The sequence below is a fragment of the Gossypium hirsutum genome, chromosome A02, assembly GCF_007990345.1.
Source record: "Gossypium hirsutum isolate 1008001.06 chromosome A02, Gossypium_hirsutum_v2.1, whole genome shotgun sequence".
NCBI classification, from domain to species: domain Eukaryota; kingdom Viridiplantae; phylum Streptophyta; class Magnoliopsida; order Malvales; family Malvaceae; genus Gossypium; species Gossypium hirsutum.
Genome location: NC_053425.1, coordinates 41,543,499 through 41,615,587, shown reverse-complemented (window position 1 = coordinate 41,615,587; position 72,089 = coordinate 41,543,499). Strand labels below are relative to the sequence as shown.

General features: G+C 33.8%; 2 protein-coding genes, 1 long non-coding RNA gene and 1 other non-coding gene across 12 annotated transcripts; 3 read left to right on the top strand and 1 right to left on the bottom strand.

Annotated features, from left to right (window-relative positions):
* The first annotated feature begins 13,377 nt into the window (after positions 1 to 13,377).
* LOC121216775 (small nucleolar RNA R71) lies at positions 13,378 to 13,484 on the top strand. Its single transcript, XR_005912980.1, has one exon. It is a non-coding gene; the product is annotated as a small nucleolar RNA R71 (small nucleolar RNA).
* An 18,183-nt stretch (positions 13,485 to 31,667) lies between these two features.
* LOC107951385 (probable methyltransferase PMT18) lies at positions 31,668 to 36,057 on the top strand. Of its 7 annotated transcripts, none has more exons than XM_016886427.2 (7): positions 31,668 to 31,975; positions 32,399 to 32,464; positions 33,297 to 34,022; positions 34,230 to 34,440; positions 34,581 to 34,878; positions 34,987 to 35,454; positions 35,541 to 36,057. In XM_016886427.2, the coding sequence occupies exons 3-7, from the start codon at positions 33,327 to 33,329 to the stop codon at positions 35,767 to 35,769; spliced, it is 1,902 nt and encodes a 633-aa protein (XP_016741916.1). In that variant the 5' UTR covers positions 31,668 to 31,975; positions 32,399 to 32,464; positions 33,297 to 33,326; the 3' UTR covers positions 35,770 to 36,057. The 7 variants fall into 7 exon arrangements, with proteins under 7 accessions (XP_016741916.1, XP_016741917.1, XP_016741921.1 ...); XM_016886428.2 differs by having other exon boundaries at positions 31,723 to 31,975; positions 32,374 to 32,464; XM_016886432.2 differs by having other exon boundaries at positions 31,728 to 32,089.
* A 494-nt stretch (positions 36,058 to 36,551) lies between these two features.
* Positions 36,552 to 44,307, top strand: LOC107951386 (transmembrane protein 120 homolog). Of its 3 annotated transcripts, none has more exons than XM_016886433.2 (11): positions 36,552 to 36,730; positions 36,822 to 37,073; positions 37,171 to 37,249; positions 37,360 to 37,454; positions 37,747 to 37,851; positions 37,937 to 38,016; positions 42,868 to 42,958; positions 43,033 to 43,140; positions 43,349 to 43,435; positions 43,786 to 43,854; positions 43,965 to 44,307. In XM_016886433.2, the coding sequence occupies exons 2-11, from the start codon at positions 36,843 to 36,845 to the stop codon at positions 44,094 to 44,096; spliced, it is 1,077 nt and encodes a 358-aa protein (XP_016741922.1). In that variant the 5' UTR covers positions 36,552 to 36,730; positions 36,822 to 36,842; the 3' UTR covers positions 44,097 to 44,307. The 3 variants fall into 3 exon arrangements, 2 of the variants coding, with proteins under 2 accessions (XP_016741922.1, XP_040942795.1); XR_005909206.1 differs by lacking the exon at positions 36,552 to 36,730 and adding an exon at positions 43,599 to 43,627 and having other exon boundaries at positions 36,746 to 37,073; positions 43,965 to 44,049; XM_041086861.1 differs by lacking the exon at positions 36,552 to 36,730 and having other exon boundaries at positions 36,750 to 37,073.
* Positions 44,308 to 57,853: 13,546 nt separating this feature from the next.
* Positions 57,854 to 58,949, bottom strand: LOC107952558 (uncharacterized). The gene is made up of 2 exons (XR_001698838.2): positions 58,350 to 58,949; positions 57,854 to 58,083 (listed from the first exon to the last, which is right to left on the bottom strand). It is a non-coding gene; the product is annotated as an uncharacterized lncRNA (long non-coding RNA).
* Positions 58,950 to 72,089: the final 13,140 nt, after the last annotated feature.

Here is a 72,089-nt window from a genome sequence, read left to right as displayed (position 1 = left end):
CAATTCTAAAGATATAAACCTTCATGCATGTCTAACCTCAAGAGAAACTAAGTTTTCATGGCAAACATTACTAAGCTAAGATCATACAAGCATTCCATTTTTCATGATATCATACTTTCACTCAGATAAAATCATCATTCATACTTGCATACAAACTATCTCATTAACAAAAAATTCTCTAGACATTCATTATTAAAACATACTTATGAAAGAAATAATTGAATCATACTTGAAATTTTTAAAATTTTGAGCAATTTATTTGCCTTACCCCTCTTTAAAAAGAAGCAATGTCCTGAACACTAGGTAGGGTTGTAAAGAAAGAGAGGTGAGTCATTAAGACTACTTAAAGAAAGAAGCAATGTCGCTCGTGTGGTAATCCGAATGCGTAAAACGTGAGTGTTCAATCGTAGAGGCCACCATGAGCGATTTCATGGGCTTAGGCCATTTTGGGCCACATTGGGCCAAAATGGGCCATGTGGGCCCCACGGGCTCATGGGCCCCACACGGGTAAACCACACGAACGTGTGGAGATTATTGGGTCAGCCTATGTAATTCACACGGCTAAGGCCATTTCTGGGCTATGTAAGCCATACGAGCTGTGGCCCACATAGGCCCGCAATATGGGTGGTGGGCCCATTATCACCGATTGACTATTAAAGTTGCACGAGTAGCCCAAGACGACTATGGACCTACTATTAGGCTGGTATGTGTACTCGGACCCTTAATTTTGTAAATGACTGATATACCCCTATGTGATGTATGACTGTTTGAGCTTGCTATTTTCACTGTATATACATTTATATTATGTTGCATTGCTTGGGTGGGATATATGATATTGGAGGAAGTGTACTAAAAGTCTATAAGCTTAGTACTGGAAGCTCTACTGCAAATACTATTTTAGTGTCGCAACCGGTGCTACTTGTTGTGTAGGGATGGGCGGGTCAATTTTATCCCTACATGGTGTGTAGGGTTGGTACATAGATGGTGTGTAGAGGTTGGATTGGGTAGGATTTTCTGATTGCATACTGTACTAACTCTGTAATGGGCTTAGGCCCCACTGATACTGTTATTGGAATGGGCTCAGGCTCACACTGCTTCTAATTCTGAAATGGGCTAAGGCCCTAACTAAAACTGAAAGGACTTATGCTCAAATTGTGTTTTCTCTGTTTGTTTGCTTATATGGGATTACATACTGAGTTTTCATAAACTCACTCTTCTGTGTATCTACGCAGGTAATCCTTAGGCGGATCAATGCTGCGAGGGACTCGAAGATGGCCACACAACAGCTTACACTTTCATATTTATCTTTTAAATTATAAGTAGTTTAATTTGGTTATTTTTTATGTAGTAAGGCCTCTCTGGATTTTATTTTAATTTGGGGATTTATATTTTATTTGCTTTAATACTGCTAACAATAGGAAAAACACGCGGGTTTTCAAAAAGATAAATGATTTTCAAAAATACCACTATTACGTAAACTATTTTAAGAGCTACAGTAAGAAAACAACGTTTTGCAAGTCAACGCTAGAATGCGACTGTTTTAAAAAGCTTCCGCTACAAACGAGATTTTGAAATTAATAATATTTTAAAGCAAATACTTTTGATAGCGACGCAAGTTTTAAATAATCTTTTAAGAGCACACAAAGAGGCTTAATAAAGATTGGGCTTTGCAAACGACATCATGCTTTACGAAAAACACTTCAATATGATATTGCCAGATTCGGCCATAACGTCCAGGCCATGTTTTGGGTGTTACAATAATGGTGATGTACTCTATGAAATATTCGATAATTCAAATATCGATAACGTGTTATGTGATGATTGAATATATTGGAAATGAAATGGAAGTTTATATGTGATGTTATGTCAGGTCCTATTACTTAATATCATGTGAATTTTACATGCCTTATTACTATTATGAGAATGTTTTGATCATTCCATAAGTGATGGGTATAATGGACATTGAGAATGATATTATGAGCAAGATCGATAGAGAAATGATAGCAAGGAAAATCTCGGTTGAACCTTAGGAATAATTTAGTATACAAGTGACATGTCACTAGGAACTATGTGATCTGAAATCATGAGTTGTGGTCTGAGTTCATAATATATGTGACATCTAAACTCATTGAGTTATGGTCTGAGTTCATGATATATGTTACACATGTTTTGGCATTTCAGGTACTGGTCTCGTATATACTACTGATGGCGCGATAGTCCGGCATGTGTTGCAGATACCTGATAGCTTATGTGAGTAGACCCGTGAGTAGCTCGAAAGTGAGCTACATGTGATATAAGATATGAGGTAGCATTGGCTACATATGGGGCACTTAGGTGCAAGATCTAGATGTATCCGATAGTATTCCAAGTGTTCAAAGGGTAGTCCAAAGAGAAGTTCAACGAGTAATCCAAAGATTATGTCAAAGAAATGACAAGGTATGATTATCTTGAAAGGGTATAGGTACGTACTCAAAACTCCTGAGCAATGAGCTTAATATGTGATGAATATGTGATAATGTTGCACATGAGAAGATTATGATTATGTGACCTTAATGAGATGGGAATGAATGAATTATGATTATAGGACTTTATTGTACACTATACTAATGATATGATTGCGTTATTTTTAAGATACATGATGACCTTGTGGTGAATTATGTTTGATTGAATGATGAACATGAGGTATGATGCAAACTATGTGTTCATAAGCTACGACATGGAAAGGTAAATGTGTGATAGGAGTTTTGAATGTAAAGTATGTAGATATACCTATAAGATACTTGTGATATATACTATGTTGTGATTACAATATTGATTTAAGTAAAGAAATGACATGGAATGCTTATTATCTTCATACGGGCTTACTAAGCTTTAAAGCTTACTCCCTCCTTTCTATTTCTATTAGTGATGACAGGTTGGCTCGGGGTTGGAGATCGTAAAAGGCAGCATAACACTATCAAATTATCAATTTGTTTTTTGAAAGTCTTAAATGTTTTCGAGTGAGTGGCATGTATAGAGGCTTAGTTATTATGATATATGTTCTTATGGTTTGGCCAAAGATGTTGGCTTAAATTGATTCATTGTAAATAGTTATGAGATGTGGCTTATATTGGCTATGGGTTTGTAAGCCTATTCGTCTATACTAATGTCTTGAGATGTGGTTATGTGTATACATGTGCTAAGATTTCATGTGATATGATCATGCTTGTTTGTTATGAATGGATAGTGTCATGGCATATATACATATGGGTTTGATGAATGCATTATGACCAATCAAAGTGGTCATAGCCATGGAATTAATGTGTGATATGGTAATAAGATAATAATGCCTTGAATAAGAATGCTTGATGATTAAGTTGAGATTAATTGGTAATTTGATAATCATAGTATTAAGGTAAAAGTAGTCATCAAAATGACAAGGCTAAATGAATGTGAATTGGTGTGTTTAGATGTGGTATAATATGAGTATGTGAAACACATGGATGATGGCATGTAAATGCTATTATTGTGCATTAATTGAGAATGTTTAATCATTAAATTGATGCTATGTTATGTGTCTTTGATTTGTATAAGTATGGTTAGGATTAAGGGTAACAAAGGACTTGAAAATAGCCTAAGTACTGGTCACATGGGTAGAGACACGGCCTGGAGACATGGGCATGTGTCTAGGGCGTGTGCAACCTGTAGCATTTTGCAAGAATTTAATTCGACACACGGCCTAGCACAAGGGCGTGTGGCTTGGCTGTGTGGTTTAATTTGTTTTGTTGACATCATAAACAAAGAGTTACACGGCCTGAGGACATGAGCGTGTCGAAGGCACACGGGCGTGTCCTTATGTCCACATCAGCGTGTGACCTTGTTTCATGGAAAATTTTTCTAAGTTTTTCCAAAACTATCCAAAGTTCTCAGTTTAGTCCCAAACCACTTTTAATGTATGTTTTGGGCTTCGTAGACCCAAATAAGGAATGAAATGCATGTGTTTGAATAGTTTTGAATATGAATAAAATTGTGTGGTCCAGTTTTGCATATTTGTGTACGTTTAAGTCTGGTAATGCCTTGTACCCTATTCTGGCGTCACACACAGGTAAGGGGTGTTACATAAGCACTTCCTGTCTTCTTTTTAGAACAATCATGAACCTCCTTGAGAATAATTTTTCCAACATTAATGGACTTTTCTATCGAATTTGCATATAACAAGAGCATCCATTCATCGAGATGGTGGAACTATATAAGATAGGCATAAAACTGTAGCAAACGAAATAAAACCATACATTTGAACTGGTTTTAGGTATTCCCTTCAGCAAGAATGACTCCCATACTTTCTTATAATCCATTGGGATCCTGGATTTGTCATAACATCAAGAAGTTGTTGAAGAAAATCCCAATTGATATTGTTCATCATAGGGTAGTACTCATCTTCTTCAACATCAGGTAAGTTAAACAAATCATTGATGGACTTAGAAGTAAGAAGTACCTTTTTCTTTCAAACGATGACTTCAGTAGCATCTTGCGTATTCAAACTAGCAAAGAATTCTCGAACTAGTTTATCGTCAGGAAGTGAACGAGCATCACAAAATCATTCCCACTTGAAAGCATTGATTTTTTTAATCGGTATAGGAACGACCATCAAATCATTACTCTTCAAGTAAAAACCTTTTTCCGACATCATTGGTTGATGCTTGAAGATTGAATCAAATCTCTCTTTCACTTCTTCATCAATCAAAATCGGGTTTTCAGGAGTAGTCTTTGAAGATCTGGTTCCTTTGCGAGACATGGTATTTTTTATTGAAAATTGGCAAAATTTCTGCACAAAGGGAAAAAGAAAGAAATCTGCAAAGTGTTAAAGACTTGCTATGGCAAAAATCGTGCGACGGCAAGGATGGTGCGGTGGCAATGTTGGTGCTTCGGCAATCTTCTTGTAAGGGCAATAGGTAAATTCGAAAAAAAGGAAAGAGAAAATGGGGTTTCTTTCGGGATTAGAGGCTAGCAGCACAATAGGGAGATTTAAGGATTTTTCCCTCTTTTTTGATGTCTTAGGCCTCAAACTCAGACTGTATTTATAAACTTACTCAAGAAAAAAAAACTGATTAGTAGTTGGGCCAAATTTGACCCTCTTTATTAACATAAAAATTTAAAATTTAAACAAAACAAATGAAACTTAAAAATTTTAAATCTTAATTAGAAACTTTCTTCTTAACAAATTACATTAAATTAATTCCCAAGAAAGGTTGGAGGGGTCACAATGGTCCCGATTAAATTCTAATCTCCTTAGACAGAATTAATTAAATGTACTAAGTTAAGAAAATAAGTTCTAATTATTTATTTATTTACAAAACGAGTTCATGAAAAATCAAGGGTCTGTTAACTTGAATGAGGATTCATCTCACTCAACTTCACCATCCAAGTAGTGTTTGAGACGTTTACCACTAACTTTAAACGTACCTCCATAATTTTCGTATAATAAAAAAAGCTCCATAAGGACAAACTCGATAGATGGTATAGGGTCCTTTCCATCGGGATTTAAGCTTCCCAGGAATTAACTTCAACCTTGAATTAAACAACAAAACCTTCTAACCTTCTTTAAACTCACGAGGTTATATATGACTATCATGCCATCTCTTTACTCTTTCTTTACACATTTTGGCATTCTCATAGAGAAACAACCTCAACTCTTCCAACTCATCAAGTTGTAACATTCTTATCTCACCAGATTGCTTAAGATCAAAGTTCAACTGCTTCAAAGCGTAGTAAGCTTTATTCTCCAACTCTAATGGAAAATGACATGTCTTTCCAAAGACTAACCGATAAGGAGTCATTCCTAACGGTGTCTTAAATGCTGTTCGATAGGCCCATAATACATCATCAAGCCTTCGAGACTAATCTTTTCTGCTAGGGCATAGTACCCTTTCAAGAATACTTTTTATTTCATGGTTAACTCTTTCAACTTGCCCATTAGATTGGGGGTGACAGGCAACAACAATCTTGTGCTTCACATCATACTTGTCAAGCAACCACTTAAGCCATTTGTTCACAAAGTGAGAACCTGCATCACTAATAATAGCTCTTGGTGTCCGTAATCGTGTAAACACGTGCTTATATAGCAATCACATGACTACCTTAGCATCATTTGTAGGGTATGCTTCAGCTTCAACCCACTTGGATACATAGTCCACGGCAGCTAAGATGTATTTCGAAATGGGCCTAAAAAGTTAATGCCCTATACATCGAACAATTCAATCTCCAAAATGTTTGTCAAGGGCATTTCATTCCTCCTTGATATATTTCCTGTCTTTTGGCATTTATCACAATTCTTCACATAAGCATAAGCATCTTTAAATAGCGTAGGCCAAAAGAAACATGCTTGTAAAACCTTTACTGTAGAACATGAACCACCAAAGTGTCCCCCACTTGGAGATGAATGGCAATGATACAAGATCTCAGCAATCTCACTTTCAGCTACACACTTTCGGATTATATTATCTACACATTGTTTAAACAAAAATAGATCCTCCCAAAAATAATACCGACTATCATGAAGGAATTTTTTCCTTTGTTGGATGTCACTTCTCGAGGAATTATTCCACATGCAAGATAATTTGCAAAATCAGCAAACCAAGGTGTTTCATGAATTCGACTTACCTCAAATAAGTGTTCATCTGGGAAATTCTCATTGATAGGCACGCATGATCAAGTTACCTCATCTTGTTCCAACCTCGACAGATGAACAACTATTTGATTTTCGACACCTTTTCTATCTTGGATCTCAAGGTCATATTCTTAGAGTAACAGTATCCAATGAATTAGCCTCGATTTCACATCTTTATTCATGAGCAAGTATTTAATGGCCGCATGGTCAGTAAAAACTATAACTTTGGTACCTATAAGATATGAGCGAAATTTGTCAAAAGTAAAAACTATAGCAAAGAGTTCCTTTTCAGTTACCATATAATTGAGTTGGGCTCCCATCAAAGTTCTTATAACAGCCTGATTTAGACCCTAATCGGAACAGTGGTTTCGAGACCATGAATCCGAGTCAAAAAAATATTTAAAAATTATTTTTTTGTTTATTTTGTGTGAATTTATATATGTGAAATTTTCGTGATTTAATTTGGTCGTTTGAGTGTTTGATTTGATAAAAGGACTTAATCGCGTAAAATGAAAATTAGGTGGTAACTTATATAATGGTCGAATTATTAATGGTTTTCTAAGTTGGGGTATTTATGTTGTAATTATGTCATTAGCTAGATGTTTGGATGATAATAGACATAGGTTATAAAATTCCATTTTTATTTCATTAAGGTTATTTAAGTAATTTATCTAATAAACATATAATAAGTTAATAATAAGGTATCAAATTCATTTTATTATTTCATTATTCTCCATTGCCGAAAATTAGAAAAAGAAAAAGAAAGAACAAAAGCTAGGGTTCGGTCAATTTGAAGCTCAATTAAGGTATGAGTTTAGCTCAGTTTTTGATAATTTATAAGTTTTTGAGATCGTTGCTTAGTAATCTTCAAGACCCAAGCTTTAATTTTTGATTTTGATGAATATTTTGAGTTGAGCCATTATTGATAGCTTGTGATTTTTGTTGTTTGATGATGAAATATGAAAGATATGTTTTAGATTAACATATTTTGTATTGGAGTTTTTGATGATTTTGAGTAATTAGAACTAAATTGCAAAAATAATAATTTGAGGGACTAAAATGTGAAATTAATGAAATATGTGGGCTTGTATAGGTATGGGTACCATTCGGCCTAACATGGGTACTTTGAAATTTTGTGTATTTTGTGTTTTGTGCAATAGTGACTAAATTGTAAAAATTGTAAATGTTAGGGGTAAAATGGTAATTTTCCCATTTATGTGTTTTTGGACTAAATTGAATGAAAATATGTTTGAATGAGCTTAATTTGAATATATTTAGATCAAGAACCAAAGAAATAAGATTTGGATCGGGGAAAAATGAAAGTTGTCGACTAGCAGCCCAATCTCGTTTTACAACATCCGAGGTAAGTTTATAAGCAAATAGACGTACTAAACTTTAATTAAATGCAAATTTTATATGCTGAAATAAAATATATCAATTATTATGTGTAAATGTCGAATGTGTATAAGTAAGGTAACTATGTTCATGTATTTGTTTCGACCGAGTTATGACATCTGAAAGCCCCGTATGAACCTTAGGAATAGTTAGGATACATATGTCATGACATAGGATTCCGATATATGTGTGCGAGTAAGACCATGGCATCGATATCTGATTCTGATATGTGTTTACGAGTAAGACCCTGTCTGGGACAGTGGCATCGATATGTAGCTACATGTAAGACCACGTCTGGGACGTTGGCATTGTACGATTTATGTGATTATCCAAGTGTCCTATCCAATTCCGAATGGCTCATCGGGCAACAATAAGCTATGTTTGAATGTGTAAAACGAGCTATATGCCAGGTATGGATTAATTTGTTACCTATTTAAAGTAAGGTAAGTAAGTAATTAATGTTTGATACAAATTACTTATGAAGTAAATATGGAATGTGTAATTATGTCATAGTAATCGAATTTGATACGGATATATATGTACTGTGATTGTCTTCGAAATGATATGTGATATGTTTATTAATGTAACCATGTGTATTCGACCATTTAGGTAATGTGTACATGATGATATATTATGATGCTTGAGTGGTATTTATGAGTATATGTGTATTTGATTGTTTAATAATATCTTGGCTTTGTAAATGAAATATGAATTACTTATGTTGGTTATATAGGCATTTGGCCAAGGTGGGAATTTTGTATAAAAATAAAATATCATGAATGAAATCGGTAGGTTGAGACTAAGCATACTCATACTAGTATAATTCAGTTAAAATTAATATGAGTTACTTATATTATTAAATTGTTTATTTGCTTATGGCTTACTAAGCTATAATAGCTTATTGTGTGTATATTTGTTTCTATTTTATAGATTTTGGAAATCAAGTTACAAGCTCGGGGATCGTCTGCGAAGCTCATCACACTATCTACTATTTTGGGTACCTTTATAAGTTAAATTCGAATTATGGCATGTATAGGCTAAAGTGTTTTTGGAAATGATGAATATTTGGTTGTGTATAAAGCCATGCGAAAATGGCTAAGCTATTATCTTTAAAAATTCAGCTATGTTAAGTTTGATTATTGTCCACTTTGGTTTATAGTTATGAGTCATCGATGCATGATATTTGTGTTAAGTATTGCGTGTGCTGAAAAATGGTTGATGAATTGTCCCTATTCGGTTTTATTTGTTAGATTAAATATTCATTAAGTTCGATTGTTGATAAATATCGTATATGCTTCGTGGACAAATGTGGTTGATAAAATGATATGTATTTTATGCTAACTGTGGTCTTTATTTTAGGTAGGATATACATAATATATATGTACTTCGCTTACAGATTCGGCCTTGGTATATTGTATGAGAACATATAAGATTGCTTATTAGATTAATTAATATGTTTGCATGCATATATTGGGTTATTATGATGATGTTGTGTGAGCTAAATCAAGAATGATAATAGGTGATTAAAAGTTTAAGATATTCGGATAATAACAATGAATATATGTGTTTGGGTATTCGATCATGGCATGTGGATGAGCTCTCATATGTCTTTTCTTATATATATATATGTATATATATATGTTTATATTATGGTTGGTTTGCGTATGTGCATGATTATATTGATTCATTGATCATTGTAAGGTTACGAAAATGTGCAAATGAATTCTGATAGCTGAGTAGCTAAAGAATGGAATGGGTTCTTTGTATGTACCCAAATGTTTGTTCTTAATTTGTGTAATTATGCATAATATGCGAAGTTTATATAAGCTAATGTATAAATGCCACATAAATGAATAATAAAGTTGGTAATGGCATTGTTTTAACTAATGTAAAATTTGTGCACTCGCATCACTTTTAATAAACAAGTCTAATACTCAATAATGAAATTATTAATGTAACTATGTCCTGTATATAGATAAAACATTACACTTATATACAAATATATGATTGGGTTATGTATTATTTATGCTGCATTGTTTATGTCGAAATTTTTAAGATTTGATATTGGATTGAGTTATAAGCATATATGTGATCTGAATCTCGAGTTGAAATTTATAATGAACATTTGTATAAGTAATAGTATGATCGGTAATGCCTCATAACCTTAATTCGGCGACGGATACAGGCTAGGGGTGTTACAGTTCTACTTGCATAGTAAATAGGGTGAAACACTTTGTTTCTTCTTTGACCCATCACAGCTCCAACAACATAATCACTTGCATTGCACATCAACTCAAAAGGTGAGCTCCAATCAGGTGTAACGATTATTAGGACTGAGATTAACCAAATTTTCAGATCTTCAAAAGCTTCCAAACATGCTTTGTTGAAATCAAACACTGTATCTTTTTCTACCAACAAACACAACGGTTTAAAAATTTTCGAGAAATCTTTGATAAACCTTCGGTAAAAACTGGTATGGCCTAAGAAACTTCTGACTCCTTTCACATTAATTGGGGCCAATAATCTTTCAATTACGTCCACCTTTGCTTTATCGACTTCAGTTCCTCTCTTTAAGATTTTATGCCCTAAGACAATCCCTTCCTTAACCATAAAATGGCATTTCTCCCAGTTAAGGACAAGATTCGTCTCTTCGCATCTCTTCAGTACCTTAGCCAAATTACTCAAACAAATATCATAAGTGTTACCAAAAACAGAATAATCATCCATGAAAACCTCAACAAAATTTTCAACCATATCAGTGAATATTGTCATCATGCATCGTTGAAATGTTGTAGGTGCATTGCATAAACCAAAAGGCATTCGCCTAAAAGCAAAGTAAATGTACCATATGGACAAGTAAAGGTTGTTTCATGTTGGTCCTCTAGAGCTACAACTATTTGTTTATATCCCGAATAGCCATCTAAAAAACAATAGAATTCATTACCTACCAATCGATCTAACATCTGATCCATAAAAGGCAACAAAAAATGGTTCTTTCGAGTGGCTTTATTCAATTTTCTCTAATCAACATAGATTCTCCAACCAGTAACAGTTCTCATTAGAATCAACTCATTACGCTCATTTTCAAGAATCGTGATTCCACCTTTCTTCGGCACACACTGCACTGGACTTACCCACGAACTATCTGAAATAGGATAGATGATTCTTGCATCTAACCATTTGATCATTGCCTTTCTCACAACTTCTTTCATAATAGGATTGAGCCTCCTTTTCCCATCAATTCGAGCTCTTTCACCTTCTTCTAAAAGAAGGGCTTATACCTAGAATATCAACTATGGTCCAACCAATTGCTTTCTTAAATTTTCTTAAAACAACAATTAGTTGCTCCTCTTGATATTTTGTCAGTTCTGCTAAAATAATCACAGGAAAAATGGAACAGTCACCTAAATAAAAGTATTTCAAAGGTGAAGGAAGTACCTTTAGTTCTATTTTAGGTGGTTCTTCAATTGACATCTTGGGTTGCACAAGTTCTCTGACTTCTAACTCCAATGGTTCAAACCGTCTGGATTGAATAAAATTTCTCCAAGTGGCTTCCATCAAAGCCATGTTTTCTTCACCTTCTTCATCCTCCAAAGGGTCAAGATCTAAAGCTTTCTCCAATGGATCTTCTTTAAAATTGCTTTCTATAGAAACCAAGGTTTCTATCTCTTCCATAACTGAAAACTCTTCTGCTGGATCAGGAAATTTCATCACTTTAAAAATGTTAAAGGTTACCTGATCGTTTTGAACTCGTATGATGAGTTCACCTTTCTGCACATCAATTAACATTCTTCCCGTGGCTAAGAAAGGTCTCTCAAGGAAGATCAGCACTTTCTTATCTACTTCAAAATCTAAGACAATGAAATCAGCAAGAAAAATAAATTTATCGACTCTTACCAAAACATCCTCGATCTTTCCTTCGGGATATGCTAAAGATCGATCCGCTAGCTGAAGCATCACGGTTGTAGGTCTTACTTCACCTATACCTAGCATTTTGAAAATAGACTTAGGCATCAAGTTGATACTCACTCTTAAGTCACACAAAGTTTTACCATAGTAAGATTCACCATTGTTATAAGGAATAGTAAAGCTTCCTCGGTCTTTTAATTTCAGTGGTAGTTTGTTCTGCAGGAATGCACTGCACTCCTTTGTCAAAGCAATAATCTCATACTCACTCAGTCATTTCTTCTTAGAGAGTATATCCTTCATAAACTTCACATAAATCAACATTTTTTCTAAAGCCTCCACCAACGAAATATTGATGTGTAACTGCTTCAGAACATCCAAAAACTTCTTGAATTGCACCTCTTGTTTCTGCTTGTGTTACTGCAATCTTTGCTGATATAGAAGTGATGGAACTTTCGGTTGAACCGGATAACTCTTCTGAGTAGGTAAATTTGCCTCCAAAGAAGATGTTAAAGTATCTGAATTCACTAAGTTAGGATTTACCTTGTCAGTCTTTACAGATTCTGACTCTTTTGGTGTAAGAATTTCAACAGCTGGTTGATTCTTCTCAACAGGCTTATCTTCAACATCAATCAATCGGTGTTCTAAAATTTTACCACTTCGCATTGTCAGTGCCTTGATATGTTCTTTACCTAAATTTCTTGGATTCTCAGTATCGCTCGGCAAGGGTCCTTACGGTCTATTACGAAGCTCTGTAGCTAATTGACCCATTTGGTTTTCCAAATTTTTCAATGTTGCTGCTTGGCTTTGGATCAAAGTATCATTCTTTTCCATGTACGCTTTCACTAAGTTCTCCAAATCGTTTGATGTCTCAGCTTGAGGTGGTTTTGGAACTTGCTGATTAAACCCTTAAGATTGGTTGGGTCTATGTTGCAATAAGTTGTTGTTCAATCCATTTCCTTGGTTACTCCAAGAAAAGTTAGGATGATTATGCCATAAATGATTATAAAAGTTGGACTAGAGTCCTTGTCCACTCCTATTTTGATATTGGTTCCCCACATAGTACATTGACTCAGGATTTGGTGAAAATTCTCAAAAGAATGACCTTTCCCACAGTATACACAGGAAACTGCTAAGCTGCAAAATGATTAGCACTATTAGTGGTAAACTATTTTAAGATAGAGGAAATAGATGATACCTGAGCTGATAACGAAGTGAGGGTGTCAACTTCATGAACTTCGGCTACACGTCTTCCTGAGGCTGTTCAATTTGTTGGCCATTGATAGTTATTACTTATAATCCTTCTAGTGATCTCAAAAGCCTCATTATAAGACTTAGACAAAATTGCACCATTCACAAAAGCATCTACCATCAATATTGTATGTGCATTGAGACCATTACAGAATGTCTTCAACTGGATACAATGAGGAATCCCATGATGAGGACACTTCTGAAGTAACTCCTTGAATCTCTCCCAAGCCTCATACAAAGACTCGTCATCCAATTGTTGGAAATTTGTGATCTTGTTCCTCAACTTAGCATTTTTGCTAGGTGGAAAATACTTAACCAAAAATGTCTTTGCTAATTCTTGCCATGTAGATATGGAACTTGGTGGCAATGAATTGAGCCATGCTCGTGCTCGATCTTGCAACGAGTACAGAAACAACTTCTACCTCAGTGCGTCTTCAGTCACACCGGCTATCTTGAATGAATCACTCATCTCTATAAACAATCGAAGGTGGAGATGTGGATCTTCCGTGGGCATACCACTGAATTGGCCCACTGTTTGGAGCATTTGAAATGTCACTAGTTTCAATTCAAATTGGGTTGCCTCAATATCTGGCCTTCTAATTCCTGGATTTAACTCACTGAAAAGTGGCATAGCATATTGTCTGATGCATCAATCTGTAATATCCCGAATTAGGGCCTAAACTTAATAGTAGTTTCGAAACCACAATTCTGAAGCATAAAAATTTATTTCAATTAATTTTTATAATTTATGGAGTGATTAGATGCATGTTGTAGAATATCGATAGAAAATTTCATGAATTGCATGTTAGAAATCGATAATCCGATCTATGCTCATAAACACTTGAAAAGTAAATCACAAAATTAAAAAGAATAAGTTAGTAATGTTAGAAATAAATCAAATTGAAAATAAATAATTTTACAAAAAAAAATGACTATGGCAACAGCTCACAATCCTCAGCAACGGCGCCAAAAACTTGTAACGCGTAGGTTTGTGCAAGTGTACACAGTCATTATCAAGTAATAAGTAAGTATCAAGTTATCGTCTCCACAGGGATTGTATTTGTGCAGAGTCACCTAATTTGTAAAATTATATTAACAATTTGGTAAATAAAAACACAATATAGTTGAGAAGTGATGATTAAAATATATTAAACAAAATGCAATGATCCCTAATGCAAATTTTCCTAAGTATGCAAACTATATGAATGAAATAGATTTTAGCAAAATTAAACACAATTTGCAAAAATTATAACATAAATAAACTAAGACAATTAATTTAATTAAACTCAACGTATTGTCAACATGCTTAATAACATTTGGAAAAACATTCCATGTCTACTCGATCTTTCATGAGTTTGGAAACCACATTAGGTCCTTTTGGAATCCTTTACTTAGTAAATATCCATTTTAGTTATCCTTATTTACTAAGGGTTTCTTAGCATTCGTGTAAGGTAACAGGGACGTGTTAGGTTTGAAACAGTTTAATCACACAAATCTAAAAACTATGCAAATAACAGAGCTTGGTTAGAGTTGTTATGCAACCTGCAATTTAATTGGGTTAGGATCTAAATTGAGCATGCACATTTCAATTATGAGTCCACTAGCCGTCGTCTGGTTAGGATCGATCAGCTAATTCAAGTGCATTTCAATCACGTATGAATGAAATACAAACTTGATTTTAATTAAAAACATGATCGATCGAGGCACAAACATTATAAGTATGAATCAAATAAATATTATTTAATCAAAGCAATCATCCTAGCTTAAATAAAATTAAGCTAACATTGTTGTAAACAAGAACAAAAAATACGTAGCAAACATTTTTAGATTAAATTAAAGAAAGGAAAGATTAAAGCCAAATCAAAGTGGCTGTCACCCAAGACTCTGGCTGACTAGGCTCCTTCACTTCTTTGCTTGATCCTTTGCTGATGGCTCTCCAAGGTGGCTGACCAAGGGCTCTTTAAGAGGCTTAATTGCTAAAATCTCTATGAAGAGATGATGCTAGGCGTGGGGAATGGAAAAGGCTAAGAGAATTTGGAGAGAAGAGAGATTGATGAATGATGAAGGATGATGAATGAGGGAATGAAGGGGTCATATTTATAGGTGAAGAGAGGTGGGTAGTTTGCTAAAAATAGCTAGGTTTAGTCTCTTCAAATCACTCCCTTGGATGGCTGGCCATATTAGTGGAATTTGAGCTAATTTTTGCTTGATTTTTAAGCAAATTAAATGCTATAATAACTCAGGACTAAGACTCGGTCAATCGTAAATCTTTGGGCAAATCTCTAATTTCTTCAACAATGCAAGGATCTTGTGTAATTAAACTAAAAAGTGGCTTAAAAGAATAGCCATGTGTAGTCTATTCTGGGTTGACTTTGTCTTCAATTTGGACAATTTTGTAATCCAACAAAGCTATCAGACCTATCCAAATTAAATTAATAAGTTAAAGGAGCAAAGAATAAAATTTAACCAATTTAAATAATTAATTAAAACCCAAATTATTAATGAAATATTTTAAAATGAATTATTAAATATAATTTTATATTTTATTATTTAAGTTAATCATGCATGGCCCATTTTATGTCTTAAAAATATAATATGTTCAAATCAATGTAAAATAAGTCATTTTATGCATGACAACTATATAACAAAGCATAAAATCACATTTTAATAATTTCTATGTCCTAATTTCATATTTTCACATATTTCATTAATTTATTAAATAATTACTTAGTTTTAACAACGAATTTAAGTAAAAAGGTAATAAATTACATAGGAAAAATCCTATATATTTTTCAGTTTACACCTTGTTCCTGAGAAGTAATGATGGGGTACAATAAACTCCTAGGGACTATGTAATTGCACCGGCACACACTCATGCAACAACAGCCTTTAGCCAGATTGATTTTTCTAATGCTTGTATTGGAGTGTTCCCTTTTTAACAATCCATACTACACCCACTTTGGAGTGTCTCTAATTTATAACTATATATACATATATAAGTAGTTGTAAACATAAAATTCATTCAAGAATTAAGGAATGATAGCAGTCATCCATTACTAATGCAATCTAATCCATTCATCAATGAATTGAAGTTGCAACCTTCTGTCAAATTTATCCAACTCATTCATTGATAATTTACATGATTCAAGAATTAAGCATCGAATGTAACAAAAATTTTGAACAATTTTCATTAACTATAATTAAACCTCGCATGCTTCATTTCTGAAAACAAAAATTTTGAACTATGGGTGCATTTCCAAGCCCCATATGCATTCCCCCAAACATAAAGTTTGCATTATCCCCAATGCGCTAACATGAAAATGTAATGACAATAAAAATGCAATCACAATATATATTTATCAAAATTAAACCTACAGCTATATGCAATGCATGAATACTATAACTAGAGCTTAAAATAAACTAACTCAGTTATCCGCAGTCATCGATGTGGCTGTATGATGTTTCTTTCTCCTCTTTTTCTTCTCATCCCTTTTTCATTTTTTATTTTTGGAGCTCTTCATTTTTTGTTCTTTGGGCTTCGTATGGTCTTCAAATTGCTCTTCAGTTCTCGGTTCTGCCCCGGCATCATCGGCTACTGTCTGTGTAGGAGAGGCCACTTGGAGTGATCCAATGTAGACCACTATTTCCAATGAATTGCATTGCTCCTCATTGGTTACCTCAATAACTTCTGCCGATCTCACTCCAATTCACTCCAAATTATCAATATTTGCACCCATAGACTCAAGTGCGGTGACACTCTCCTCAACAAAATCTTTTTATTATTTTTCCTTCTCATTTTCAACAACTTCTTCTTCTTCAACAACAATATCCTCTTTTGTAGCAACAACTTCCTTTTCAACAATAGTGTCCTTTTGATCAGCAAAAATACCACCCTCAAACAAGCAATCAATCTTTCGCAGGCATTCGTCAATGTCCCTAGATTCCTCTTCTTTCTCATTATCAGAGACCTGCACAATAGGTGGGGATGCCATCGATCTATCTCGGTCTTCTAAGTCATCATCCGAGGAAGAGAGGTCATAATTACGAATGATTGGTCGAAGCATTAGGGATTTCGGTAGTAGGGATGGGCTCAGTTGGCCAAATGTGGCTACAATAGAACTATTCTGGGCTCTGGTATAAGCATAAAACAAATTCTGGGATTTCTCTATTCCTTCTACTATAGTGACAAGCCTGATCTGGTTGTTGTTGATGGAATTTACCATTTTTTTGACATCCTTCAGTTTACGCCATAATAATGTCTCTACATTTAGGTTTGTTCCTTTGCTGTCAGATTTGGCTAAGCCCTTTTTTGTCTTGCAAATTTTTTCCTTCTTCAGTATCGGTGTGTCCTTGCTACGAGTCATTCTCTCTACAAAGGCTTCATTAATTTGGCCTTTATTGTTTAGGACTTCCTCACCAGCACTAGGCATGATTCCTCTTTGCTGGCACAATAACATCACTAGTGATATGAAAACTAAGATCCCAGTCTGCCTTACGGTGCAGTCAGTAATTTTTTCGTGAAGTATTATGCCTACATCAATTTTTCTATCCTTTACAATAGAATGTATCGGACACATTCTGTCAAGGGTGACTGTGGTGCTGTGAGTAGAAGGATTTAGCTTGTAATTGACAAAATGAAACCAAAGTTTTCCTTGCAGCATCAAGAAGTAACAGTGCGTCATATAATTCTTTTGATGGGAACCCGTCCACACTGCTCTCTCGACACACAAGTCTCTCACCAATAGGTCTAATTTTTTATCTATGATGTCATCAATGAACTCGGAGTGTTCATCAACATCGACCTTGGTGTTGTACAGCTCATTGATTTTTTCAGCGTCCCATGGTATTAAACCTTCTTGAACAAAAATGAACTCTAACTCATGATAGTAGAGATTAGCATAAAACTCACGTACCAAAGAAGGCGAGTAGTTTCTTACTTTAACTTTGATATGGTCTTATAGACTTGTTTACCCAAGTCTTGTTGTGGCGAAAGGAAAATGTCCTTTTCGGGATGGAATTTTAGCTTCAACATGTTGTCATGAAATCGTTCCTTCGCCTCTTTATTCAAAAAGACTACTGCCTCCTTTGTCTGCACTGGCCTGGGGCATTCTGATTCATAGACTATGGTAGTAGAGGATGCATGTTTTCCAGCAGATTTGGTGGTTTTCTTGACCGAGCCTCTTATTTTGGTTATCTTTTGTTGAGGGAGTGTGACAGCCCTAAATTGACCCTAGTCGGAAAGTGGTTTCGGGACCACTAAACCGAGTCATAAAAATAATAAACCGTCATAGTTGATGCTTATTATATATATGCATGTGTGAAAATTTCATGTTTGAATTTTGTTAATTGTAAGTGAATTTTATTAAATAGGACTTATGTGAGAAAATGTAGAAATGTGCTAGGCAAATGTAAAGTGGCCTATTAATGCATGTTATGAAAATGATGGGTTTGCATGTCAAATTACCCAAGATTTGAGCTAGTGGCCGGCCATGCTATGGGGTGAAACATGTTATGAACATGTTGTGTTAGTGTTTTATGTTAGAAAGAATAAAATAAGGAGCATGGGCAATAAAATAATAATGGTTAGTAGGATGATGAAAAAAAAGAAAAGGTTCTCATTTGTTTCTTCTTGACCGAAAAATCAAAGGAAGGAGGGGAAGAAAAGGTTGAGGAGGTTTGGCCATACTTGTATCTAGATTAAGGTATGTTTGATGATGTTCCATGAGATGCATGCATGTTTTAGTTGTTAGCTTGAGTTCTACCTAGCCCATGGTTTAAATCTTTGCTATGTGATGGAGATGATATTAGGCCATGGGTGTTGTCCTTTTGGGTGGTGTTTGATGTTGGTGATGGTGCATGAAGATGAGTTAAGTTTCGGCTAAGGTGGATTTGTGTTGATGTCATTTGCATGCTAAATGTGAAGCTTTATAATGATACATGTGATGGTGGATTGATGCCTCTTGGATTTTCTTTTTAGCATTTTTTTGAGATAGACATTAGGTTCTTTGTTTAACCCATGACCAAAGTTGAAATGGTATGGTGTCTTGATGCATTCGGCCATAGTAGGAAATATGGTTGTTGTTCATGTTATTTGCATGAGAAATGGTAGTAAGGTGAAGTGCAAATATTAGTATTTGATTACTAGTGTACATATGTGTATTAGCCGAGTTTTGAACTTGAAACAAAATGGTATGTAGTTAATACAAGTAACCATATTTGTAGGAAGTATTAAGCATATAATTGGCCTCAACATAGACATGCAAATTCGGCCACATGAGATAGATTGGTGTTGCATGTATTCGGTTAGGGGCAAGCATATTGATGCTTTTATCTTGACTTAGATAATCGGCTCAAGGAGAATTTGTTAAAGTGCTTAGTTAATTGATATTAGGTTAATGGTGTGTGTATTCGGTCATGAAGGTGCACATGAGGAAATGTTAGATTAATTGTATTAAATTGCTCAATGTGATTAAAAATGCGTATGACCACTTTGTATTTAAGCTAAAGGTGGCCATATGACCTATCAACTCCTTGTCATATTCGGCCATAAGCTAGCATAATGAGACCTTAATAAGTTAAATTTTCTTGAATTAGCTCAAGAGCTTAGAGGACCAAAGTTGGACAAGGGAAAGAAAAAAGTGATCGAATAGCCGCCGAAATCGTTCGACAACATCCGAGGTAAGTTTTCGAGTAATGAAACTTAGTTTACGATTTGATTAAGTCATGACGTATAGTCATAACAAAAATACGGTGATATAATGATTCTACTTGAATTATATGTTGAATTAATTAGTCTATACGTATGATGGGTAGCCGTATGTGCATAGAGATCATGTCATAAAGCAAATCAAAATTGTGCTCTTTGTATGTGGCTATTGAGCGGAAATTAGTAAGTGTGATAAGTGTCTTGTGTTTGAGCTTTGGTAATGAAAATGAAATATGGATGTGTCATGATTATTGATATATGTGCATGGTTATTCGAATGATATCCGGGCTAAGTCCCGAAGGCTTTTATGCTAGTGACTATATCCGGACTAAGATCCGAAGGCATTTGTGCAAGTTGCTATATCCGGGCTAAGACCCGAAGGCATTTGTGCTAACGATTATATCCGGGCTAAGTCCCGAAGGCATTTATGCTAGTGACCATATCCGGGCTAAGACCCGAAGGCCTTGTGCGAGTGGTTATATCCGGCTAAATCCCGAAGATACTTGGGTTTGGGAATGAGCGATCTTGCTGTAATAATTTCAATTAATACGCTCGTAAAATCCCAACAATGAGGTATGTTTCGTATGTGCATTGAGATAATTGATTCCTTCTAAATAGTATTTGCTCAATCGACTAACAAGCTTCCGGCTTTTAGACAAGTTGATTCCTTACGTATGAATATAAAGGTTGGAAATGTGAAGTAGGTATGATTGTGAGAATATGTGTATATGAAATTATTCGTTTAGTCGTATGAATGCTATACTTTAGTTGTGCATGATTTCATTGCTCAAAACTTACTAAGCATTAAATGCTTACTCCGTTCTTTGAATCTCTGTTTTATAGATTTTGGTTCGTCAGCTATCGGACTCGGGATTGTCGAAGTCGAAGTCGTCCACACTATCAAAGCCCTTTTGGTACTCTTTTATTTGAACTCTGCTAATGGCATGTATAGGACTACCCTTTTTGTTGTTGGTCATGTACCATTTGGTTTTGTATAAATTTGGATAGCCATGCGAAAATGGCTTATATACACTTTGAGCATAGCATTATAATCGTTTTGTATGTTGTTCATTGAGAGGTATGGAAATGTTTGGTAACGATTAGCCATTGGAATGGTTAATCATGATCATTTTGGTGCTTTGTATGACAAATTCTAGTTGATTCATGGAAAACCATGAAATAGATAAAGTTTACCTTAAAAACAGATGCTGACAGCAGTAGTGGTGTGGATTTGAAAAATAACTAAAAATAGTAGGATTGGAATTAAATAGGGAATAAATTATGTAATCGAACCTTGATGAATCTAATTTCATATGGAAGAAACGAAACGATCATATGAGTCGTATTTTAAGAGATATTTAAGTTTTTGTGGAACAGGGCCAGAGCGATTTCTGGATCCCCTGATCTGACTTTGGAAATTCACTATAAATTAACCAGAGATAATTAGAAGTCATGCCATATATTTATAGATTCCTTTTTGAGTCTAGTTTCATTAGAAACAAACGGTATGAGTATTGAAGCCCTGTACAAGGAGATATCTAGGTCGTAATGCATGAAGGTCGGAGTAGTCGAACCCTAAAACAGGGGAGACTTTAACTAATAAACTGTACTAATTGGCTTGACTAAAAATTCTAGAAAAAAATTTGTAGAAGGATATGTGAGTCTAGTTTCAGGTAAAATTTACGAAACTGGTTTTCGAGTTTTGGAACTCAAGATATGGTTTTTAAGGTGACAGTGACGCAGTTAGCCAGCTTGTCTGGAAATTTTTGAAATGGGCTGTGAAAATCAATGAAATAAGTCCGTAAATACCTCGTGTTCGACTCCGGAAACGGTCTCGGGTATGGGGTGTTACAGGGAGAATGGTTTAAATTTAAAAAGATATGATCTTGAGAAGAGAAAAGAAATAAAAATGGTTGCTTGAATGCGTTACAGTTGGTATAGTGGGAGAGGATTTATAGTGACTGAAAGAGGAAGATGGAGAGGCGTGTTGTTTATGGAGAGATGTAAGGCTGGCGAGAAGAGTTGTGTCCAATAGAAATTGTGCCCGCTCAGAAGGATCAAACTACTGAGTGAGTTTTGATCCAATGATGGAATCTGAATTTCCCTAAATTTTGATAGGATATAAATGGTAGTACAAACTTATGGAATGCGCCGACAGCAAAAGTTTAATGTGTCGACAAAGGTACCTAATTTATTCTGCAAAAAAGAAGGAAAACAAACTTTAACAAAACATAAATAAAATAAAATAAAATCATGGAGTACTAATTAAATGTTAAAACTTTTTGACCAATTTAATGGTCTCTACCTACTTTTGATCATTGTTGCAAAAATAGTGTTTCAGCCTCTATCTATTTACTTTGAACTGGTGTACATCACATAAATCTCGAATTGTGACTGCACCATGAGAAAATACGGCGACAACTTCAAAAGGTCCATACCAACATGAACACAATTTAGCTTGGTGCAATTTGAGTCAAGAATTGAATAATAAAACCTGTTAACCCGCAATAAATTATCATTGTAAAATAATTTTATCATGCCATCGTTTGGTCTTTTCCTTGTAAATTGCAGCATTTTCATAAGCATTTCTCCTAATCTCCTCTAGTTTAGTGATATCTAATAGTCTTTTTTTTCTAGCCACTTCATAGTCCATGTTCAGTTACTTAATTGCCCACATTGCTTTGTGTTCCAATTTGATTGGCAAGTGACATGCTTTTCTAAAAATCTGTTGATACAGTGACATCCCTAATGGAGTTTTGCATGCTGTCTACAATGCCTATAAAGCGTCATCCAATTGAAAAGACTAATATTTCCTCGAAGGGTTGTTCCTAATTTGTCGATTTGATACTTCAGCACGTCCATTGGTTTGCGGATGATAAGTAGTAGCCATTTTATGATTAACTCCATATCTTTTCAGTACGATCGCCACTTGGTAGTAATGAAAGTGTGTACCCTGATCACTAATCAATGCCTTCGGTGTGCCAAAGAGGATGAGTATATGCTTGTGAAAAAAATTTAGCACTGTCTTTGCATCGTCTTTTGAGACTACAACAGCTTCCACCCACTTCGAGACATAGTCAACAGCTACTAATATATAAAGATTTCCAAATGAGCTCGAAAACAGTCCCATAAAATCCATACCCTAAACATCGAATAATTTAACCTCCATAATTGACTGCTACAATAATTCATTGTGTCAGGATATAGAACTAGTGTACTGACACCTATCGCATTGATTCACTAAAAGAGTACAGTGAGGATCGACTTCTGATGTTGAATTTCAAATTGGATCTGATTCATGGTATTATTATTCCGAGGCTTATACAGAAAGAACTGTACGAAGCTTACAGTGAAAATTTGCCTATTCATTCAGAGAGTAATGATGTGTACTGCAATTTGATTCAGATGTTATTGGATTGTGATTTATCGATGATGAAAATCTGTATGATTATTTCTGAAGAGTGCAGGTCCCTTTGATTGTTGGATTTCTTGGAATTCTAGTCTCCATAAACCAAATTGAGATCCGGGTTTTATGTCATGATATCATGGAAAACTGAGAAGCCTTTGAAAATTTAAGAACAATTGGGAGTTGAGTCCGTAAGCTTTCAGATCATATGAGAAATTAAATAGATGTATTGGAGGCACCGCCTGAGCAAAGGTACTTTGGTATCGAGTATGAGATTGAGGAATCTAAGTGAAGACCACTTTTCCGGTAAGATTTTCGAGGACGAAAATCCCTAAACGGGGGGAGAGTTGTAACACCCTGATTTTGGGCCTAGTCAGAACAGTGGTTTCGGGAACAATGAAAATTTTATTTTTTATTATATTTTTATGGTCTACAATTTCACGGAATAATTTCGTGAAAATTTTGTTCGAAAATTTTGACGTTCGGGCACTTAATGTAGTCAAAAGGACTAAATCGTAAAAAGTGCAAAAGTTGAGTTCTACATACTAAAGGTGTCCAATTGTTATGAAATTTTAAATTGAGGGTTCTTAAATGGTAATTAGACCATTGGTTAATTGCTGGACAAAAATAGACATGAAATGAGTGTAATAAAATATTTTTAAGTTAGGGGTATTTTGGTAAACTAATAATTAAAAGAATTAAAAAAAGGGAAATAAGCCAAATTAGCTATCATCTTCTTCATTCAACCGTTTCTACCAGCAGCATCCATGATTAAGGTTTTTTCAAACTCCCAAGCTCGATTGTAAGTGCTCCCTAGCCCCGTTTTTAAAGTTCTTTACATTTTTGAAATCCAGTAACTTGGTTAAGCTTATTCTAGCAATAATTTAACCTAGGGTTTATATTTGGAAAAATACCCATAAGTGAAATGTGTTTATTTTGATGTTTTATGATAGAATATGAAGCTTGAAATTGTGTTAAACAACTTTTACTAAGCGATTTTACGTGAAAATGAGTAAAACGATATAATCGGTAAAAATACCTAATGTTCATAAGTACATGTTAGAGTGTGAATTTGATGTTGCTATAGAAGGGAAAAATGATCAGCATGTCATAAAACATAAGGAAATAGGATGAAGTTTAATTTACGAGCCTAGGGACAAAAATGTAATTTTGACAAAGTTTAGGGGAAAAATTTTAATTTTTCCAAAATATGATTTTGGGTTAATTTGAATAATGTGAGTCCTAATTAGGCTATATTTGAAATGATAGAGTAAGGAAAAATCAAAATTCAGGCTAAAATTGAAAAATATCACGTTGTGGACAAAATGGTAAAAATGACCATTTTCGCATACGAGGTAAGTTCATATGATTTTTAATAATGCAATGTATAATTTAATGTTATTGCCTTGATATTAAATGAGATGTAAGTTCTTGTGTAAATGTGGTAACATAATTGTCATTTTAAGTAATTTAATGTTATTTATATGATATGATGATTATTATCATGAAATATTATGCTTTGTCGATTATTATTTAGAAATATACAAATTATGTGAGCTATTTGATAAATATGAAATGCTACCAAGTATCGGTTCCAACATTCCGTGGAAGACGGCAAAGATGTGTGATTGAGGAAAATCCCGTTTGAACCTTGGGAATAGATTGGGATACAAGTGACATGTCACTAGGATATTTGAGTTCCGAACTCGTTGAGTTGAGTCCGAGTTCGTGAGATGTAACTAGGCATCCGAACTCGTTGAGTTGAGTCCGAGTTCACTTATGGATGCGAACATCTGAGCTCGTTGAGTTGAGTCCGAGTTCACTTATGGGTGGGTTACATGGTAGCTTGGCTACACATATATTCCGCAGGCTATTGAGTTTGTCTACCTGTGGGCATGACACTTATGTGCATGCATTCCGTGTATCCTATTATATTCCGAGTTTTCAACAGGTAATTTGGTGAAGTATTCGTTGATGATCCCAATGAGATAAGCCATTGGTGAGTATGTCTTTGAGTTATGTTACAAGTTACACAGGTATGTACACTAAACTTATGTATGACGCCTTGACATGTGATGATCTATGATGTATATAGTATTTGGTGAATATTATGAAAATGACATGATTTGAAATAAGTCCTTGATACTTGATGACATTGAGATTATGGATTTATGCTTATGAATCATAATTATATGTTCTTACCATTATGAATGAAATGATATTGTATGGATTTTGTGAATAATAGTAATGAATGAGTAAATTTAGCCTTGGCAGTTTTGGGTTACTGCAGTGGTGTAACTTTGGAAATTCACCATAAATTGTGGAAATTGAATTAGGGGCTGAATAAAATATTACTTAAAGCCCAATGAGTTTATTTTCACATAGAAGAAACGGTATATGCAATCGAAATTTATATTATGAGATATTTAAATTGTTGTGAGATAGAGTCTGAATAACTTCGTGATCCCCTGTTTCAATTTGAGAAAATCATTAAAAATTGTGTAAAAATAATTATGGGTTGTAATTTATATTATTAAAATCCTTAATGAGTCTATTCTCTAGAAAGATAGATGAGAGCATTATCCGAATTCTGTACTATGAGAAAAATAATTTTTAGTGAAGAGAGGTCAGAACTATTGGACAGCAAAACAGGGGAAAATTAATGAATAAACTGAACTAATTGGCTAAACTAAAAATTCTAGAAATTTTATGGGAGAAAGGTATATGAGCCTAGTTTCAAGGAAAATTTACAAAACTTAATTTGGAGTCTCGGAGATCCAGATATAAATGAATTAGCAACTGTAACTCGGTAAAACAGCTTAACCTGAACAAGAGTAAATTGTACAATTTGATGTTTTACCTTAAAAAAAAACATGTGGGTAATTGTTTATTAACTTCATATGGACTTACTAAGTGTAAAGCTTACCCCTCCTCTCTACTTCTTCAGTTTTGGCAGGTCGGCTCGGGGTTAGAGATCGTCGAAGGCAAAATCACACTATTAAGCTATCATTTTTGGGAGAATTAATTTAAATATTAGAAATATCAAGTGAGTGACATGTATAGGAGGTTGGTTTGTGATATGTATTATTATTATGACTTTGACCATATGTATCGGTCTGCATTGAGTTATCGTATATGATCATGAGATGTGGTCCTTATCCATTATGGTTTGAAAGTTTAATTAATCATGCCATTGCCTATGTTTTGATGTGCTGATATAGTTATCTTTGTTTGTTATTGCATGATTATGGATGTGTAAGTGCTCATTTATGCCACGTTATATGTCTTTAACTATGAGTCTATGCATGTGTTCGCAAAGTTTTGAATTAAATGAAATTTTATGGCCCGATTTTCGTCTATGTGTATGGTTAAGTCTGGTAATGCCTCTATAATTTTTAGGTGTTTTTAATGTAATAGGGCCTCTATAATTTTTAATCTTTAAGTTTGGGGTTTTATTTATTTTGATTTATATCTGCTAGTAGTAGGATGCGGGTTTTCAAAAAGATAATTTTTTTTTCAAACCACCACGTTGACGCAACATGTTTTTAGAAGCTTTCGCAAGAAATAATGTTTTAAAATTAATAATAAATTTAATATTGTTATCTTTTTGTCAAACGACTTAAGCTTTGAAAATAAACGGGATATCCTTAAACCTTTGCTAAGATCACAATGAGGTTAAATATAGAACGGGTTTTTCAATAATATTATACTTTGCAAAAAACACTTCAATGTGACATCGCCAGATTCGGCCATAACATCTAGGCCGAGTTTGGGATGTTACAACGAGCTTCATTTACGTTATATGTTTAGTAAGGAAGGAAAGTGAGTAAGTTATGCTTATGACCACTTCTGTATTTTTTTTCCTGAAGTATGAAGTGTGAATTCAATCATCATTGTATGCTTGGTGAAAGATGAATATGAACTAATACTATTTATGAGTCCTTACCTTCGTGTGCAAATTGAGCAATTTTGGGAGTATGATCCTTTTATGGTAGTTTGTAGTTATTTCATTATTTACATGCGACTTACTAAGCTTTATGCTTACGCTTTTTCCTTTCCATTTTCTTATAATGTCGCCAAAGTAGCTTGTGGATCATCTCCTTACGTCGGAGAAGTCAGTCACACTATCCCTAAAGCATTTGGTATAGCTAGTTTTATAATTTTGATTATGGCATGTATAGGAACTAGTCTTTTTGTAATGGTCACATCGTTTCGGGCCAAACAAGTGGCTTGTTATAGCTATTGAATCATTTTGTATAATGCCATGGATGGTGGGTAATATTGGTTATTGATAAATGCAAATGATGATATTCTTTTGGGAATGAGTAAATTGAATGATTTTGCATGTTGTTGAGTTGTTTGTGAATAAATAGAGTTACCCTAATGTGTATAATGTTAGGTTGGGGGCTACTTTAGCCATGTAGTAGTATATGAAATTGGTTTGTCTTGGTGTGGTATGAATTAATAGAAGTAAAGGTGACAAAAAGGCTTGGTAGATAGCCTTATTCTTGTCCACACGGGTAGACACACGGGTGTGTGTCTAGGCCGTGTGCGACACACGGTCATCCCCATCGGTGTGTTGTCCGACTGTGTGTCCCCTGCACTTCAAATTTGCAAGTCAGTATGCATGGTAGTAAACACACGGGCAGAGACACGGTCGTGTGTCTCGGCCGTGTGTAGGACACAACCTCTGGCCACGGGCATATGCCTTGGCCATGTGCCCCTAGTTCATTGCTAATGTCAGAAACAGAATGTCAAGGTTTTTACACATGGGCTATGACACGGGCGTGTCATGGCCATGTGAGGGACATAGGCTATAGACACAGATGTGTGTCTGGCCGTGTGAAAACCCCTGTAGGTTCAAATTAGAAAATAAATCTACACGGGTATGAGACACGGGCGTGTCCCTATTTTGCTTAGGCCGTATGAGTCACACGGGCCTTCAACACGACCGTGTCGAACTGACCACATGGGCGTGTGCCCTTGTTTCAAATAGTATTTTTCAAAGTTTCCAAAAATGTTCAGACTATCCCCGAGCTGTTTTCACAGTGAGAGTTGGGCCTCGTAGACCCATGTCAAGGTCTTATAGACAATTATTGAAAAGTTTTAAATTTGATAGAGTTTTTATGATTTGGTTATGCTTACATGCTTGTGTTTAAGTCGAGTAATGCCTCATACCCTGTCCCGTCCTCGGACTCGAGTAAGGGGTGTTACAAATAGTGTTTGTTGAACCCTATTGTAGGGTTATATTTCCTTGGAACTCATTAAGTTCTTATGAACTTACTTAGTTTCTTTCTTTTTATTTTCAGGCTCTTAGGTTAGACGTATCATTGCAAGGAATCATCTAGATTTGCAGCCTATTTGTGAGCCATCTCTTGTTTTGGTGTAACATGAAATCGCTGGGGTACTTGAATGTCTATTAGTTGCTGCTAGTCTAGTGGTTTTATTTTGTGACGCTCCATACCCGGATTCGATGATCGAGTGTGGTGTGTTACATAACTCATTAAGGGGGTGGCCTTGTTATGGAAGCAAAAATTGATCGTTTCCTCATTGTTTGGAGGGTATTTATAGGAGAGGTCATCTTGTCTTATAGTGTGATGTGGTAGGTCTTTACAATGGATAGTGGACATACTAGCATAGTGTACATGAGGTGCAAATGTAATGGTATTAGATAGTACAGGTTATTGTTATTCCCTGGTAGAGCTCACTCATCATTAGAGGAGTGTTCATACTTGGTTACGTGCTTTGCACTTAAAAAACAAGTGTCTGATGAGGTAACGCATTGAGCTAGTGGCCTTGTCATGGAAGCGAGTGATCAAGGCCACTCTTAAGGAAGAGCGAGTAGTCTTTTCATGGGAAGACAACTGGGTAAAGGAAGGACTTGGTGACAGGAGGTAGAAAAGCAGATTCTGATAACTTATTATGCTGACATGTGTCTAAGCTCTGGGATTGTATCAAAGGTAGTAATCTGGGATTGTATAAAAGGGAGTAAAATTTTACTTTTGAGACAAAATTTTCTAATTTTTATTTATTTATTTCATTATTTTCTAACAATTGAATCATAATATTAATTTAAATTTAAATTTATTTTAAATACTATTAATTACATATTAAATATTTAAAATTATTTTGAAATTTAATCATATAAAAATTTTGAGATAAATATTTTATTTTTTTATTCAAAATATATGAATTAGTATTATTTAGAAACAGATAAGTTAAATTACATACTATTTATTGACAATAAAGTAACTTTTTTAATATTAATAAACATCACTAAAAATATTTTTTTATAAAAGATATCGTTAAAAATATAAAAATTAATAAAATTTGTGTTTTATTTAAAAAAAATAGTTGAAATTTATTAACATATTACTAACAAAATACTCATTACTAACAAAGTACTCGATGTAACTTTTTTAAAGTTTTAATGGGAGTTGTATCCAACGCTACATTCTTGATAGTCTCGATGTTAGCAATTAACCCCACCTTATATCTGTAGTGTTGGCATATAGAAATTACTTTTTCCTCCAGATCGATGGATGATAATGGTGTTAAATTAAGTGAAATAAGGGATTTGCATAGCCAATAATTCCAGTGAGACTGATGTTTCATGACGAATTAGAAAAGGCTCATTTTTAGAGAAAAAGCCATGTCTATCGTTAACTTTTTCCCCCTCTTCTAGTTTCTGGAAATAGATTTTTCTTGTCAAAGTAAGCCTTACCCAACATTTCTTTGACATTTACAAATGTTATGGATGAGCACAGGGGAGCATTTTTTTATTATTATTTAGAAATCCTGTCAGGACCAACTATCATGGGTGGCCAACATATGTTTGTGTATATATATATATATGCAAATTTAACTGAGAAGAATATGACTTGTTCAAAAACAAATACTGCCCAATTTATTCTTAAATGGCTTATTCTCTTGGAAAGCATACTTTGTGGAGGAATGGTTTAAGATGCTATTATACTTATCACCGTGGGAATCAAATACTCAGTCTGAAATTCAAAGTGGTGGCGACCAAAAGGAAGAGCTGATAAATTTCTCAGAAAATTCAAGAGCCTTGAAGTAAAAGTATTAAGGAAAGTTTTATACTAAAAAGTTGGATTGAAATTTACTTTTCTACTAAAAAATAATTGGACAAATTAACTATGATATATTAGATTAAATAGTAATTTAATTCTTTTATTAGAATTTTTATCTATTTTTACTCTTAAAATTAGTGTAATTAATAAAATAATCAAATATTTACATGTCACATATCACAAATACCTTATGCTAAGGTATAAAAATAGATAACATTTTTAATATAAAAAATAATTTTTTGCTAACTTATAAATTAATTTATCATTTTTTAATAAAAACACAAAATGCAATTTCACTCAATTCCAAGATACTGGCCAATTGTATTTCTTATAATTCCATAATCAACCATTGGCTAAATTTTGGATTCCTTCAATGGAATTTGGAAACCCCCTTCCCACAAATCATGAAATGGGATTACATAAATTTATTGAATAAACTGCACACAATAGTCAAAGGGTCTCTGACTCTGATCAGAGTAATTTATTTCTGATGCATGCATCAGAGCCTAATAATCTAAGGCCCTGAATTCAGTGTGCAACTGTTGATGGAAATGACCAAGGTTAATAATGAACAATGAGTTGTAGTGGCTAGGAATGGGGAAGGGGAACAATGAGTCCAGTAAATTGCTGATGGGGTCCAACGGAGAAAAAGGCCATATCAAACAGCTACAATGCTTTGTTATTTGGATTAGGATTAGGGTTATTTAGATGATCTCAATTTTAAGACAAAAGCAAGTCATTGGATACCTTTTGTTTCCCTGTATACATGGGAGTGTGTGCATTGAGAGACAAAAATCACGAAAGCATACTGTAGATTAAAAGAGAAATAAGGTAAGCAGCAATCTCAATGCCATTATGCTAAATGGCAAAGGGTTTGAGCCTTTTACAACAGCAGAATCATTACTACTAATTAGTGTTATATATACAAGAGCCTAAACAACAACATATGGTATCTACTGACCCTCCCCCATCTCCCCTAACAAAAAAATCAGGGCTCCACCTGCCCACTACGCCCTGCCTACCAACCTCCTTTGTGCTTTTCCACGATTATGACACATTTTAAAAAAAAATTAAAACAATAATATGTGAAAAATTTATAGATATATATGATCAAAAGATAAATTATCAAAGGGATCTTTCTGATTTTTATTAGTTCATCATACGAATAATATGGAATATCCAAATTTCTTTTGGTGAAATGGGCTGATTTTATTTATGTATATGGACGAAATCATCTTTAGTTCTTTACGTAGACGAGTGTAATCATCAATCAACATGTTTTCTTTTAATATTTGTCAAAAGGGTCCAGCAAAAAAGTTCCATGCTTGATTACAGTTTGTGTATGTTTGGTGGGGTCTTTTTTTTTCTTGTAAAGTTGAAGAACAAAAACAAATCCCTTACCCCACTTCACTATATATTTTTTCCAAAACCAAAGGGTTTCTTCATTTTTCTTATTTTATGTTGAAATTTGTGAACAAATGAATATGGCAAGTGAACTGCAGATGTCAAGAAATGGAAATGAGAGCTGCTGCTAGCTCAAAAATCTTCTACTTCCCTTTTTTGTCCTTTTAAAAGTTAGATCTCTCATCTCTCTCTTCCTTTCTGTCTTTAACTTCATTTTTGGTTTAAAATATCTGTCCTTTTTTTTTATGAACAAAGAAAACTCATCCACCACAAGGTTTAGGGAAGTACGTTAAGACATGTTATCCAGTCTTCTTCTTATTTTTCAGTAATATTCTTTTTATTTCCAAAGGAAAAACAATGAAATTCTAAGTCCTGTAAGTGAGGGAGGTTTTATATCTTATTTTTGTTGGTAACTTATTATTATATTCTTCTTTCTGATGCACCAATGTGGACTGCTTTTTCTTATCTACTTCATTGGTCTTCTTTCTTCTTACTTTATTTCCTTTCCCTTTTTTTTTCATATTTATTTATGTATTTATATGTATAGCCCCATTTAAACGAAGTTCAGTGCACTGCACCCCTTTCTTTTACAGGAACCAACATATTTGGATTTTTGAGTTGCTGAAAGTCTCAGGAAAGAACAAGTTTACCTTCTTCAGGTACTTTCTTTTTTTTCTTTTTCTTTTTTAGGTACGAAAGTTCTCATTTTTTTTTCCTCAAAATAAAAGGAACAAAACTGTTTTTTGCTGCTGCCATGTGTGGTTCATGCTGAAAATAGTCCAAAGTTGTGAAAAATGAAAGAGATAACCACAGATTCAAGGTTCTGCTAAGTTCTCTTTCCTTTAACAAGTTTGCTAGTTTCTAAAAAGACTCCTTTTCTCCTTGATTTTCTTTTTTTCTTTTTTCTTTTTTCTTGCTTTGGGTTTGATGTTGTGTTCTGTTGGGCACTTGGGGCTATTAGATATGTTCTGATTAACCGTTTTCTAAGGGCTTTGAGATGCTTGCTTTTAACTTCATTTCTTTCTCAAGTTCTATTTTTGGTACAAATGAAAATATTGGGGCTTGGTTTTCTCTTAAGAAGCTTCAGTCTTATTCTTTCCTTTGTTTCTTCTGTTTCTTCTCCTAATTCCTGTTAATTAGCTTGGCTTTAGAATCTTTACTTAACTATGTTCTATTCAATCTAGTTTATGAATCTTTGCTTTTACCTGCAAGAATGCTGCAATTATATCTGTAGTTTACTTATGAATGAATCACTTGTTTCCTTATTTCTTTGGACACAATGTGCCCATATTTTTTGTCAAATTGACGTTCTTGTTTTCTCTTATATAGAAATAATTGAATATTGCAATGCATTCTTAGAATCCCACCTTGCAATTACTTGTGTTGTCTTTCAACTTTTATGTGCAAGAGAAGTTAAGATTAGTTTTCAGTTCTGCTGCAATGTTTCAATTCTAATGTTTTCCTCTTCACATTTGCTTTGTTGTATATCAGCTTGTGATGAGATAATTGCCTTTGATCCTGATGGCCAAAGAGTACAGTGGATCACCAAAGCATCATCATCGACTCGAAGTGCAGAGGAACCGCCTCACTTGGATTCTAGGGGTTAGTTTCCTCTGCATATTGTTTTATATGTTGGGAGCTTGGCAGCGTTCTTCTACCCCCACCACTACTCAATTTAGTGCATACAATAAAGGTGGCTGTGATAGTCATGTTACTACATCCGACAACGGCAATGCTGCAGTTGGTCATCCATCATCAACCAACTTGGACTTTGCAAGCCATCATCAAGTTGTGCTTAACAGTTCTAAAACAGTCAATCAGTTCCCATCATGTGATATGTCATTCAGTGAGTACACCCCCTGTCAAGATAAAGTGAGAGGAAGGAAATTCGATCGTAACATGTTGAAATACAGAGAGCGGCATTGTCCCGCGAAGGAAGAACTTCTCCGTTGTCTTATACCTGCTCCTCCACAATATAAGACCCCTTTCAAGTGGCCTCAGAGCCGAGATTATGCCTGGTACAGCAATATCCCCCACAGAGAACTCAGCATTGAGAAGGCTATTCAGAATTGGATTCAATTAGAGGGTAATCGTTTTAGATTCCCTGGGGGAGGTACCATGTTCCCTCGGGGAGCTGATGCATATATCGATGATATTGGCAGGCTCATTCCTCTTACCGATGGAACTATTAGAACAGCAATTGATACTGGCTGTGGGGTAAGTAACGAATATCCTTTTCAATTTACTTGCATCTTTTCCCATGCTTCGTAATTTGTTGCTGTCTATTTTGGGCTATAAATCTTTTACAATCATCAATTGCTTTCGACTCCTGTTCTATTACGAAGTCCATATCCACTTTCAGTCTATGTTATTAACTGGTACTTCAATTGCTAGTAATTATTTTCTTCTTTACCCTGGTGTTAGGTTGCAAGTTTTGGTGCTTACCTCTTGAATAGGAATATCTTGACAATGTCTTTTGCTCCAAGAGATACGCACGAAGCACAGGTCCAGTTTGCGCTGGAACGTGGAGTTCCAGCAATGATTGGAATTATGGGGTCACAGAGGCTTCCATACCCCGCTAGGGCTTTTGACTTGGCTCATTGTTCTCGCTGCTTGATCCCTTGGCAAAAATATGGTAAGGGATCTGCACGTCTTTTTTCAAAAATGAGATTAACTCTGTTAGGAAGGTGCAATGACCGTTTTACTACCCTCTATCTCCTTGCTTTATAGGTTTAAAAGTTGTGTTAAGCTAATGGTTTCATTTAATTAGTATAGATGGTTTGTACCTCGCTGAAGTGGACCGGATTCTACGGCCTGGTGGTTATTGGGTTCTTTCCGGTCCCCCTATTCACTGGAAGAAGTTCTGGAGAGGCTGGGAAAGGACACGGGAGGACTTAAAACAAGAGCAAGATGCTATTGAAGATGTTGCCAAAAGCCTATGCTGGAAGAAAGTGATTGAAAAGAATGATCTATCGGTTTGGCAAAAGCCCATTAACCATGTTGAGTGTCTCAGAAGTAAGAAGCTCTTGAAAGCACCGCACATGTGCGAGTCAGATGATCCAGACACAGCTTGGTACTCTCATTGGTGTCCTTCATGTTCTTGTTTCCTCCTTGATACATACTCTGTTATTCATATTGTCCACTGTGGTCTCATTTTCCTTTTGTCATTTGTGCTAAAAAGGTACCGGAATTTGGAAGCTTGTGTAACTCCACTTCCTGAAGTAAGCAGCTCAGATGATGTTGCTGGTGGGGCAATGGAAAAATGGCCAGAGCGAGCATCCGCTGTTCCTCCTAGAATTAGGAGTGGCTCAACACCAGGCATCACAGCTGAGAGATTCGAAGAGGATAATAAACTTTGGAAGGAAAGAGTAGCACATTACAAACGAATCATTAGTCCACTTCCCACTGGACGATATCGGAATATTATGGACATGAATGCTTACATTGGGGGATTTGCAACAGCTATGTTAAATTATCCAGTTTGGGTCATGAACGTGGTCCCTGTAAATTCAAACCATGACACTTTGGGAGTTATTTATGAGCGAGGTTTAATTGGTACCTACCAGGACTGGTGTGAGGCATTCTCAACATATCCAAGAACATATGATCTCATCCATGCTAGTGGCTTGTTTACTTTATACCAGAACAGGTAATGTTATGAGAGGTGGTATTCTCAATCATGAGCACGTAATTCGTAATTGTGGTTGAACTGATGTTATATATTTTTCATTGAAGGTGTGACATCACTTACATCTTGCTGGATATGGATCGGATTCTGAGGCCGGAAGGGACCGTTATATTTAGGGACACAGTGGAGCTGCTTGTGAAGATCCAGAGTATAACAGATGGAATGAGATGGAAGAGTCAGATAATTGACCATGAAAGCGGACCTTTCAATCCAGAGAAGATTCTTGTTGCTGTCAAAACATACTGGACTGGTGAAGCAACTCAAAAACAGCTCTAACTGGGATTTCAATCATCTCTCTTTTCTGCACTTCATTTGTCACAATTTTTCGTCTTGGGAACAGTCAAAATCACTGAAATTTCACCCAAGATAAGGGTAAAAGGGTGGGTTTGATTAAAATTATTGATGGTATAATTTCATTGATGCACTGTAATACTAAGCAGATTCTCTTTGTACTACAAATCTAGCGGATACTGCCATTGTCTTAAGCTAAATAGATATGTACACTGTCTGCAGTAATTGAAAAGTAGGCTCTCTGTAGCCTACCCCTACAGTTTTTGAATTAAATGATCAATCATATACATTGCAATGCGAGATGATAAGGTAGGGATTAGAAGATAAACCTGTTTGTCTTCTTCAAAAGCAGCAGCCACCGCATATTCAAAGAACTGTGGTGCACTGTTGGAAATGTGATCTTAGAAAATAAAATGTTCATTCGAAAGAAAAGCTTAAACAAAAGCTTCTGTAAGTTCTTTCAAATTGGTTTTTCTTCAGCAACTCTTTGTACAGAAGCTTGTAATAGCCCGTAAGGCCAAGGAATCCCCTTTGTTGTAGTTATATTCATCGGAATTGGCCATTGTTGATTTCCAGCCCTTGAGCTTAAACATCAAACTGACCAACTAATGCCAATGGCCATGCAACAGATAATAGGTAGTTGCTAGAGGGTGATAGCCAAGCATTGAAATGAAAATCCTTTGCTTTAGGGGCTCTGCCTGCCCCCATGTGGGGTTATGAAGCTCACTCAATAAAAGGCGAAAGAGACCGTTGGCTAGTAGTGGGCATTGAGGCCAACAAAGGCCAAGGTTGTTCTTGCCAATGCTGCCTGCTAGTCAACTTGGACCCTCTTAGGCTAAAATTTTTCTCAAATAAATGGACAAAATGACGAATAAAATTAAAATAATAATAATAATAATTTGAATGGTGTTGCGTGGGAATGCGGGACAAATTACTCGCGGTCCACGTAATAAAAGAACCAGAAATCCTTTTCCTTTGATTTGCTTTCCCTTTCATGGTACCATCGTTCATTTTAATTTTTTTTTTTGAATAATCAGGAAAAACCCAAGGAGTAGAAAATGGAGAATGTGGAGGAATCGACGAATGAAATGGAAGAAGAAGTAGGGAAGGTGATGGAGCAAGCCAGAGAGTTGCAAGAAGCAGGCGCGGGCCTCATATCCATGATATCCAACGACGAGCAATCTCTTCGCCTAAAGGCGAATTCTCTCGATTCCTCTATTCGCCACCTCCGTTCCTCCATTACTACCGTTCTCTCTCAGAAGCTTTTGGATCCCAAACTTGCAGACAAGGTAAACTCCCCACTTTGCATCTTCTTTTTTCGTTTTTCATTTTCCATTTTTAAATTTGGAAAAAGAAACAAATCCTGAAATTTGGATCTGAAAACAGCTGGAAGAGGATTTACAGACAGCGATATGTATTATAACCGATGGAGACGCTGCTGGTTTTCTTCCTGCCAATGCTCAGGGTATAATAATTTCTTTCTTTCTTTTTTCTTTTAAAATTTTAGTAATTTAATTTTCCTGGTATTAGAGTTATGAATTGATTAATAATGAAATGGAAATTGGGGAATGGCAGGTTGGTATCTAAGGATGTTTCTGGGACCAATCAGTGTTCGTGCATCTCGCAAAGAGATCCAGTTGAAAGCTAAGGAGGAATATAATAGCTACAGAGTAAGCATTACTTCACTATAACTCTCCTTTTCTAAAATTCGATTCTTTGATTGTCTTGTTGTTGGCATCCCAATATGCCCTTCAATTTCACTATTGCATCAACTCAATTTCACATATAGCCTCTTTTTTGCATTTAGTTACCCCTTACTATTGTATATTTAGACATCTGAAAGTTGTAGTATAAGTTTTTCTGATTCATGATCTATCCGTGAATCATTTTTTTATAAGCTAAAAGAGAAGATATTTGAAATTTAACTATATATTCTTAATAAATTCTACCTCCCTTCAACAGGATAGGACTGCCTTAATGTTTATTCTTTTTCCATTAATTTTGCTTATTTTACGATCGTGGATATGGGGAGGATGCTTGCCTGCATTTCCAGTTCAGTTGTACGAGGTATTTTATGAATTATTCCTTAGGGTTTTTGTTTGAGAGTCAGTTCCTTTGTTATTGGTTTAATGCTGAGTATATGCTCTATTAGGCATGGTTGTTGTTCCTTAACACTGGTTTGGCTTTGCGAGAGAACATATTGCGAGCAAATGGAAGTGACATTCGTCCATGGTAATTGCATGCCATCTTTTTTTTTCTTTTCAAATGTTTTCCAAAAGCAAGCATGTTTACTTTCTAGTTTTGTTTTGTATAAATGGAACTTTTTCAAGAAAAATGAATTTGTAGTGTGCAGTAATCTTGAGATTATAGTAACTTGAGAGATGTTTTAATGTCAATGTAAATGGTGACTTGTGGCAAAGATCATATTGGAAAATGTGGAAAATGTGTTCATACTCCTAGCACCTCTCTACTTTTTGTTACTCTTTTATGGGTCACTACATGCTTTTAAATTAGGCTTTCTTGGTTTGTGATGTAATGCCTAGAAAGGTACAACATTGGAAAAAATTCAGAAACTAGTTTCCTTGTTCTGGTGTATGTTTATGCACTAATGTTAATCATCCTTGCCATGTTTTATTTTCCTTTTGGAGTAACCATATCATGTTAATGATTCTCTCATACCCTCAAGTTGGTGGACTTGTGCAATTGTTTAGGACTATTAGATTTGATGGATGCACCGTACAGAGTGCTTGCTTGTGTGTGATTATGTGGGTGTATGGAGATGGGAAGTTAGTGAGTAAGACACTTGAGAAGGTTTGGACATCATAAGATCGTCAAACTGGAAAGAAAGGACTTAAGAAGAGGGAGGTCATTAGTATGGTTTTCTATCTTATTGTAATGATGACATTGTTTCTCATTAAGTTTTGAGCATGGAGTACACCCTCTCAATTGTTGATGTGAAGACATAAAAAGACAATGGTGTCCATTATCTTGCTAACTTTATCCTTTGGTTGCACCATTAGGATTGATTTTATGTTATGGTGGTAAACATTTTTTTATGCTCTAGGTGTTTTATCCATTGTTATTCCTTCCTTTTTGAGATCAAATGTGTAGATCTTCCATTAGGATATGATTATAGGCCTATTGCTCATAGTTTAAAGCTTGGCATGGTCTCTTATCGCACTTAGTTTAAACTTCTTGACTTGTCTCGGGTACAGACCAAATTGGTATGAGAAAGAGTAGAGGTTGTTCTGTACGTGCATTTTACTTGGTATATAGCCCCTTCCAATTTGTTCGGTACATTAGTTGCAACTAGTGTTGTTTGAATCGAACCGATTAGTTGGACTAGGAACCAGTTGGGAGATCGGTTTGGAAAGTGACTTTGAACTGGATAGATCAGGAACCGGTATGAACCAGTTGAATTGGCTAAAAAACTGATTGAAGGGGGGATTGAACCAGAATTTTTAAAATTTTTTATTTTTTTTTGAATTTTTAATAATTTTTTAATCGGACTAATCGGATCGGTCAGACTAGTGAATTGGTGGCCTGACCGATTCGACCACCGGTTTGATTTAAAAAACATTGTTTGCCATTACAACCTGTCAAAATTAGTTGCTTTCAAATAACATTTATGGGTGAGAGAGTTGTCATACCCGATTTTCATTAGAGGTCCAAAATTAAGAAAAGAGTTAGGGGTTAATTGAAAGAGACTATAGGTTTGGCGACCTCTACTGTAAAATCTAAAAATTTTAGTGGCTAAATGACAATTAGTTGGGTTTTAGTTCTGGTTTAGTTACGTTGGAACTGACTGGTTCCTGAATTAGAAACATGATGATGTTGGCCACTGGTTTTGATGGGGTTTTTAGGTGACCACATGTAAGATTATATGTAACTGAGAAGTGTCATTCCGGGAGGAAAATTCTTCTCAACTCTGTTTTATTTTCTTCTCTTCTTCATCTTCTTATATAGTTGTTCTGAAGAAGAAAAAGTTCAAGGAAAGCTCTGCATGGAGCGATGAACATGAGGATTGAGTTTAAAAAGATGAGAATTTGATGAATTGGTAAGTTTCTTAATCTTTCTATAATCGTGGATTTGAGAAAAAGAGAAGTTAGGGGCTTTTGTAAAATTTGAAAGGTTTTCTGTAAGTTTCTGGATTTTGGATTTTAAAGGATGAATGCCTTCGAGTTAACTGATATATTTGGTTGTCATGCTTAGCTAACCAGAATGGAGTAGACTCTAGTATTTGGAAAAATTAAGCTGACAGGGAGGAAGGACAGCAGGTGAGTTTCTGTACTCGACCTCTGGGTGTTTGTTGGTTGTTGTGATGTTTGCATGCTCTGCACTGGGTCTGGTTGTATATGATCGTGGCTGATTGGAAAGGCTATGCATGCATATGGCTGTGCAATTATATGAATGTTTGCTAGTATGTTCTCTGAATGTATGATATGGTTGCGTAATGATGAACTGATATGTGATGTACTCCATGCTATAATAGTGAACGTAATGTGTATGAAATGTATGTTTATTAATGTATGTTTATAAAATGTGGAATACGAAGGGAAGTATTTGGTGGGTTAGTTGAAGATAGGAAAATTGGCGTAATGGAGGAATGGACGGATGGAATGAGGATTGGAGTCACTGAAATATGAAATAGTCCGACCTTGCAGGCGAACACTTAGGTGTTAGAATTAACAAGGAGGATTTGAGGAAGTTTGGTTGGATAAATGGTCTATTGGCTCGACGGAGTGGCATCATGGAAATGATCTACTAGCTTTATGGAGCGACACCATGAAAATGGTCTACTTACTTGAATCGAAAGTCCACGGCTAGCCATGACATGATCCAGTGGAGGATAGATTCATCGTTACGACAAAATGAAGCCCACCAGGATAGTAAAACATGGAAGCCCATCAGGGCATATATGTGAAAACCACTATATGACTCGCCTGATGAAAAGTCCCTCATAATGGTTATGGTGTATGAGAGTGCTAGCAGGCTTGCGGATAAGAGGCCTCGCCAAAAAGTGAAGGCAAGAGGAATAGGGGAAAGTGTCTTGTGCATGGATATTTGCAAATACATATCCACCATTAAGAGTCCGCCAGAGGTAATGAACAAGCCAATGTTGGTTATGAGAAAGCGAGACAGTTTTCCAGATTCTCTTTCTAAGTGTTTCTTGGCAAAGAGGTCGCCAGAAAAGGGAAGTCCGCCAAAGACTATCTTATGTGTAATGTCCGCCAAGGACTACTTGTTCTATAAAGTCTGCTAGAGACTAACGAATGAAGAGGATGTCCGTTATGATTTTCTAGGGTTGGGAAGTCCGCCAAGGACTAACGAATCTGATTAAGGGAAAGTCTAGTGAGACTATCTTACATAAGTCATATTTTTTGGATTTATTTATTTCAAAGTTTTAATATTTTAGATTAATAAAAGTTTGACTGGGCCTAAGGAGGTTTATGTTGCAAGAGAGTTGACTAAGTCTTAGTTTAGTAATAATTTAGGATTCAAGTAGAACTTAGACATTCTTATAAATAGCTAAGCATGCCCAGCCACCATAATATGGATTATGTTTGATTTTTTTTGTTGATAAAATACTTCAAGGGAGATTTTCTTAGAAGACTAGTTTCATATTTCTTTTTTATAGAGCTTTTGTTTCATTCATCAAGATTATGTAGGAGGTTTATTATAATTTCATTTTGCTTAATTCAAGTCAATTGAGAGGGTTGATTAAAGGCCAATATAGTTATTTGTTAGTGCAAGTTCACCAAAGGAGACTAGGCTACTATCTATCCAATGATTTGTCTTCAACACCATTCATCTTCTTTCTTCTTTTCATCAATCCATCTATCATCTTTTGTTCATTTTTTTTATTCTTTGTTTCCATTGTTATATTATCTAATTCTTGTTAGAAAATTTCAGATTTGAGTACTAGAACTTTGGTGTAAAAGCTACTCTTGCAAGAAGTTACTTAAGTCGCAAGAAAAAGTCAAAAACTTCGAGTTGATTATTCGCGTTTTTAAAATTCAATCTTGAGCTTCTGCATCAAATATAGAGTTGAAGTTTTTTTTGGATCAGATTTAAAGAAAAGGATGGGTTGTTGGATATGAGTTTAATAGGGGTTAATGAATAGAACAAGTGAAGTTGGTTGTGACTACCATGGTTTTTGTCAAGATGGATATTGGAGGGTTTGATGCCTACGATGACGAAGAGAGATTGGTAAAGGCTGCTATAGAAGAGTCTACCTTCATATTTACCATAGAGTTACTACCTTATTTATTGGCTATTATTTTATCCATTCCTTTATGCATTTGATCAAACAATTGGGTTTTGGTTTCAGCAATAATTTCATCAACATGCTGCAACATATGATCTAGCGTTTGCTGTATCTTTGTTTGCATATACTTGAGCTTCTTGCGTATTTTTACTCGCCACTTCGCCAACCATTTTGCCATTGTTGAGGATCATTGGCTCTAATGCCAAATTGTTACCATCATAAATTTGGGATTGATAGTTCAGCTCATCAAAGGGAGACTAAACCGTCATAAATTTGTAATCCCTTTTTCTGGTTTCGCTAAAATTTGACTTGCCTTTATTTTATTAATCATCCTTTTAAATAGAGATTATTACAATTAAAGAAAGTAAATAAAATCCTACTAAATCCAGCTTCTATTTAAGAGTCCTAAAACAAGTTATTTTATTCTAAGAATCCTACCCAACAAGCTCTCGTAAGAGTCATACCTAACAACTACTAAGCGTCTGCAACAAAGGTCTTATCCATGACCATTTTCTCCTTGTTATTCGAAATTATTCCCATCCACTTAGTAAAGCCGTTTGTAGCCATGAAGCTTCTATAATCTTGTGGAATCTTCATTCTGATTAGCATGTTTGATGATTTTGTTGAACTCTTTATTTAGTCTAGAATATACCATGCAGTAGCCTGGGAGATTTTTTTTTTTTTTTTTGTGGATGGTGTTAGTTAATATCAAAATGTAAACATCAAACGTTCATTCTCAGTGTGTCCATAATTTGTGTTTGCACTTTCTTGATTAGCCTTTCGAATTCGTTGATGACTAAACGATCATTTTGCAGGTGGATATACCATCACTATTTTGCTATGGCTACTGCCCTTGTTAGTCTCACTTGGGAGATCAAAGGACAGCCTAATTGTGGTCAAAAGCAGGTCATTGTTCTACTATTGTTCACTAATTATATTTTCCATGTCACCTGATTAATAAAGTGTTAAAACCTATTCAGCGAGGTGTAGAACTTTTCCTTCAATGGGCTATGATGCAAGGAGCTGCCTTGCTTCTACTAAATCGATATCAGCGCCGGAGACTATACACTCGAATTTCCCTAGGAAAGGTGTTATTTCTGTTTACGCATCAAAAAGAAAAAAAAAAAAAACTATTGTTTCCTGCGTACATCATTAACTATTTTTGCATACAATCTATATAACCTTGGTTTTGAATCCTCTTTTGTTCCTTTGCATTCTAGAAAATATTACCCTTTGTCCTCACAGTTATGGAGAATCGGTTCTAAATTCTAATCTTTAGTGTGTTACTATTTTCAGTCTAATAGCATGAATGTTGCTCGGAGAGAAACAACCGGTGTAGATTGCCAGTTGTGGGTCTTATGTCCAATACTTTTCGTTATGCAGGTAATCCAAGCTATATTTTGATGAGAATGTGTAAATGGGACCATGTTCATTTCATGTTGTTATTTTACCACTCATTATAAAAAGGGTTTAAAACCTTAGTTCAATCTCCCAATTTTGTAGTGTGATAATATCTGTATGATTTCCATGATTTCTTACATTTCAGGTCTTCAAATAACTTAAATCTCTTTTTTGGTATGAAATTCTGACTTATCGTTGACGTTTGTTAGATATTATGTATCAAATCCCTGAATGTTGTGCATAGTGCTTCTTTAGGATTTAACTTTGTTATGTTGTTATTCAACATTTCTTAGACATAAGTACTTGCATGATTCCAAGGAACATGATTGTAGGGTTTTGAGGCATATGTCGGACTACTACTGCTGAAGACCGCATTTGCCCGCGTTGTTACAGAATGGCAGGTAGGTTTCCCGTTTTCCCCTGCTTCTCGCTTTTATCTTTCCTTTCATCCTTGCAATAAGAAAAAAGAAAGAAATGAGATGACGAGTGATGGAAAGTTGGGTTTTGGCAGATAATATTTTGTGGGATCATATTGGTAATTCTGGCTGTTGGGAACTTTATAAACACAGCACAGACATTGATGGCAAAGTCAAGGTTTAAGGGAACGATGAAGAAGAGTAAGAGCAGGCGGGAGTTATATTAGAGTCTTGCTCTTCTGTTTATTTCTTAGGATAATTCTTATATTTTTTTTTCCCCTTGAGAAAATTTTTCACAAATAATTTGGCTTGTTTTGTAATTAATTTCGTTTCACAGATTAAAAGCCCAAAAAAGGGCTTTTAAATCTTATTTTTTATCAGACATTAGGTTGTTGTCCTTGCCTTTTAATATTTAATAATGAAAGTTACGATTAATAACACTAATTTTACATTTTTAAAATAGAACAAAAACAGTACTCACATGACCAATTTAAAATTCAATATCAACTTTCACTTTACTTTTCTAGCATTTTTATTTGTTTACTTAACCTTTTACGCATCAATATTGACCCACATGAGTAATTTTTTTTTTAATTTTAAAAATGTCACATACAACAATTTTGTTAAATTATTTTGACATTTTTATTAATTGGATTAAAAAGATTAATTTTTAAATATGCAAAGTGTATAGGTAGTAAAAGCATAATTAAATCTAAAAGAACAGGTTCACAATTATGATAGAGAAAAATAAGGTTACTTATCATGATAAATTTAATTGGCTTAAAAGGTTAAGAATATATAGAACAGTAAAAAAGAATTAAAGGAATAATATAATAGAAACTGCGGTGCTGCCTGGATAACCCATTTTCCCCTCTAAACCTTACCATATTATTTTCTATTTTATGTTTTATATAACTTGGCACTCAACTTACTAGGATGATATAATACAATAATCTGTTTTAGATATAATAAAGTCATTCCATATCATCTTGATTTTTCTACACTAAAAAAACTTGTGTTAATTATTTACTCACATGTCACCGTTTCATCATTATATATATTGTCAGCTTCATTATTATAATAATTATACGTTTGATTATTGACATTAAGAGGTGGCCCAACTTGTCTCCTTACTTATACTGTATAAATAATTTTGCCATTCTTTAAAAAAAAAATTTATGGGACGAATATAGAATAATAGACTGATCAAGATTTAATAGGATTTTAATTTTGATACCATGCTAAAATTATTTAACTTATTAATAAATAAAAACAAATGAAGAGATTACTCAGATTTAAATACAAAATTATAAATAATCAAAAATCGTTATAAATAATCAAAAATCGTATTTACATGTCACTAACAGATGATGGTGCATGGTGGGTTGTGTCCCATTCTCACGTGTCACCTACAAATATTTTATTAATTTTTAAGTGATTTTATTTGTAAATTTATTAAATAATATATTTTTAATTTATGTAAATATTATTTATTGTTTAAAGAATTAAATTGTGACATTTTTTATTTTTATTTTGTTGTTATTTATGCAAAGTGTGTGTCTCTCTCCTTCATGTGGGTGGTGGTGTGGTGAGAAAGGTGCAACTACTTTATGGCTGATCCATATGATGTATTGTCTCATGTTATGGATCACACATGCCAAGGGCCATCACCACCACCCCTATCCTCTTCACAATTATTAACATCATAAATACTATGCACTCACGAATGCACATTTACATGATAATTAATTACATACAAAATGCCAATATCAAAATGTCAAATGGGCTATAAATCCAAACAAATATCTATATATATATACACGTATATATTAGAACCTGATATTTTATATATTTGTGCTGTATTCATATATTTTATGTTATTACCGTATTTAGGATATTTTAAATTCATTTAAAACTTTATTTGTAATTCTTCTGTATGTACATATGTATGTATGAAAGAAAAATAGGAGAAAATCGGGTGCTAGAGAAGAAGGCCATGATGGTAGTGAGTCGGTGATAGTAGAAAATATATACATACTTACATATTAGAACTCGATAATTTGTATATTTGTGTTAGTATTCATATACTTTTTATGTTATTATCATGTTTAAGATATTTTAAATTCATATAAAACCTTATATGCAATTGTTCTGTATGTATGTATGAAAAAGAAAAAAACAGTGGAGAAACCGGGTGCTAGAGATGAACTCCAAGGTGGTGGTGAGTTGGTGATAGTAGAAAAATAACAAGTACATGGGTAGAGGTAGAGGCACATCATGGGATTGAATGCATATTGGGTATATTATCAATGAAGTTTTTAAATTTTACAAGTAGAGTTAAAAGGTTGATAAGTATCCTACAAAGACATAATAAAATATTTAAAAATATACATAACAATTTTTTAAATTATTTGTGAAATAAAAAATACATTGTCAATATATTAAATACTAACCCATAAATTTATAGGTGAAGGAGATATATCACTTGTTATTGTCTGATTTTTTAGGTAAATCTCATCTATAATATTCTTTTTAGTTATATTTAATCTTTGAATTATTTTATTTGAGTAGTCAATCTTATTAATTTTAATAATTAGTGTATCAAATTTTTTAACTAATATTTTAAATTCATATATTTTTATCATAAACATAGAGGTGGAGCGTTATGGGAGCGGGGGCTCAAAATTTGAATTAAATGGGTCCCTTTAAAATAAATTTAATATTTTTACTTATAATTTAATTTCATGCCATTTTTGTTTTAAGACTTAAAAAGTATATTTACAAATAACACACAGCTCAAATAAATATAATCATAATTAATTATTACAAAGAATAATTGAATTGAAAATTAAACTAGTAAAATTAAAACATATACAAATAGTATCTACTTGTAATGAGACTTAAATCAAAATAAAATATGAAAAAAAGTATATATATTTTACATAAAATAAAACTTAAATACGAAATCTTGAAATTCTCAAAATTTTAACATTACTATTAAGTCGAGATATACATGAATTCTTCTAATAAAGTTAAAAGTCTTTTTTCTTTCTTACTTTTACCTATTCTACACATATATTTATGACTTACTATAATATTTAATAACTGAATTTAACATTTTTTTTAATTTGGTACTTAAATTTTTTTTGCCCAATTTAGTATCTAAACTTGACAATTTTTCTTAATTTGGTACCTAAATTTTTTTGGGCCCAATTTGATACTTGAGAATGACATGTTTTCCTAATTTGGTACCTAAATTTATTAAATACTGTACAAATTACACAAAACACTAATGGTGTTAAATTTTTTTTTGTTATGCTACAAAAAATATTGTCAATATTAGAGGAGATTAATGTTAAAAAAATAGGTATTGAGTTATGCTTATCAAACTAACATTAAATATTAAAAAAGGAGTTTTAAAAACCCAATTAAAAATAAATTAATTATTTTTAATTAATAGAATAATTAAATAAATAAATAAAACTAAAAGTAATTGAACATATAAAATACAAAAGAAATATCATATCATCTGTCAAATGTTGGTCATACATTAATTATTTTTACTACCTCATAAAAAAAATAAAATTGTTAGTATATTGAAGTAATTTATAAAACGTCTGACAAGTTCAAGTATCAAATCAAACAAAACAAAATTAGGTATCAAATTAAAAAAAAGAGTCAAGTTCAAGTACCAAATTAGTACAAAAATATCAAATTTAAGTATGACAAAAAAATTAAATATCAAATTAATAAATATATATCAAATTTAGATATCGAATGCTATATCTTACCCATTTCTCTCAAAAAAAAAAATTCAAAGCTTTGAAAAAGAATGTGGACTGAATGTGGACTTAGTAACGTTTGTTTGATAGATGTATAAAAGATGATGTAGTTGAAGAATAATTGGAGCAAAAAAAATTCTGTACACATTCACCAATGCCATTTATTTCATTTACTCAATTTTTTTTACAATTTTATTGTAATTAACTCATAAGATACAAATTAATTTTTATTATATTTTTAATTGATAACACTTTAAAATCAAAATATTTTCTTGTATAAAAAAATAAAAATATTTTCTTGTATAAAAAAATAAAAATATTTTCCAAAATGGAAGGAAACGTAGGGCATAATATGTTTACATTATTGATTATCAACAACAATCAACAGTTTTTGTAATACTCTTACTCAATTTAGACATGTAACACCCTCAATTTGATCAGATTAATCAAATTCGGATTTTAGGTATTATCACACAAATATAGATATAAGTTTAATTTACTTTTACGATCTATAGATAATGACAACTTAACTATGAAATTCCAAACTAAAACACATAAGTAAATACCATGAGTAAATACAACTACAACACGAGGTAATTAAATTATAATAATATCCAAATTGAAACCCTAATTTATTACAGATACCCCCAAGTGTGGATTTCCAAGTAGCATTTTAGTCTTTGAACTCATTGCCAAACTTGCTTTGTATGCATAATAACTCGATATGCCATTTAACGGCATAATCCTGGCGTCGTCCCTCTTGACTTAGACCCATATCATTATACCTGTAACATAACATACACAGATAAGTTCATGAGAACTTAGTGGAGAAAACGTTATTTACCTGAGTAAAATTTGCACATTGCAACCGATAATTTATATAGACGATATCGTCATTCTTGACCTTCAACCTTGTCTTTGGTGAATACTTCCTTAAGTTCTATTCCTTGATTCTTGTCCAATACTTATACCTTACTCTGAAACTGTTCCCCTTTCTTTAACAGAATGTCTTCAATACATCACTTATGTCCTTTAAGCTTTGAGCCATCACCTCATCATAATTAAATAAGACACACATGCATAGACGACGGATACTTCCTCCGAACTTACAAAGTTCATATCTTTATTTAGAATATATTTTCAATACTAACCCATTACTTCTATATATCTCTTCAATTCACTATTCTCGACAGAGTCTTAATCTCATGAAATGCCTTACCTCATAACCAATAGATACATTTCGTCCTTACATTACGCCAATAATGTGTGGGAGCCATACAAAACTTGTTACATGGGAAATTCAATAGAATATGTCATAAAGGCCTTATCATGGTACACCACTAAGGTAGCCATTCAGTGTATGCCGCAAAGGCTTTCCTTTTTATGATCTGCCATAAAGGCTTTCCTTTTTACAATTCACCACAAAGGCTATTCTTTTTACGATTCACCACAAAGGCTATTCTTTTCTATCGTGTTTTTATGATATGGATTTTGTAACACCTTATGCACAACTCGACTGTTGAGCCCGAGTAACAGAACGTTATACCACCGTCTCATATTATACACATCAAGAGTCGATACATTGGTAAGCAACCATATTATATTTTAGTATTTATTTGAATTCCAAGTCTTCTATATGTTAGTAATCATTTAAAACATGCTAAGCATACTTCAAATGTACCTTAAGTAAAAACCAAACATGCATTGGAATCATTTAGCAAAATTTCCAAAACCAGTACATAGGTATCGATACTGGAACATGGGTATTGATACCGTGTGGAAAATCGACATCAAATCAGCATATTGTTTTTCACCTAAAATAAAAAAAAACCAAAAAATATCGTTACATTTCCAAAAGTATCGGTAATTCTGCACTGAGTATCAATACTCATGGTATGGTATCGATACCAAATTACGATTCTGACTCCCTACACATTTAAAAATCACAGAGGTATTGTTTTTACAACCTGAATATCAATACCTCTTCCTCAGACCTAAAAAATACAACACATTTAAGCCTTACCATCCCAACACAAGTCCATTCAACATACATGCTTTATTATATCAACTAAACTTTAAATCGTCCATAATAACAGCTTTAAACATCATAATTAAGTCTAAAAAGTAATCAACAAAATACAAATCAAAACTCAAAATCCTAAGAGTAATTAAATCATGGAAACATCCCAATTATCATATCAAATTCTAGCATAAACTCTACCACATTTCCTTATTCCCAAAACATAAGTGAATAAATAATAAACACCTACAAAAAAGCGAAAATGGACTTGGTTGGATCACCCCTCGGAACCACACTGGCACACAACTAACCTACAATGGTTTTAAAAAGAGTGAGTAAGCTTAACAAGCTTAGTGAATGCCTAGAACAACTACAATGCAAACATGTTATCAAGTATTACTGGAACAAATACATAACATAATTAGGATAGTCTCAACTTTATTATCATATTTCACTTACTCGTGCACGTTTAACAGTTTATTTACCAGGTCATCGCATACACTTTCATGCATACATCTTAATATATACAAACATATTTATAGATAATTTGGCACTTGAGCTATGAAAGCATAAAAGTGGGCACTATCACCACTCCTTAGATACACGGATCTCCAGCACACCACATAGACTCATAGAGTCAATTATGTCCTAAAAGTGAAGCATAAAGCTAACACTATCCAATACACCAAACATGTCTCGTTGAATAGAGCTTAGTTCACATTCCCTTATCTCTCAAAACATGCCCTAGGGCCTTAGCACTCAAATCACATATACCTATAGGTGAGTACTCACAATCTTATAGCATGTCAACTATATCCAAAGGGCTCAAGGTTCACAAGGCCAAATAAATGTTATTAAACACACATTTACTTATCGTTCACTGCACTTATTCATTGCAAATATCACATTATAGCACAACATTATCACTGTCATCTAGTGTGTATAGCATGATTACATTTATAGTTTCTCAAAGGTAATCATGAGCACATGTCACATAATATAACATCTCATCTCAGTTCACAATTTTACAATCAACAAGCACATATTAAATTAAGAGTACGAGAAAGCTTACACTTGAAATTTAGAGTAGGGGTTTAGGTTACTTCTAAATTCCCAATTAGCATTTGAATCGTGCCCACAAGCAATTATTCCAAACACTTACCAATACGTTTTCGCCGAAATGCTGAAAGCTCAAACTAGTCTTTCCTAGCTAATAAATGGTCCTAGAAAATTTGAAACTTCAACACAACAATTCACACAACAATACATTCAAAAATCAGCTAAAGACTTACCACAAGCAATCAAAAACATAAGCCTAAGCTATGTTCCCATGAAACTGAAACCTTTAACATGTCCAACTTGAAATCCAAATATCTCAATCTACATTTAACATTTTTCCTAAAACGAGTTCTATTCATCTAATTATTCATCTACAACTAATTCTCAACGTTCAATCTACGCTAAACTACTTAATTCATGGTATTAACTTTTTCGATATGTTTATGACAATTTTCCAAAAATTCATTAAATCCTCATAACTTCTTAACAAAAATTTAAAGTAAGTTTAGAAAAGTTTTAATCTCATCAAAACTAATTGAAAAGCACTTTAAAACATGCGATTTAACAGCTAAAAATTCAATTTCAAAGACTAATTAACATTAAAAACTAATGGATAGACAAATGGTTACCTTTGATAGAAGAAAAATATACTTTTGACGCGAATCTGAGAACATCCATACGTGGGGAAGATGATGAAATCTATGAACTTTTAGGATGTTTTCTTGAAGATTTATGAAGATTTAATGTTTTGGGAAGGATGAGAAACAAAGTAATATAGTTTTGCAATCAAAACTCAATTGGGAGAGAAAGGGAGAACAAAGGACGGCAAAACAATGTATTGAGGAAAAGCTATCGTGAAAAATAAACTATAGGTGGGGGTTTTTAGGTTGCATTTTAAAAATTGGTCCATCTGTAACATAAACGCTCTAAATTTTGACCCTGTTACAAATCAATCCTTTTCATAAAATTATAGGTTTCTAAAAACTTTTTCAAAAATTGATTTAATTTTAAAAAAAAACCATAATCGAAAACATTACCGATATATCATGTCACAAAATTCTGAACACTTTAAGGCTAAAATTTCTAAAATATCCCTAAAACTCATAGGTCCTATTCTGGGGTGGTACAAATTTTCCAAAACTCATTTTTGTGAGGTTTGCCCATCATTTACAAATTTGCCAAAACTCATTTATGTGAGGTTTGCCTATCATCACATGGGACACGCAGAAAACCCCTTTAGGTAATAACATTCCTTTAATTTTCTTTAGAGATTGTCACGGCCATGGACTTTTCCTTTCAGAATTCATGTTTAAAGTCTCGACGGACCCCTTTAAACAATGTCGCGGTGATAGACATAGAATCTTAGTAGAACATACATTAAAGCATACATCTAAGACACACAAAAACATTCCAAACATTTAGATACAACCATGCTCAGACATCAATACTTATATACCATCCATTTCACACTCGCGTGTATGAAATTCAGCATAACAATTACTCATATATAATTTACCATATATTCAGACCCATTTAACTTTTTTTTTCAAACATACAAACAATCATCTAAATACCTCAATCAGATTACCAAATCATAACTCAGAATGCACTCACCTAGGAGAATTGTAGATGCTCGCCTTAAGGGTTTGCTTGAAAGTTCGTATCTTTCTATATTCAGTCTTTACCTACACACTCATCATTCCACCGTTAAGTCATGAATTCTAAATATAATATCCTTGTTCATACATCATTTCCCTGAAGTTTTGCTCAACCACAAAATAATCTAGCTCCATCATTATTCATTCCATCTTACCTATATTGTTCACAAATAGGAGCTAGAGTGAGGACTCACCTGACACTCACGAGTAACAACTTGAACTCTAGATCCAACATCCAACAAGAAATTGTAGCAGCTACTACTTATAAAATATAGATACACTATTAAAATTCATTCGTATAACCTTTACCAACATCACAACCCAGATAAGCCTCATATAAGGCCTTACTTTTCCCTCTTACTGTTCACACATTCTCACAGACCTAATCTTTCGTAACATTACATGTAAAGCCATAAAATTTACCTTGACAGGGAGTAATCACTGGTAAAGATCCAGATCTACAACTCCAGCTTGAAGGAGAAAGAAATAGTTTAGGCTTTTTAAGATTCATATAACAATACTTATTGAAGATGGAAGAAGAAAAACTTTCTATTTTTCTAACCTTAATATCTATATATTTAATATAAGCCCTTATTGGAGCTTGACAAGTGTCACAAATTTCACCACTGCCTTTATAAATGGTTTACAGCTATAGAGAAACGTACATGCAAATCCAACATTTTTATATTTATAGTTCATCCCTTCACTTCAAACCACCTCGTTAGAATGTAACTAGCACCGTAACTAAACAAACTTGGCCCACAATACCTAATAACAACCCAAGTTACTAAAAATCCTCAATACTTTTACCAATCTCCTTCTCTTAACGACTTAACACATGTTGAAAACAATTCTTTCAATATTCTAACGTCTACTATACGCCCGATCTATACGCTAAAAGTATCAATTGGGCGGATAACACTATCCCACTCTGATTACTTTCGGTTTGCTCACCAAATTCAGGACTTGCCTAAGTTGGGTGTTACAAGACATATGGAAGTACAATAGGCAACTAAAAAGAAATCCGTAGAAGATTTTTTTATTCCATCAGTGGTGGTTGTCCGATTGGTCATGGATCTGGTAGGTCATTTATGACCAACCACATGCATACCTCATTCAACCCATAGGAAGGGCCACCCATTTTTGGCCACCCACTACAGATTGTCCATAAGGACCACTGAAAGATTGTTTATGCATAACAACCTCATACTACTTCAACAAAGAGAATGTCAAAGCAAGACCCATATTACTATGCTTGATGACGACTAACATATAACGAATATGCCACCATCTGCATTGTCAGTGACATGTCACTACCAAGCAAGGGGACCTTCCCCTATATATACCCTAACATATGAAGAACAAGGGATCTTATTCTCCCTTAAGCACTCTACCTTAGAACCCAGACTCACACAACTTCCTCCTCTTCTAATATTGTGCCAAATGAGCATATTTATCTTCTTTATTTTGATATACTTTTGGGCACGATACTAATAATTTTGGTGTTTATTGTTTATTTTTATGTAGATGCGATGAAAGTTCACAAATGTAAAAAACAAGTGAAATATGGAGCCATATGAAAGATTTAGGCGTTAGAGTAATAATATGACGTCAAAGATTTTTAAAAATTAGGATTATTTTATTTTTATTATTTTTATTTGAATATTATTTATAAATATATTTATTAAGATTAAGTTTTATCCCTTATATTTTATTTAGATAAATATTTAATTTTATCTTTAAGAATTTGAGTAGAAATAGAATACTAAATATTAATTTTCAACTATTCTTTTGCCTTTGGTAAGATAATAGCTTTTCTTTCTTTTTTATTTGGCTTTTACGCCACTCTTTGTTTCTATCCCTTTTGTTTTATCATTTTTATTTTTATTATCTTTTTGTTTAGTTAATTATTACGATTAACTAAACTATATTTTAGCTCAAAGTTGATCAAATCTTGATATTTGAGTTGTAGATTCGAAACCATATTTAACCATTTTCATTTGGGTATTCACTTTTTCTCCGATTTAATAGTTAGATAAGATCATCTCATAGTATTATTTTTAGTGTCAATTCATGAAAGATCTCTTGTATGGTATGGGAACGATACATAGTTGATACAATTAATTTGTCATCGAATTATTTTACTGAAGAACAAGTCGACGTGGTTTGATTAGGAGTGTAGTTGGGTGACACCATGGGGTTAAGTGATCTAATTTAAATGATTCACGTGGTTGAGATCGTTAATTAAAATCGGGTTCTTCTAGTTCGCAAGGCTACCAATGGATTGGATCGTGCAAGCATCTTTTAGGGTTATTTATTAAATAAGGGTTAATCGTTGAACGGTTCCTGCAGTTAAGGAAGAATTGGTGGTTGAGGTGTCCTCGATCACTATAACTAGTTTACCATGAGCGAGAAGACATCCATAGTCTGTGATCAATTATGGGATTGAGACTTACATTGTACCCGAAACTAGAACATTCATCAATTGAGTTTACTTTATTTTATTTTAAATTTTACTTTTATTTATTTAATTTAATATTACTTTATTCCCTTTTATTTATTTTACGCAGGACTGCAAGAATTGTGGGCACGAAACTGTCTACGAAGTGCCTTGGTTGTGAGAAATTCAAACATTGCCAAACTCTCTATGGGATTGATCTTACTCCTTATATTATGAATTTTGTATTCTATTTTTAGGCATATGATTTATTTTTTGTGCAATCGACACTCATCATTTCTAGATCTTCCTAAATTATTCCCTCATCCCTCCTTAATCTCTCCCTTTGGTTTTCTGCTTGTGATAGGTGAATTGGCCTCTAAACAACTGCCACCTTCTCCTCCCTTATTTTTCTTGTTAAACACCAATATTAACAATATTTATAGGGAAAGTAAAAAGAACAGTAAGTTGATAGTATTTTCATCATGAAACAATAATATTGGTTTTTTATAAAAAAAATATTAGGTTTTAATGGGCGTTAAATTATAGAATGTTGCTATCTCATTAAAAATTCAAAATTAAGGATGTTTATATGTACATTGATTGTGGCATGTGCTCTAAAATTATATTTTTTAAAATTTAAAATATCCTTACAAAACAATTGTCATGATTCTTACATTGTTGTGCAATTTTTAAATTTCACTTTGTAGTATACTAAATGAGAGCGCTTCAATTCACTTGTGATTTTTTTTTATTAGAGTGGAAAAATAATTATCCTTAATTTATGCAATACAATTATAAGTACAATAAAAATATAAATATATGTCCAATCAAGTACAATGTAAAGTTTAACCAATACAAAGCATAGTAGACTAAGAATCGAACAAAATCTATGCATGACATATGTGCATTGTAAACCCACACATCGCAATTACGGATGGTGAAACTTGAACCCAATTACTCATAGACTTAGAACCTCTACATTAACCAACAAACTAAGGCATCAAATTATAGTTTTTTTTTATAAGAGGTAAAGACAACTGAGATCTTTAAAAAACTTGAGCATTGGGCTCATTGGCTAAGGGTGTTTACCCTATCATCAAGATCTGAGATCAATTCCTACATATTATTTTTGTGGTTATTTAATAGTGTGGGTGTGTGAGTTGTACCTAGATGATATAAAAAATAGATATATTCTAAAAAATATTGTGTATTACATAAAGAAATTAAAAAATATTATTTATACTATTCTTTAAAGGGTAAACTACTAAAATAGTCACTTTTATTTGTCTCAGGTTATATATTAGTCACTTAGGTTATTATGTTGTAACATTTTAGTCACTGGACATTAATTGTCATTAATGGTGTAACGGTAAGCTGACATGGCACGTTAAATCATCACTTCAAATGAAAATTTTAGGTTAAATTATACAATTAGTGTAACACCCTTAACCCGGTCCGGTTGTCAGACTCAAGCTACAGGATGCTATGACAGAAATCAGCATATCTAACATTTGTACATACACTTAAACATACAAGATTTCATTTAAACACCTCATTCAAACATATTTCATAGCATTCATATTCAACCCGGGTCTCAAATCGACTTACAAAAGCCTTTAAACCAACCTAAGTACATTAAAGGACTTAACTACAAATTATCCAAAAAGCATGAAAATTTTAGCAAATAGGGATCACATAGCCGTGTGGTCAGGCCATGTAACAGGCTGAGGCCTTATGAAGCTAAGTGACATGGTCGCGTTGTCAAGTCATGTAACAAATTGATATCGTGTAATATTAAGTCACACGGCCATGCTGCCAGGGCATGTAACTAACTGTGGTTGTGTTGAACAAAATTGTAAAAATTGGTGAACTTTCACACGACCGTGTGGCTGGATTGTGTAACTCACTAAGGCCATGTGTAATAGCTCGTTTTTCAATGGCGTCTGAAACAGTGGTTTCGGGCCACCAAATTCGACAAGTAAGCTTGTAAAAATTATATTTAATATTTACGAGTTAATTATGATTTTAAAAGGTTTTTGATATTGTGATTTTTATTTTATAAGCAATTTATTAAGTTCAAGTGGTATGACCCTAAGATCAAGTGGTTTTAGAAATTGAGGTATTGGGACCTCATTTTTTACAAACTGAGCCGTAAATATTTTTATAAAAATTTATGGAGCATAATTAATGTGGTATTAAAGTTTTGTTGGAAAATTTTATCGTTTCGATAGTTAATTAAGCAAAAAGGACTAAATCGCGTAAAGTGCAAAAGTTGTGTTCTATAACCTAAAGGTATTAAATAGCTATAGAACTTTAAAGTGGAAGTCCTTATATGGTAAATAGACCATTAATGTGTTAGTCGATGATAGTGGTTTGGAAATGTTGTAATTTTTAAATATAATAAAGGTTAATAAAGTAAATTAGGAAATTAAATGATAAAAAAATACATTAAAGATATCATCTTTTATATTTGTTTGTTTCTGCCGAATTTGAAAGTAGAAGACTCCATGAAAGATGAGCAACGTGTGGCAATGGTTTTATTTATGCATGGTAAGTCATTTTTCACCCGTTTCTTTAAATTTTTATATTTTTTAGATCGTTATAATTAGGTCTGGCTAGCCCGTACCTTTGATTTTGAAGCTGTTAAAGATTTTGAATGTTGCCATTGATGAATCTTGTGATTTTTGATGTTAGATGATGAATTTGGAATTTTGATTTATATTTATAAGTATTTTGTTAAGTGATTTTGATGAATTTTTCTATTAGGGACTAATTTGTTAAATTAATAAAAGTATAAGGTTTTAATGTGAAATTTTTGCATTAATGGCTGATTTGGATACCATGAACATTCGGCTAAGCTCAATTTTGGGTCAAAATGGTTACTTTGCATGTTATGGGTTCAGGGACTAAATTTAATAAAAGTAAAACTTAGGGGTAATTTTGTAAAAATGTCAAAAATGACCATGTAGTAAACCCAATTTGCCCAGCCCGAAATAAACCCCCCAAAAAAATTTAAAAACAAAAATAAAAAAACAAATAAAAGGTCCAAATTTAAAAGTCCAGTCCATTTACATTTATTAGCTCAACAATAAACCCAAATCCCTAACAAAATTAACAGCCTATTACAATGGCCCAAATCACGGACCCAAATGACCCAAACTTCGGTTTCAAGAGCTGAAACCCAAGGACTAGTTTGCGCCGCAGCCTCGCATGGAATCGGTCTCCACGTGAGCCACCACCTCTAGCTGGCTCTTCCTGTAACAAATTAACAAACCACAACAGAATACAGCAAAGGAGAAAGCAAAAAAAGAAACGTGTATTTGATTTTACATTTTGGCTATAAAAAGCCAAGTACAACAATGTATTGAAAAACACACGCATATTGAAAAGAAAGCAATCAAAATTGAAAAGGTGATTTTTGATTCAAATATTCTTTAATTTTTCTTTTCTCTTTCGGTTCTATTAGTCTTTCATTAGAGTTTATATGTATTGGAAAAACAAAGAGAAAACAAGAGCTTTACCTTATGAATACGCTAAGAGATTTCATCTGCTTCGTTGAAATTGGAGCGTGGAAGGGATTTCCTGGCCGAGAATGGCATCTTTCAAGGTCTGAATCCTTTAAGTCGCTTTGATAATGGTAGACTGGTGTTTAAAAATGAGATTAGGGATCGGTTGAAGGAGAGTCAAAAGGGGATAGGGTTTAGTTCGACCGAATTTGGCTTGATTTTAGCCTTTATAAAGGAGCAAAAACGGTGCCGTTTTAAGCCTATTTCAATGGCTCTAAAACGGTACTGTATAGGCCATGCTCGATCCGACCCGATCCGGTTACCCAGGAGGATCCGCGTGTTCTGCTTAAAGGGAACATTTGGGCAATTGATCCCTCCCTTTTGCATGGTCATTCAATTAGGCCTTATTTGTTTTTCTCTGTTTTTAATTAATCTCTGTAATTCACGCATATATTCAATTTGGTCCGCGTTTAAACGCTGTGTTTTGGGAGCTAGAATATTTCCAGTTTTGATCCCTGAGCATTCGCGCGCATTGCGCTTTAGTCCTTTTTTCAATTTCAATGGTTTATTTTATTTATTAAGTATCTCTTTTAGTTTAATTTTATTTTAATTGAGTCTTTTTAATTTATATAATTCATTATTTTTAAAATTCAATTAACATTCATTTTTTAATTGTTTGTATATATTTTGAATTACTTTGATAATTTTACTTTGTTTTTTATAAAATTATTATTTTAAAATTCTCTTTTATACCACATCGTTTTAAATTTTTTGTATAATTATTAGTTTAAATTATCCTTATATTAATATATATATAGTCTATGTAAAATATAGTTGTATTCTATGAATATTACTAATCCCATGTTATTATATATATATAAATTCTTTTAAATCTATTTATATATATATTTAAAAAAAACCTATCATGTACATAATTCATTCTTTAAGTACATATTTTATTTAAAGCCTTACATATTTAATTATTTTTTATTGTATGTACATTGTCAACTTTAAATAGATGTATCAATTTTTAAAATATTTTGTACGTTATTTGATTCAAATTTCTTCTTTTATAACGTCTATTTTAATAATAATTTATATAGTTGTAGTTTTTTTATATACATGTAAATTATTTCAAATTCTAGCATGTGTTATTCATATGTAATTTCTCATATGTTTTAAATTGTTTTGTATCATATTGGCTCCTAGTTTCATATTGCTTTGTATATTATATGTTTTTTAGTTTTCATATTATTTCACGTATTATTGTTTTATATCGTTTATTAGTCTTTTGTATTATTATTTCAATTTTTGTTCATCTATGTTCGAAACTTGTTATATTTTAATTCTAATTTGTTTCTTGGATGTGAGCTCATTGCTATGGTGTGTATGTTAATTTGTTCTTTTTTGTTCATTTGTATAATATTTCATCTGTGTATATTGTTTCATATTTGTAACCTTGATTTTCCTACATTATTGCATCGTGATTCAAATTTCAATGTTTTGATTAATATTGGTCGTCTCATTTTTATTTCAAGTCAAACTAATGCGTTTTGAGTTGGCTTTACAATTTTTTATTTGAAAATTTCCTAAAACAAAGGTAATGTTTGATGTTTGGAAATTCAGGAAATTGTGCCCTAACGTGCTGAGTTTCGACTCTCCATTTGCCCAAAATAATCAAATATTCCTTTAAAATTTAGTCCGTGATTTCTAAATTTTAAAACAAGGCAATATTCTATGTTTGGAAATCCGAGAAATCGTGCCCTACGTGTTGGGTTTCGATTTTTTGTTGGACCAAATAATCGGATATCCTTTTGTAATTTTCAAATGTATGAGTTTTTGTAAATCAAGAATTGATCGTGGTTTCAAGGGTTTAAAGGATCGTGTCCTAACGTGCTGGATGTGATATTGTATTCCTTCGAAACAAGAGAATTTTAACGTGCAATTTGAGTTATTCAAATGTTTTAAAAGAAGTTGTATTTCAAAATAATTTTTTTTAATTTTAGACACAAGGACATTATTTAATCAATTTGGTACCAATTCTGGGTGTAACGAGGATGCTAACCCTTCCTCGTATGTAACCGACTACCGAACCCGTTTTCTCAAATTTCGTAGGCTAAATTTGATATTTTAATAAAATAAAATATTTTATTAGTTGATCCAATCACACCTGAACAAAAAGGATTGGTGGCGACTCCATACCTTGTTTCAAAGTCGATCCTCGTTTTTCAAAATATAAAAAAATGGTTTCGACAGCTTGGCGACTCCGCTGGGGACCAATAAGAGAGTCAAGCCGTGAAATTGATTATTTTCTATCCTTTTGTCGAAAATTGAAACGTTGATTTGAAAATCATGATTTTTTGTTGCATTTGTTTGTATGATTGTTGTGGTTTGAGTCTTGTAGACTATTGCACTGCATTACATGACCGTTGTGGTCACACCTTTTAAGTGGGAGTGAGAAACTATGCCTTCATGAGGTTTTCACCTCCGCATGAACTAGTGGATTACTTTCGGGATACATCTGTACCTATGTCTTCGTGAGATTTTCATCTCTACATGGCCATAGGGAAATGTATCCCCCTGAACTGAACTCGATCCATATGAGCCTATAATGGGTGAGGATTGAGGAATCAGCTGGTTCAAGTACCCTTTCTCTAGAACCGGGCTACATATAATGAACCTTGAGAGTCCACCTTAGGTATAACCGTGCCAAAATTTAGTGGTCACCCGAATAGGTACTTTATTTGTTATTTATTTCTTCTGTACTAACGTGTTTTGTTTTTGTTTTGTTTATGTCCACCTTGCATTACATCATCATAGAAAAGAGGTGTTGATTCATATTCGATTGCTAAATAGAACAGTTTGTCATGAGAAAACGGATTTGTTGATAAAGTGGATTATAATACTGTTGTCTGAATATGGTCCAAGCAAACACAGTGAGAGAAGGCTGATAGTTCATGGAGGAAAACAAGACTTTGTTTTATTGCTCGAGGATTCAAGCCGATAAAGATTATTTGAGAGCCGTCATGTCCTGACTTTCTTAAAGGAGCTAACAAGCATTGCAAGGATAAGTGAGTAATAAGTCGTGGCCTAGATCAAGAAAAAAGAGCAAATGGAGGCATCTATTGGAAGCATGTGAGATTTGACTTTTACGAAGAAAAGGGATCGGTGTCTTCGCCTGGGAATATAAGGGCAAAGCCCCATATGTAATTCATTTTATGTAAAGGAATTTGTTTTCTAGAAAAATTGTTCTAATAGTATTGAATTCAGAATCAACGCCTTTCTTTCTTTTGCATTCATTCCATGCATTTGCATTGCATTGTATCATTTGCATTAGATTTTCACAAAAGGACCCTAATTAATTAAAATCATTTCAGTTAATATGGAAACTGATAAAAACTTACCAACCAAGCATCGTTACGGTACCCGTGCTAAGACAAAAGATATGGACCAAAGATTGGAAAGACTTGAACAACTTCAAAGAGAGATGCAAGACCAATTGCAAATACAAATGCAAGAGCAACTGACAAAAATCCAGCAAGATATGAGAGACCAAGTGCTAGAGTCTCAAAAGAATATGATGAATCAGTTGTCCCAATTACTAACTAAGAGGCTAGAAAAAAGGAAAAGCTCCATGATCAATATTGGGGAGGGCAATGAGGGACCTCTTTACCCTCCGGGTTTCACCCCGACAAATACTCAGTCATGTCCACAAGGTGTACCTATAATCAGAACTCAGCAATATCAGGCCGGTACTTCAGCACCAGTGGATTACCTGATAGGCTCAGGCTCCAATCCGGGAGGCAATCCAACCATTCCTGTAGTTCCTGATCTGGATGAAATGGAAAAAGCAAAGATGGGACTTCCAAAATAACTCGAGGATCGGTATAGGTGGTTGGAGGAAAAAATTAAGGCAATGGAGAATGTTGACTTCTACTTTGGGATTGACGACAAGGATCTAAGTTTGGTCCCCGATCTAGTACTCCCGCCAAAATTTAAGACTCTAGAGTTTGAAAAGTACAATGAGACTAGTTGTCCTGAAGCTCACATCACAATGTTCTGTCAAAGGATGACAGGATATGTTAATAATGACAAATTATTAATTCATTGCTTCCAAGACAGTCTGATCGGGTCAGCAGCTAAATGGTACAATCAATTGAGTCGTGCTAAAATTAATTCATGGAAGGACTGAGCACAAGCTTTTATAAAGTAGTATAGCCATGTAACGGACATGGCACCCGATAGAATTACCTTGCAGAATATGGAAAAGAAGAAAAATGAGAGCTTCAGGCAATATGCCCAAAGATGGAGAGAGGTAGCAACACAAGTCCAACCGCCTCTTTTGGAAAAGGAGACCACGATGCTTTTCATCAATTCTCTGAAAGCCTCGTTCATTAATTATATGTTGGGAAGCGCTACTCTGAGCTTTTCAGATATAGTAATATCCAGTGAGATGATTGAAAATGCGGTAAGAAGTGGGCAGATAGATGCGGGAGAATGCGCTAAAAGGTCAACCCTGATAAACAAGGAAAATGAAGTATACATCGTGAGCATGCCTTCCAAATTGGTCAACATAGGCCAGCCAAGGGCTGTAACCACCAGCTATCAAGGCTCTTCAAGGCAAGAATCCAACTCGAGGTCAAATACATAAAGGCTTCAGTTTATGTAACACCTCTAACCTGTTTCTGTTACCGGATTAGGGTTATGAGGCATTACTGTATAAAACACAGTTCAGCATAATCATTCCTCACCTTTCATACACCAAAGAATTAATAAACATTTAAAACTTATCAAATTCAAATATCCACAATTCACTTATTATAAATTCGAATACATGAGTCATAATTCCAATTTAGAAATAATCATACCTTACTGAACATGTATCGCAAATAAGCACATTTCAAACATATATCAAAACACAATTGATCATGTTCCATAATTACTAAATTCGAACCAAACTTGTATATATAAAAAACATATTCACATATTTAATACTTCCAATATTCAATTCCCTATATCCATCATATTAATGCCATTTTCATAATTAAATCATATTCCATTATAAATCATTACACTTCATACTTCGAATATATGCCAATTTCTATCTCATTAATCGTATATCAAACATATAATTTGATAACTTCTACACAAGCTCATAATAAAACCAATTGAATCACATTACATAAATTATTATGCAATCACATATGAAACTTAAATACATTATAACATGGCCGAACATACTAATGATGTATATATACAAGTGCACAATTCATCCTAAAAATAAAAGCCATACTTAACACTTTAACACAAATAACACTCCAGTGTACGTCTAATTCATATCTATATTAATATACCTAAACTTCATATTTTATCCTATTAACTAATCTTTATTTCGATCTCACCATTATCAATATCATAAGCATACCAAATTAAATTAAATATCATATTCGGATTTACAATCACACATGAACATATACTTAAATTGATATTAGCAACAACTTGACATTTTTAACTATCCATTAAAATCAACCCAAAACATACTTAATCATTACCATTATTTACCATTTGAACCCATACCAAAACAGCCAACCAAAACAATCATAAAACATATTCATTGCTTACCACTTAGCAACCGAACCTGTTAAGTTAATATACCACATTTCATATTTCCAAAATGAGCTAACTTTTAAAATGACTACCAAAACCAAACTCATTAAAATTTTTAATCAAGAACATGTAAAACCAAACTTAAACATAATAAGCAAGCCATTTTCGCATGGCTTTAAATACATACTCATTCAAAATAATTAACTATAAGACTAATCTATACATGCCACATAACCGAGTCTCAAAACATTATTTACTGAAATGATAACCGAATAGTGTGATGTCATCTCCATCGACTTCCAACCTGAGTAGATCTTCGAAAATCTATAAATATAGGAAAAACACACAGAATAAGCTTTGAGAGCTTAGTAAGCTATAAACAAATAAATAACTCAATGATAATAACAATTCAATTTCCAAACCAATTTATACTATCATAATCACGTTTAATTTCAAACTTATAATTTCTTATAATACATATACTTTCATTTTACCAAATATCCATACCTTTAAGATTAATATATCATTCAAATTCCCAAAGACACAAAATTAATAATTAACCGAATATACATAAACTCATATACATATATTCATAGATCATTTCATAACTATTCTTACTTTATATCATCAAGGTCGTACATAATAATTTATATAAGTTTGCACACAGGTCACAATATGATATCAGTATACTTAACCTTTGGACGAATGTACTGTATCTATTATCAAGGTGACATTTAATTTCAAAACCATAGTACCATTATAAGATCGAATATATTCACACCCATAAACATATATTCTTGAATCAAACTTTAATATCTCATACTTATACTTATCATGTAGCCGAATATACATATGTCTATACCAAAGTATCATACACTATTAAAATCATATTATCAATGCATAAAGCCGAATCTTTAAACATTTGTTTACATATACTCATGTATTAAACCTTAATACCACATAATTACACTTAACTTATGGCTGAATATACTTCATAATTACTCACAAATTCAAACTAACATCATACATATGTTTGTATCACATATCAAATAATCAGCTTACCTTATTTTCAATGAAACAATAAGCTAACTCATACCTGATCACTTAGCTCGTTTAACGTATTTGATTACCACATCAGCATAAAGTCTTTTAGGCATAAACTTATAATAATTCACCGGCATAAAGCCTGCTAGGCCTAAGCCTGAATCTCACACCGGTATAAGGCCTACTAAACTCAAAGTCTGATTTTTATACACCGGCAATAAGCCTGCTAGGCATTAAGCCCGATTTAATTCACCAGCACAAGGCTTGCAAGGCTCAAAGCCCAAATATCACTATTATAAAGTTGTCTCATAAACAATTTATATATCAAAAATTCCAGATACTCCATATAGTTCATACGGACTTTCAAATATTATAACTCAGTCGAAACGAATGCATGAACATAGTTACCATGCTTAAACACATTCGGCATTAGCATATAGTAATTCATATATTTCATTTCAGCATATATACATTGCATTAATTAAAATTAAATACATCTATTTGCTTATAAACTTACATTGGACAACGAAAATCGAGACGGGATAACTAGTCGACAACTTTGGTTTTTCCCCGGTCCAAATTTAATTTCTACATTTCTTGATCTAATTCAATACAAAGTCAACTTATTTAATCATATATTCAATCAAATTCATCCAAAAACACATTAATAGACTAATTACAATTTTTCCCCTGACATTTCACATTTTCTCAATTTAGTCCCTATTTCAAAACAAAACAATATACCCAAAATTTCACTACGCCCATGTTAGGCCGAATTTACCTTAGGTCCCTAACAGCCCATTAATTTCATTTATTTCACATTTTGACCCCTCAATTTACAAATTTCTCAATTTAGTCTTTAATAAGCATTTTTATTAAAAATCACTTAATAAAACATGATAATCTAGCATTATATATTTATTTTTCATCATCAAACAACAAAAGAAAAGCTCTCATCAATGGAAAATCACAAAATACACAACCAATTCAAAAATTCAAGCATGGGCTAGCTAGAACACAAAGCAACGATCTCAAAAACGTAAAAATTATTAAAAACGGATAAGAAAATACTCACATGCATGAGAAATGAGTATAGCCGAATGCTCAAGCTTCCATGGTTGTTCTAAATGTGAATTTTAGGTGGTGGAAGGTGATAATGAACCAAAATTTTCTTTTGTTTTATTCAATATTAACTTATTTACTAAATACAAACTTTAACCTTTACAAATAAAATAAATTTCAACAATGCCAAACCAAATCTTCCACTAACCAAAATAACCTAATTATCCAATAAGGACTCCCACTTTAATATTCTATAGCTATTAGACACATTTGACATATAGAACACAACTTTTACACTTTACGCGATTTAGACCTTTTTGCTCAATTAACTACCGAAACGATAAAACTTTTCAACGAAACTTTAATATCATCTTGTTACCACTCCATAAATATTTATAAAAATATTTACGACTCAGTTTATAGAAACGAGGTCCCGATACCTCATTTTCGAAAACCACTTGAACTTAATAAATCGCTTATAAAGCCAAAAAAAATCACAATAACAAAAACGTTTTTTTAAATCACAATTAACTCGTAAATGTTAAAATAATAATGAAATAATGTTTTTTTATGTCGGATTGTGGTCCTGAAACCACTGTTTCGATTAACCCTAAAAACGGGCTGTTACAGTTTACACCCATTCTGATGTCATATAAGGAATTGTATCAGAATCTTTTTGATGTGCATGTGGTGTCTCCGTTCTACTTGAAACCTGTGCAACCTCTATTCCCAAAATAGTTTAATAAGAATGCTTAATGTGAGTACCATGCGGGAATAACGGGACACTCAATTGAAAATTGCACTACATTTAAAAAGTTGGTCGAAAGGTTCATTGAAATGGGAATTGTGAGGTTCGATGATTCCTTAGAACCTAATCATTCTGAAAATAAAGTAAATACGATATTTTAAAGTGGGTGCAAAAGAGTTACGATGCCTTGAACAAGTCAAAAGTGGAAGGAATATCGGGGAATCTGAATGACATATCCAAAGAGGGAACTGGGGAATAAAAGTTTCCAAACCCTTGTATACTTAGGAGTGTTTTGAACAATGGGACTATGGAAGAGATCCCTGTATTGTTAGAGCTAATCTAGAGTAATATTCAAACACGCTTGTTACTTTAAGCTTAGGGGCAATAAGAATCCTTTTGTGAAATAGGCTTGTGTCCAAAATCTTTATTTCAATAAAATGCATCTTTTTGAGTAAATATTCTTTTATTCTTTATATATATTCTTTTGTTCTTTGGACTCTCTTTTAAATATGCTTTCATTCTTCATGCATGATCATACCATACAAATAATCATCCTTAGAATAATTTATTCTTTGGAATTTGCCTTCATACCTACAATAGGTCACCAGATATCATTGACATGAGCAATGCTGTAACTGACTCCCTTTTGGGGCAAGATATGTGTAAGCAGATCTCAGGACTTTGAAGATGACAGAGATTGTGACTTATTTTCTGATTTGTTAAGGACGATAGAACAAAATGAAAAATAGATCCTACTCTAGAAAGGATCAGAAGATATTATGAGCAAGAGGTAAAGATCGGAGCCTGCATTATCACGAAGAAAAAACAAATCACCATTAAGTATATTCATGAATTCAAAGACAGTTTCAGATAATCATGTCAAGATATACTTGGGGATGAAAAAAAAATGTCTATACGGGTGTCAAAAGGACACATGTTAATGGTTTCATGGTAGCCACAATAATCATGAGGTTTGGGTACTGTTGATCCACCATGGAAGGGGATTGTATCAGTTAGGCCGTATTTAAGGAGACAAGATTCATGTGCCTTATTCATTTCTTCACAGACTTTCTCTATGTGGGGCATAGATGTTATCAGGTCATCTTGGCAGTTGTCGATTACTTCACGAAGAGGGTGAAAGTCGCTTCATATGCCAATGTTACAAAGTCGACAGTCATCAAACCAAAAAAAAAATCAGGTGCCAACAATGAATCATGTCTAATATAACTGCATAGTGTCAAAAGTTTGCAGTCTGTTCAAAGATTGGACACCATATCACAGTGTAGCAAAGGCAACCAAAAAGAAAAACAAAAAGTACAAAAAAATAAAAGAAGAAGAAAAACAAAAAAAACCAAGGTCATAGTGAAAGGGAACCGAGACTTGTAAAGATTGGCATAAAGAAGTTACCATTTACCCTCTATGCTTATCGAATATTGGCCAAGACCTTCACCGGGGTAACACATTGGTTTATGGGATTGAAACGATTTTTGAAAATGAGATTCTTTTTCTCCGAGTCTTGTTAGAGCTAAAGTGGGATGAGGCAGAATGAATCCAATCCCGATATGATCAGTTGAATTTAAAGGATGTCCGTCACAGTCAGATGATGCAGGCCAATTACAGAGAGGTTTATCCTAGAGAATTCCATGAGGGGAACATGATATTGAAGAAGATCCTTCCTATACAAAAGGATTTCAAAAAAAGAAATATGCCAAACTAAGAGGGACCTTATGTAATAAAGAGGGCTTGTTCTGGAGGAGCATTGATATTGACCAAAAGGATTTGCTCAATCTGGAGAATTCAAAATTCAGTCAAGGAAATATTTTACCTAAAAGGGGAGAGGCCATGGTGAAAACCCGTAAGCGCCTTGAGACCTTAAAAAAATAAAAAAAACAAAAAGGAAAAAATCAATCACAAAAAAAATAAAAAATAAAAAAAGAATCAATCAAAATTTGAAAAAAGAAAAAAGGAGAGGTCAAGGCGAAAACCCGCAAAGGCCGCTTTGAGACCAAAGGGGATTTGAGTTGAAAACCCGAAAAGGGTGGCTCAAATTTGGATCAAAGTGGGGCATACAGTAGTTTTTGCTATGCCAGAATTACCAATGAAGAAGTATGTTACGTCTGGGGGCATCGACAAAGTACTCCGGATCTCCTAAACACATATTGAGCTCAAAATGGTCCTCAAGAAGTTGGTACAGAGAAGTTGAAGCTGTGATATCTGGGGCATCTAGTTTTCCATTTTACCTATTTTTAATTTGCTATCTTCAATTACTTTACTCTTTTCAAGATATGTTCCAATAAATTTCCTTCTTAAGTTGCATTTGCTTACTTGCTTCGAGCTATACTCCTAATTTCCTTCTGGTCTATTGTTATGATCTTTGTCAAGCATTTTGCATTGAAATAATGATTAGTGGACTAATAATACTTTCATAAAAGGAGTTTCGCATATTACTTTGGAAGTTTCTAAATAATACAGGAGCCTAAAACAGGACTATTGTTTAAAACTTACCAAGCTTAAGGGTTGGAAATATTTAAGCCCAAATTGAGATTATCTCCTTGGATTTTCTGTCAAAGATATTGGTTGAACAAAAAGGAATTACATCGGTGTTATAATCCCAACAAAGAACGAGCAATGGGATTATTCTCGAGAAAATAAAAATGGTATTATGTATTCATGCAGATATCAGGCATATACATCTGGTCATTACACCCAGGGAATGGTGTAACAGATCAAATTGATTGAGGATGCGAATCCTATACCTCTAAGTTGCAGCAGGATAGATAGAAGAAACTGAATTTTATTCCCCTGAAGTTGCAGTGGGAAGTACAAACTTTTACACTGGTGTAAGCTTGCTAAGCAGAATGTGATTGTTTTTTTGGGTTTTTGTCAAGAGCACCAGCCAAACGAGAGGGTAGTGTAATACGTTAGTAATAATGCCCTGATGAACAATGAGCGATAATACCTTAAGCATTTTAAAAAAAAGGATCATTCTCATTTCTGCATTCATATATCCTTCATAACACATCTAGTTATGAGCATTTGATTCATTTCGATCATAGCATCCTAATTATTTGACATAAGCATCACATCTAGTTAGGTGCATTTGATTCATTTCGATCATAGCATCCTAATTATTTGGCATAAGCATAGATACATGAAATTGAGTCTACAGGACATGTCCTAGAGGGCGGTGTAGTAACATTGGTCAAGTCAGATCTTATCTTCCTGAAGTTACAGCAGAATAGATCAAAGATTACAAACCTTATCTCCCTAAAGTTGCTGTGGAGCAGACTGAAGATAGCGAATCTTATTTCCCTAAATTTACAGTGGAACAGATTGAAGCTATAAATAAATAGATATTATCTCTCTGAAGTTACAGTAGAGCAGATCATAGCAAACCTTATCTCCTTGAAGTTGCAGTGGAGCAGGTTGAAGTGGCAGGTCTTATCTCCCTGAAGTTGCAGTGGAGCAAACTCAAGATGGTGAATCTTATCTCCATGTATCAGCAATAGAGTAGATTTAAGCCACCAACCTTATCTCTCTAAGGTAGCAAAAGAACAGGTTGGCAATTGTAGTCTTATCTTCCTGAGGCAGCAAGGAAGTAGACTGAAGATTAAAGATCTTATCTCTCTAAGCAGTAGTGGAGTAGATCGAAGATGGCGAATCTTATCTTTATGTATCGGCAATGGAGTAGATTTAAGCCACCAGCCTTATCTCTCTGAGGTACAAAGAGAGCAGGTTGGCGATTGTAGTCTTATCTTCCTGAGGTAGCCAGGAAGCAGATTGAAGATTCAAGATCTTATCTCCCTAAGCAGTTGCGGAGTAGATCGAAGATGGCGAGTCTTATCTTCCCAAGGTAGTAGGGGAGCATATTTTAGCCACCAACCTTATCTCTTAGGTAGCAAGAGAGCAGGTTGTCGATTGTAGTCTTATCTTCCTCAGGTAGCAAGGAAGCAGACTAAAGATTGAAGATCTTATTTCCCTAAGCAGTTGTGGAGCAGATCGAAGATGGCGAGTCTTATCTTCCCGAGGTAGCAGTGGAGTAGATTTTAGCCACCAGCCTTATTTCTTTGAGGTAGCAAGAGAGCAGGTTGGCGATTGTAGTCTTATCTTCCTGAGGTAGCAAGGAAGCTGACTGAAGATTGTAGATCTTGTCTCCCTGATGTGGTTGTGAAGCAGTGATAAACTATAATTTATACATGTTTTTATCCCATGCTTAGCACATTTATGGATGATTTCTCCTTAGATTTGGTGAATTCGATGCTCCAAATTTTATAATTTCATGTTTTATACTTAGGTGAGCATAGGTGAGTAAAAAAAATGAGAAACGGGCCGAAAACAAAGAAAATTGACCCATATAGGAAATCAAAACGGCCTGGACTTCCTTACACGGGCGTGTCACACGGCCATGTCTCTTTGGCAGGATCGAAATACGACTTACACGGGTAGACTACACGCTCGTGCCTATTCAACAGGCTTGACCATGAGCTAGAGTAGTCGCACATGAGTGTGTCACACGGGGGTGTCCCTGCCGAGCCCAAGTATAACCCTATTCAGAAAAGGCCAATTTTGAGGGCTCTTAGGCATTCTAAAGCCTATTTAAACGCCTAAAGAGGCACTTAGGTAGTGGACGGGGAGTAGGAAGTAGGGAGTTACTCAAGGAAAGCCGATTGATCCATCTCAAAAGTCAGATTCATCATCAAGATTGAAGATCTCCCTTCAAGTTCCTTCAGGAGTTTTGGGTTTTCTTATGTTTTGTTATCTTTATGCTTTTGAGATGTTTTCTTTCATAAGTATGAACTAAAGCCCTTAAATACCTAAGGGGAATGAAATCTAAGACGGATCTTGTTTTTATTATCTGAATTGTATGATAAATATTTGACTTGTTTTTAATTATGTATTCTTAATTCTTGTTTTAATATTCCATAGATCGAGTTAATGCAACACTAGGTGTTAATTAGAAAGAGATTTCAATTAATCAACCTAGGGTTAGACGTTATTAGTCTCGAGAGAGATAATAATATAACTTAGGGATTTCTACGGATCAAGTCAAATGAATAAATTAATTCAGAGTCAAATAACAAGTGAAGTCTAGGTGGATTTTTCCTTGGGTATTGTCTTAATCAATCGAATTTTCCCAAAAGCTTTTCCCCAATTTCTCTCTGTGCACTCTTAGTTTAGTTAATTAATTTAGATAAACAAATCCCTTAATTTTTAGGCTAGATAATAGAAAGAAAGTATTACTAGTACTCTTGGTTCGTTTGGGTTCGACAATTCGGTCTTGCTAAAGCTATACT

Coding starts and splice junctions, on each gene's coding strand:
- LOC107951386 (XM_016886433.2), top strand. CDS start 36,843: ATGGAGAATGTGGAGGAATCGACGAATGAAATGGAAGAAGAAGTAGGG. Junction 37,074..37,170: donor ATCCCAAACTTGCAGACAAG/GTAAACTCCCCA, acceptor ATCTGAAAACAG/CTGGAAGAGGATTTACAGAC. Junction 43,855..43,964: donor GCGTTGTTACAGAATGGCAG/GTAGGTTTCCCG, acceptor GGGTTTTGGCAG/ATAATATTTTGTGGGATCAT.
- LOC107951385 (XM_016886427.2), top strand. CDS start 33,327: ATGGCCAAAGAGTACAGTGGATCACCAAAGCATCATCATCGACTCGAA. Junction 34,023..34,229: donor CAATTGATACTGGCTGTGGG/GTAAGTAACGAA, acceptor CCCTGGTGTTAG/GTTGCAAGTTTTGGTGCTTA. Junction 35,455..35,540: donor TTTACTTTATACCAGAACAG/GTAATGTTATGA, acceptor TTTTCATTGAAG/GTGTGACATCACTTACATCT.